The sequence below is a fragment of the Phalangium opilio genome, unplaced genomic scaffold, assembly GCF_054372755.1.
Source record: "Phalangium opilio isolate 3A_F unplaced genomic scaffold, DU_Popi_V2 ptg000017l_1, whole genome shotgun sequence".
Lineage (NCBI taxonomy): Eukaryota > Metazoa > Arthropoda > Arachnida > Opiliones > Phalangiidae > Phalangium > Phalangium opilio.
Window position 1 is genome coordinate 12,504,223 of NW_028324151.1, and position 71,815 is coordinate 12,576,037.

Sequence of the window (71,815 nt, forward strand, 5' to 3'; positions counted from 1 at the left end):
CACCAACCTATTGGTTAACAGCCGAACGCGCTAACCATTGAGCCACGGAAGCTCAGAAATTAAATGGTTGTCACGTATTGTGGAAAAGTTTTGACTTTTTACGCTACATCTGAGACCCCACGTCACCTCTCCCGGGTGGGCTCGAACCACCAACCTTTCGGTTAACAGCTAAACGCGCTAACCATTGCGCCACGGAAGCCCAAAAATTAAATGTTCGTCAGGTATTGTGGAAAAACTCTGACTTTTTACGTTACATTTGAGGTCCCTTAACACCGCTCCCGGGTGGGCTCGAACCACCAACCTATTGGTTAACAGCCGAACGCGCTAACCATTGAGCCACGGAAGCTCAGAAATTAAATGGTTGTCAGGTATTGTGGAAAAGTTATGACTTTTCACGCTACATCTGAGACCCACGTCACCTCTCCCGGGTTGGCTCGAACCACCAACCTTTTGGTTAACAGCTGAACGCGCTAACCATTGCGCCACGGAAGCCCAAAAATTAAATGTTCGTCAGGTATTGTGGAAAAACTTTTCTTTTTACGTTACATTTGAGACTGCACAACACCGCTCCCGGGTGCGCTCGAACCACCAACCTATTGGTTAACAGCCGAACGCGCTAACCATTGAGCCACGGAAGCTCAGAAATTAAATGGTTGTCACGTATTGTGGAAAAGTTTTGACTTTTTACTCTACATCTGAGACCCCACGTCACCTCTCCCGGGTGGGCTCGAACCACCAACCTATTGGTTAACAGCCGAACGCGACAACCATTGAGCCACGGGAGCTCAGAAATTAAATGGTTGTCACGTATAGGGGAAAAGTTATGACTTTTCACGCTACATCTGAGACCCCACGTCACCTCTCCCGGGTGGGCTCGAACCACCAACCTATTGGTTAACAGCCGAACGCGCTAACCATTGAGCCACGGAAGCTCAGAAATTAAATGGTTGTCACGTATTGTGGAAAAGTTTTGACTTTTTACGCTACATCTGAGACCCCACGTCACCTCTCCCGGGTGGGCTCGAACCACCAACCTTTCGGTTAACAGCTGAACGCGCTAACCATTGCGCCACGGAAGCCCAAAAATTAAATGTTCGTCAGGTATTGTGGAAAAACTCTGACTTTTTACGTTACATTTGAGGTCCCTTAACACCGCTCCCGGGTGGGCTCGAACCACCAACCTATTGGTTAACAGCCGAACGCGCTAACCATTGAGCCACGGAAGCTCAGAAATTAAATGGTTGTCAGGTATTGTGGAAAAGTTATGACTTTTCACGCTACATCTGAGACCCACGTCACCTCTCCCGGGTTGGCTCGAACCACCAACCTTTTGGTTAACAGCTGAACGCGCTAACCATTGCGCCACGGAAGCCCAAAAATTAAATGTTCGTCAGGTATTGTGGAAAAACTTTTCTTTTTACGTTACATTTGAGACTACACAACACCGCTCCAGGGTGCGCTCGAACCACCAAACTTTCGGTTAACAACCGAACGCGCTAACCATTGCGCCACGGAAGCCCAACAATTAAATATTCGTCAGGTATTGTGGAAAAACTCTGACTTTTTACGTTACATTTGAGATCCCTTAACACCGCTCCCGGGTGGGCTTGAACAACCAACCTGTTGGTTAACAGCCGAACGCGCTAACCATTGAGCCACGGAAGCTCAGAAATTAAATGGTTGTCAGGTATTGTGGAAAAGTTATGACTTTTCACGCTACATCTGAGACCCCACAACACCTCTCCCGGGTGGGCTCGAACCACCAACCTTTCGGTTAACAGCTGAACGCGCTAACCATTGCGCCACGGAAGCCCAAAAATTAAATGTTCGTCAGGTATTGTGGAAAACTTTTCTTTTTACGTTACATTTGAGACTACACAACACCGCTCCCGGGTGCGCTCGAACCACCAACCTTTCGGTTAACAACCGAACGCGCTAACCATTGCTTCACGGAAGCCCAAAAATTAAATGTTCGTCAGGTATTGTGGAAAAACTCTGACTTTTTACGTTACATTTAAGATCCCTTAACACCGCTCCCGGGTAGGCTCGAACCACGAACCTATTGGTTAACAGCCGATCGCGCTAACTATTGAGCCACGGAAGCTCAGAAATTAAATGGTTGTCACGTATTGTGGAAAAGTTTTGACTTTTTACGCTACATCTGAGACCCCACGTCACCTCTCCCGGGTGGGCTCGAACCACCAACCTATTGGTTAACAGCCGAACGCGACAACCATTGAGCCACGGGAGCTCAGAAATTAAATGGTTGTCACGTATAGGGGAAAAGTTATGACTTTTCACGCTACATCTGAGACCCCACGTCACCTCTCCCGGGTGGGCTCGAACCACCAACCTATTGGTTAACAGCCGAACGCGCTAACCATTGAGCCACGGAAGCTCAGAAATTAAATGGTTGTCACGTATTGTGGAAAAGTTTTGACTTTTTACGCTACATCTGAGACCCCACGTCACCTCTCCCGGGTGGGCTCGAACCACCAACCTTTCGGTTAACAGCTGAACGCGCTAACCATTGCACCACGGAAGCCCAAAAATTAAATGTTCGTCAGGTATTGTGGAAAAACTCTGACTTTTTACGTTACATTTGAGGTCCCTTAACACCGCTCCCGGGTGGGCTCGAACCACCAACCTATTGGTTAACAGCCGAACGCGCTAACCATTGAGCCACGGAAGCTCAGAAATTAAATGGTTGTCAGGTATTGTGGAAAAGTTAAGAGTTTTCACGCTACATCTGAGACCCCACGTCACCTCTCCCGGGTGGGCTCGAACCACCAACCTTTTGGTTAACAGCTGAACGCGCTAACCATTGCGCCACGGAAGCCCAAAAATTAAATGTTCGTCAGGTATTGTGGAAAAACTTTTCTTTTTACGTTACATTTGAGACTACACAACACCGCTCCCGGGTGGGCTCGAACCACCAACCTATTGGTTAACAGCCGAACGCGCTAAACATTTAGCCACGCAAGCTTAGAAATGTAATGGTTGTCACGTATTGTGGAAAAGTTTTGACTTTTTACGCTACATCTGAGACCCCACAACACCTCTCCCGGGTGGGCTCGAACCACCAACCTTTCGGTTAACAGCTGAACGCACTAACCATTGCTTCACGGAAGCCCAAAAATTAAATGTTCGTCAGGTATTGTGGAAAAACTCTGACTTTTTACGTTTCATTTAAGATCCCTTAACACCGCTCCCGGGTAGGCTCGAACCACGAACCTATTGGTTAACAGCTGAACGCGCTAACCATTGCGCCACGGAAGCCCAAAAATTAAATGTTCGTCAGGTATTGTGGAAAACTTTTCTTTTTACGTTACATTTGAGACTACACAACACCGCTCCTGGGTGCGCTCGAACCACCAACCTTTCGGTTAACAACCGAACGCGCTAACCATTGCTTCACGGAAGCCCAAAAATTAAATGTTCGTCAGGTATTATGGAAAAACTCTGACTTTTTACGTTACATTTAAGATCCCTTAACACCGCTCCCGGGTAGGCTCGAACCACGAACCTATTGGTTAACAGCCGAACGCGCTAACAATTGAGCCACGGAAGCTCAGAAATTAAATGGTTGTCACGTATTGTAGAAAAGTTTTGACTTTTTACGCTACATCTGAGACCCCACGTCACCTCTCCCGGGTGGGCTCGAACCACCAACCTATTGGTTAACAGCCGAACGCGACAACCATTGAGCCACGGGAGCTCAGAAATTAAATGGTTGTCACGTATAGGGGAAAAGTTATGACTTTTCACGCTACATCTGAGACCCCACGTCACCTCTCCCGGGTGGGCTCGAACCACCAACCTATTGGTTAACATACGAACGCGCTAACCATTGAGCCACGGAAGCTCAGAAATTAAATGGTTGTCACGTATTGTGGAAAAGTTTTGACTTTTTACGCTACATCTGAGACACCAAGTCACCTCTCCCGGGTGGGCTCGAACCACCAACCTTTCGGTTAACAGCTGAACGCGCTAACCATTGCGCCTCGGAAGCCCAAAAATTAAATGTTCGTCAGGTATTGTGGAAAAACCCTGACTTTTTACGTTACATTTGAGGTCCCTTAACACCGCTCCCGGGTGGGCTCGAACCACCAACCTATTGGTTAACAGCCGAACGCGCTAACCATTGAGCCACGGAAGCTCAGAAATTAAATGGTTGTCAGGTATTGTGGAAAAGTTATGATTTTCACGGTACATCTGAGACCCCACAACACCTCTCCCGGGTGGGCTCGAACCACCAACCTTTTGGTTAACAGCTGAACGCGCTAACCATTGCGCCACGGAAGCCCAAAAATTAAATGTTCGTCAGGTATTGTGGAAAAACTCTGACTTTTTACGTTTCATTTAAGATCCCTTAACACCGCTCCCGGGTGGGCTTGAACAACCAACCTGTTGGTTAACAGCCGAACGCGCTAACCATTGAGCCACGGAAGCTCAGAAATTAAATGGTTGTCAGGTATTGTGGAAAAGTTATGATTTTCACGGTACATCTGAGACCCCACAACACCTCTCCCGGGTGGGCTCGAACCACCAACCTTTCGGTTAACAGCTGAACGCGCTAACCATTGCGCCACGGAAGCCCAAAAATTAAATGTTCGTCAGGTATTGTGGAAAACTTTTCTTTTTACGTTACATTTGAGACTACACAACACCGCTCCCGGGTGCGCTCGAACCACCAACCTTTCGGTTAACAACCGAACGCGCAAACCATTGCTTCACGGAAGCCCAAAAATTAAATGTTCGTCAGGTATTGTGGAAAAACTCTGACTTTTTACGTTACATTTAAGATCCCTTAACACCGCTCCCGGGTAGGCTCGAACCACGAACCTATTGGTTAACAGCCGATCGCGCTAACTATTGAGCCACGGAAGCTCAGAAATTAAATGGTTGTCACGTATTGTGGAAAAGTTTTGACTTTTTACGCTACATCTGAGACCCCACGTCACCTCTCCCGGGTGGGCTCGAACCACCAACCTATTGGTTAACAGCCGAACGCGACAACCATTGAGCCACGGGAGCTCAGAAATTAAATGGTTGTCACGTATAGGGGAAAAGTTAGGACTTTTCACGCTACATCTGAGACCCCACGTCACCTCTCCCGGGTGGGCTCGAACCACCAACCTATTGGTTAACAGCCGAACGCGCTAACCATTGAGCCACGGAAGCTCAGAAATTAAATGGTTGTCACGTATTGTGGAAAAGTTTTGACTTTTTACGCTACATCTGAGACCCCACGTCACCTCTCCCGGGTGGGCTCGAACCACCAACCTATTGGTTAACAGCCGAACGCGACAACCATTGAGCCACGGGAGCTCAGAAATTAAATGGTTGTCACGTATAGGGGAAAAGTTATGACTTTTCACGCTACATCTGAGACCCCACGTCACCTCTCCCGGGTGGGCTCGAACCACCAACCTATTGGTTAACAGCCGAACGCGCTAACCATTGAGCCACGGAAGCTCAGAAATTAAATGGTTGTCACGTATTGTGGAAAAGTTTTGACTTTTTACGCTACATCTGAGACCCCACGTCACCTCTCCCGGGTGGGCTCGAACCACCAACCTTTCGGTTAACAGCTGAACGCGCTAACCATTGCGCCACGGAAGCCCAAAAATTAAATGTTCGTCAGGTATTGTGGAAAAACATTTCTTTTTACGTTACATTTGAGACTACACAACACCGCTCCAGGGTGCGCTCGAACCACCAAACTTTCGGTTAACAACCGAACGCGCTAACCATTGCGCCACGGAAGCCCAACAATTAAATATTCGTCAGGTATTGTGGAAAAACTCTGACTTTTTACGTTACATTTGAGATCCCTTAACACCGCTCCCGGGTGGGCTTGAACAACCAACCTATTGGTTAACAGCCGAACGCGCTAACCATTGAGCCACGGAAGCTCAGAAATTAAATGGTTGTCAGGTATTGTGGAAAAGTTATGACTTTTCACGCTACATCTGAGACCCCACAACACCTCTCCCGGGTGGGCTCGAACCACCAACCTTTCGGTTAACAGCTGAACGCGCTAACCATTGCGCCACGGAAGCCCAAAAATTAAATGTTCGTCAGGTATTGTGGAAAACTTTTCTTTTTACGTTACATTTGAGACTACACAACACCGCTCCCGGGTGCGCTCGAACCACCAACCTTTCGGTTAACAACCGAACGCGCTAACCATTGCTTCACGGAAGCCCAAAAATTAAATGTTCGTCAGGTATTGTGGAAAAACTCTGACTTTTTACGTTACATTTAAGATCCCTTAACACCGCTCCCGGGTAGGCTCGAACCACGAACCTATTGGTTAACAGCCGATCGCGCTAACTATTGAGCCACGGAAGCTCAGAAATTAAATGGTTGTCACGTATTGTGGAAAAGTTTTGACTTTTTACGCTACATCTGAGACCCCACGTCACCTCTCCCGGGTGGGCTCGAACCACCAACCTATTGGTTAACAGCCGAACGCGACAACCATTGAGCCACGGGAGCTCAGAAATTAAATGGTTGTCACGTATAGGGGAAAAGTTATGACTTTTCACGCTACATCTGAGACCCCACGTCACCTCTCCCGGGTGGGCTCGAACCACCAACCTATTGGTTAACAGCCGAACGCGCTAACCATTGAGCCACGGAAGCTCAGAAATTAAATGGTTGTCACGTATTGTGGAAAAGTTTTGACTTTTTACGCTACATCTGAGACCCCACGTCACCTCTCCCGGGTGGGCTCGAACCACCAACCTTTCGGTTAACAGCTGAACGCGCTAACCATTGCACCACGGAAGCCCAAAAATTAAATGTTCGTCAGGTATTGTGGAAAAACTCTGACTTTTTACGTTACATTTGAGGTCCCTTAACACCGCTCCCGGGTGGGCTCGAACCACCAACCTATTGGTTAACAGCCGAACGCGCTAACCATTGAGCCACGGAAGCTCAGAAATTAAATGGTTGTCAGGTATTGTGGAAAAGTTATGAGTTTTCACGCTACATCTGAGACCCCACGTCACCTCTCCCGGGTGGGCTCGAACCACCAACCTTTTGGATAACAGCTGAACGCGCTAACCATTGCGCCACGGAAGCCCAAAAATTAAATGTTCGTCAGGTATTGTGGAAAAACTTTTCTTTTTACGTTACATTTGAGACTACACAACACCGCTCCCGGGTGGGCTCGAACCACCAACCTATTGGTTAACAGCCGAACGCGCTAAACATTTAGCCACGCAAGCTTAGAAATGTAATGGTTGTCACGTATTGTGGAAAAGTTTTGACTTTTTACGCTACATCTGAGACCCCACAACACCTCTCCCGGGTGGGCTCGAACCACCAACCTTTCGGTTAACAGCTGAACGCACTAACCATTGCTTCACGGAAGCCCAAAAATTAAATGTTCGTCAGGTATTGTGGAAAAACTCTGACTTTTTACGTTTCATTTAAGATCCCTTAACACCGCTCCCGGGTAGGCTCGAACCACGAACCTATTGGTTAACAGCTGAACGCGCTAACCATTGCGCCACGGAAGCCCAAAAATTAAATGTTCGTCAGGTATTGTGGAAAACTTTTCTTTTTACGTTACATTTGAGACTACACAACACCGCTCCTGGGTGCGCTCGAACCACCAACCTTTCGGTTAACAACCGAACGCGCTAACCATTGCTTCACGGAAGCCCAAAAATTAAATGTTCGTCAGGTATTATGGAAAAACTCTGACTTTTTACGTTACATTTAAGATCCCTTAACACCGCTCCCGGGTAGGCTCGAACCACGAACCTATTGGTTAACAGCCGAACGCGCTAACTATTGAGCCACGGAAGCTCAGAAATTAAATGGTTGTCACGTATTGTGGAAAAGTTATGACTTTTCACGCTACATCTGAGACCCAACAACACCTCTCCCGGGTGGGCTCGAAACACCAACCTTACGGTTAACAGCTGAACGCGCTAACCATTGTGCCACGGAAGCCCAAAAATTAAATGTTCGTCAGGTATTGTGGAAAAACTCTGACTTTTTACGTTACATTCGAGATCCCATAACACCTCTCCCGGGTGGGCTCGAACCACCAACCTTTCGGTTAACAGCTGAACGCGCTAACCATTGCGCCACGGAAGCCCAAAAATTAAATGTTCGTCAGGTATTGTGGAAAAACTCTGACTTTTTACGTTACATTTGAGATCCCATAACACCGCTCCCGGGTGGGCTCGAACCACCAACCTATTGGTTAACAGCCGAACGCGCTAACAATTGAGCCACGGAAGCTCAGAAATTAAATGGATGTCAGGTATTGTGAAAAAGTTATGACTTTTCACGCTACATCTGAGACCCCACGTCACCTCTCCCGGGTGGGCTCGAACCACCAACCTATTGGTTAACAGCCGAACGCGACAACCATTGAGCCAAGGGAGATCAGAAATTAAATGTTCGTCAGGTATTGTGGAAAACCTCTGACTTTTTACGTTACATTTGAGGTCCCTTAACACCGCTCCCGGGTGGGCTCGAACCACCAACCTTTCGGTTAACAGCCGAACGTGCTAACCATTGCGCCACGGAAGCCCAAAAATAAAAATGGTCGTCAGGTATTGTGGAAAAGTTATGACTTTTCACGCTACATCTGAGACCCCATAACACCTCTCCCGGGTGGGCTCGAACCACCAACCTTTCGGTTAACAGCTGAACGCGCTAACCATTGCGCCACGGAAGCCCAAAAATTAAATGTTCGTCAGGTATTGTGGAAAAACTCTGACTTTCTACGTTACATTTGAGATCCCATAACACCGCTCCCGGGTGGGCTCGAACAACCAACCTATTGGTTAGCAGCCGAACGCGCTAACCATTGAGCCACGGAAGCTGAGAAAATAAATGGTTGTCAGGTATTGTGGAAAAGTTATGACTTTTCACGCTACATCTGAGACCCCACTACACCTCTCCCGGGTGGGCTCTAACCACCAACCTATTGGTTAACAGCCGAACGCGCTTACCATTGCGCCACGGAAGCCCAAAAATTAGATGGTCGTCAGGTATTGTGGAAAAACTTTGGCTTTTTACGTTACATTTGAGATCCCACAACACCGCTCCCGGGTGGGCTCGAACCACCAAACTATTGGTTAACAGCCGAACGCGATAACCATTGAGCCACCGGAGATCAGAAATTAAATGGTTGTCATGTATTGTGGAAAAGTTATGACTTTTCACGCTACATCTGAGACCCCACAACACCTCTCCCGGGTGGGCTCGAAACACCAACCTTTCGGTTAACAGCTGAACGCGCTAACCATTGTGCCACGGAAGCCCAAAAATTAAATGTTCGTCAGGTATTGTGGAAAAACTCTGACTTTTTACGTTACATTTGAGATCCCATATCACCGCTCCCGGGTGGGCTCGAACCACCAACTTATTGGTTAACAAGCCGAACGCGCTAACCATTGAGCCACGGAAGCTCAGAAAATAAATGTTTGTCACGTATTGTGGAAAAGTTATGACTTTTCACGCTACATCTGAGACCCCACTACACCGCTCCCGCGTGGGCTCGAACAACCAACCTATTGGTTAACAGCCGAACGCGCTAACCATTGAGCCACGGAAGCTCAGAAAATAAATGGTTGTCAGGTATTGTGGAAAAGTTATGACTTTTCACGCTACATCTGAGACCCCACTACACCTCTCCCGGGTGGGCTCTAACCACCAACCTATTGGTTAACAGCCGAACGCGCTTACCATTGCGCCAAAGAAGCCCAAAAATTAGAGGGTCGTCAGGTATTGTGGAAAAACTTTGGCTTTTTACGTTACATTTGAGATCCCACAACACCGCTCCCGGGTGGGCTCGAACCACCAAACTATTGGTTAACAGCCGAACGCGATAACCATTTTGCCACCGGAGATCAGAAATTAAATGGTTGTCATGTATTGTGGAAAAGTTATGACTTTTCACGCTACATCTGAGACCCAACAACACCTCTCCCGGGTGGGCTCGAAACACCAACCTTACGGTTAACAGCTGAACGCGCTAACCATTGTGCCACGGAAGCCCAAAAATTAAATGTTCGTCAGGTATTGTGGAAAAACTCTGACTTTTTACGTTACATTCGAGATCCCATAACACCTCTCCCGGGTGGGCTCGAACCACCAACCTTTCGGTTAACAGCTGAACGCGCTAACCATTGCGCCACGGAAGCCCAAAAATTAAATGTTCGTCAGGTATTGTGGAAAAACTCTGACTTTTTACGTTACATTTGAGATCCCATAACACCGCTCCCGGGTGGGCTCGAACCACCAACCTATTGGTTAACAGCCGAACGCGCTAACAATTGAGCCACGGAAGCTCAGAAATTAAATGGATGTCAGGTATTGTGAAAAAGTTATGACTTTTCACGCTACATCTGAGACCCCACGTCACCTCTCCCGGGTGGGCTCGAACCACCAACCTATTGGTTAACAGCCGAACGCGACAACCATTGAGCCAAGGGAGATCAGAAATTAAATGTTCGTCAGGTATTGTGGAAAACCTCTGACTTTTTACGTTACATTTGAGGTCCCTTAACACCGCTCCCGGGTGGGCTCGAACCACCAACCTTTCGGTTAACAGCCGAACGTGCTAACCATTGCGCCACGGAAGCCCAAAAATAAAAATGGTCGTCAGGTATTGTGGAAAAGTTATGACTTTTCACGCTACATCTGAGACCCCATAACACCTCTCCCGGGTGGGCTCGAACCACCAACCTTTCGGTTAACAGCTGAACGCGCTAACCATTGCGCCACGGAAGCCCAAAAATTAAATGTTCGTCAGGTATTGTGGAAAAACTCTGACTTTCTACGTTACATTTGAGATCCCATAACACCGCTCCCGGGTGGGCTCGAACAACCAACCTATTGGTTAGCAGCCGAACGCGCTAACCATTGAGCCACGGAAGCTGAGAAAATAAATGGTTGTCAGGTATTGTGGAAAAGTTATGACTTTTCACGCTACATCTGAGACCCCACTACACCTCTCCCGGGTGGGCTCTAACCACCAACCTATTGGTTAACAGCCGAACGCGCTTACCATTGCGCCACGGAAGCCCAAAAATTAGATGGTCGTCAGGTATTGTGGAAAAACTTTGGCTTTTTACGTTACATTTGAGATCCCACAACACCGCTCCCGGGTGGGCTCGAACCACCAAACTATTGGTTAACAGCCGAACGCGATAACCATTGAGCCACCGGAGATCAGAAATTAAATGGTTGTCATGTATTGTGGAAAAGTTATGACTTTTCACGCTACATCTGAGACCCCACAACACCTCTCCCGGGTGGGCTCGAAACACCAACCTTTCGGTTAACAGCTGAACGCGCTAACCATTGTGCCACGGAAGCCCAAAAATTAAATGTTCGTCAGGTATTGTGGAAAAACTCTGACTTTTTACGTTACATTTGAGATCCCATAACACCGCTCCCGGGTGGGCTCGAACCACCAACTTATTGGTTAACAAGCCGAACGCGCTAACCATTGAGCCACGGAAGCTCAGAAAATAAATGTTTGTCACGTATTGTGGAAAAGTTATGACTTTTCACGCTACATCTGAGACCCCACTACACCGCTCCCGGGTGGGCTCGAACAACCAACCTATTGGTTAACAGCCGAACGCGCTAACCATTGAGCCACGGAAGCTCAGAAAATAAATGGTTGTCAGGTATTGTGGAAAAGTTATGACTTTTCACGCTACATCTGAGACCCCACTACACCTCTCCCGGGTGGGCTCTAACCACCAACCTATTGGTTAACAGCCGAACGCGCTTACCATTGCGCCAAAGAAGCCCAAAAATTAGAGGGTCGTCAGGTATTGTGGAAAAACTTTGGCTTTTTACGTTACATTTGAGATCCCACAACACCGCTCCCGGGTGGGCTCGAACCACCAAACTATTGGTTAACAGCCGAACGCGATAACCATTTTGCCACCGGAGATCAGAAATTAAATGGTTGTCATGTATTGTGGAAAAGTTATGACTTTTCACGCTACATCTGAGACCCAACAACACCTCTCCCGGGTGGGCTCGAAACACCAACCTTACGGTTAACAGCTGAACGCGCTAACCATTGTGCCACGGAAGCCCAAAAATTAAATGTTCGTCAGGTATTGTGGAAAAACTCTGACTTTTTACGTTACATTCGAGATCCCATAACACCTCTCCCGGGTGGGCTCGAACCACCAACCTTTCGGTTAACAGCTGAACGCGCTAACCATTGCGCCACGGAAGCCCAAAAATTAAATGTTCGTCAGGTATTGTGGAAATACTCTGACTTTTTACGTTACATTTGAGATCCCATAACACCGCTCCCGGGTGGGCTCGAACCACCAACCTATTGGTTAACAGCCGAACGCGCTAACAATTGAGCCACGGAAGCTCAGAAATTAAATGGATGTCAGGTATTGTGAAAAAGTTATGACTTTTCACGCTACATCTGAGACCCCACGTCACCTCTCCCGGGTGGGCTCGAACCACCAACCTATTGGTTAACAGCCGAACGCGACAACCATTGAGCCAAGGGAGCTCAGAAATTAAATGTTCGTCAGGTATTGTGGAAAACCTCTGACTTTTTACGTTACATTTGAGGTCCCTTAACACCGCTCCCGGGTGGGCTCGAACCACCAACCTTTCGGTTAACAGCCGAACGTGCTAACCATTGCGCCACGGAAGCCCAAAAATAAAAATGGTCGTCAGGTATTGTGGAAAAGTTATGACTTTTCACGCTACATCTGAGACCCCATAACACCTCTCCCGGGTGGGCTCGAACCACCAACCTTTCGGTTAACAGCTGAACGCGCTAACCATTGCGCCACGGAAGCCCAAAAATTAAATGTTCGTCAGGTATTGTGGAAAAACTCTGACTTTCTACGTTACATTTGAGATCCCATAACACCGCTCCCGGGTGGGCTCGAACAACCAACCTATTGGTTAGCAGCCGAACGCGCTAACCATTGAGCCACGGAAGCTGAGAAAATAAATGGTTGTCAGGTATTGTGGAAAAGTTATGACTTTTCACGCTACATCTGAGACCCCACTACACCTCTCCCAGGTGGGCTCTAACCACCAACCTATTGGTTAACAGCCGAACGCGCTTACCATTGCGCCACGGAAGCCCAAAAATTAGATGGTCGTCAGGTATTGTGGAAAAACTTTGGCTTTTTACGTTACATTTGAGATCCCACAACACCGCTCCCGGGTGGGCTCGAACCACCAAACTATTGGTTAACAGCCGAACGCGATAACCATTGAGCCACCGGAGATCAGAAATTAAATGGTTGTCATGTATTGTGGAAAAGTTATGACTTTTCACGCTACATCTGAGACCCCACAACACCTCTCCCGGGTGGGCTCGAAACACCAACCTTTCGGTTAACAGCTGAACGCGCTAACCATTGTGCCACGGAAGCCCAAAAATTAAATGTTCGTCAGGTATTGTGGAAAAACTCTGACTTTTTACGTTACATTTGAGATCCCATAACACCGCTCCCGGGTGGGCTCGAACCACCAACTTATTGGTTAACAAGCCGAACGCGCTAACCATTGAGCCACGGAAGCTCAGAAAATAAATGTTTGTCACGTATTGTGGAAAAGTTATGACTTTTCACGCTACATCTGAGACCCCACTACACCGCTCCCGGGTGGGCTCGAACAACCAACCTATTGGTTAACAGCCGAACGCGCTATCCATTGAGCCACGGAAGCTCAGAAAATAAATGGTTGTCAGGTATTGTGGAAAAGTTATGACTTTTCACGCTACATCTGAGACCCCACTACACCTCTCCCGGGTGGGCTCTAACCACCAACCTATTGGTTAACAGCCGAACGCGCTTACCATTGCGCCAAAGAAGCCCAAAAATTAGAGGGTCGTCAGGTATTGTGGAAAAACTTTGGCTTTTTACGTTACATTTGAGATCCCACAACACCGCTCCCGGGTGGGCTCGAACCACCAAACTATTGGTTAACAGCCGAACGCGATAACCATTTTGCCACCGGAGATCAGAAATTAAATGGTTGTCATGTATTGTGGAAAAGTTATGACTTTTCACGCTACATCTGAGACCCAACAACACCTCTCCCGGGTGGGCTCGAAACACCAACCTTACGGTTAACAGCTGAACGCGCTAACCATTGTGCCACGGAAGCCCAAAAATTAAATGTTCGTCAGGTATTGTGGAAAAACTCTGACTTTTTACGTTACATTCGAGATCCCATAACACCTCTCCCGGGTGGGCTCGAACCACCAACCTTTCGGTTAACAGCTGAACGCGCTAACCATTGCGCCACGGAAGCCCAAAAATTAAATGTTCGTCAGGTATTGTGGAAAAACTCTGACTTTTTACGTTACATTTGAGATCCCATAACACCGCTCCCGGGTGGGCTCGAACCACCAACCTATTGGTTAACAGCCGAACGCGCTAACAATTGAGCCACGGAAGCTCAGAAATTAAATGGATGTCAGGTATTGTGAAAAAGTTATGACTTTTCACGCTACATCTGAGACCCCACGTCACCTCTCCCGGGTGGGCTCGAACCACCAACCGATTGGTTAACAGCCGAACGCGACAACCATTGAGCCAAGGGAGCTCAGAAATTAAATGTTCGTCAGGTATTGTGGAAAACCTCTGACTTTTTACGTTACATTTGAGGTCCCTTAACACCGCTCCCGGGTGGGCTCGAACCACCAACCTTTCGGTTAACAGCCGAACGTGCTAACCATTGCGCCACGGAAGCCCAAAAATAAAAATGGTCGTCAGGTATTGTGGAAAAGTTATGACTTTTCACGCTACATCTGAGACCCCATAACACCTCTCCCGGGTGGGCTCGAACCACCAACCTTTCGGTTAACAGCTGAACGCGCTAACCATTGCGCCACGGAAGCCCAAAAATTAAATGTTCGTCAGGTATTGTGGAAAAACTCTGACTTTCTACGTTACATTTGAGATCCCATAACACCGCTCCCGGGTGGGCTCGAACAACCAACCTATTGGTTAGCAGCCGAACGCGCTAACCATTGAGCCACGGAAGCTGAGAAAATAAATGGTTGTCAGGTATTGTGGAAAAGTTATGACTTTTCACGCTACATCTGAGACCCCACTACACCTCTCCCGGGTGGGCTCTAACCACCAACCTATTGGTTAACAGCCGAACGCGCTTACCATTGCGCCACGGAAGCCCAAAAATTAGATGGTCGTCAGGTATTGTGGAAAAACTTTGGCTTTTTACGTTACATTTGAGATCCCACAACACCGCTCCCGGGTGGGCTCGAACCACCAAACTATTGGTTAACAGCCGAACGCGATAACCATTGAGCCACCGGAGATCAGAAATTAAATGGTTGTCATGTATTGTGGAAAAGTTATGACTTTTCACGCTACATCTGAGACCCCACAACACCTCTCCCGGGTGGGCTCGAAACACCAACCTTTCGGTTAACAGCTGAACGCGCTAACCATTGTGCCACGGAAGCCCAAAAATTAAATGTTCGTCAGGTATTGTGGAAAAACTCTGACTTTTTACGTTACATTTGAGATCCCATAACACCGCTCCCGGGTGGGCTCGAACCACCAACTTATTGGTTAACAAGCCGAACGCGCTAACCATTGAGCCACGGAAGCTCAGAAAATAAATGTTTGTCACGTATTGTGGAAAAGTTATGACTTTTCACGCTACATCTGAGACCCCACTACACCGCTCCCGGGTGGGCTCGAACAACCAACCTATTGGTTAACAGCCGAACGCGCTATCCATTGAGCCACGGAAGCTCAGAAAATAAATGGTTGTCAGGTATTGTGGAAAAGTTATGACTTTTCACGCTACATCTGAGACCCCACTACACCTCTCCCGGGTGGGCTCTAACCACCAAACTATTGGTTAACAGCCGAACGCGCTTACCATTGCGCCAAAGAAGCCCAAAAATTAGAGGGTCGTCAGGTATTGTGGAAAAACTTTGGCTTTTTACGTTACATTTGAGATCCCACAACACCGCTCCCGGGTGGGCTCGAACCACCAAACTATTGGTTAACAGCCGAACGCGATAACCATTTTGCCACCGGAGATCAGAAATTAAATGGTTGTCATGTATTGTGGAAAAGTTATGACTTTTCACGCTACATCTGAGACCCAACAACACCTCTCCCGGGTGGGCTCGAAACACCAACCTTACGGTTAACAGCTGAACGCGCTAACCATTGTGCCACGGAAGCCCAAAAATTAAATGTTCGTCAGGTATTGTGGAAAAACTCTGACTTTTTACGTTACATTCGAGATCCCATAACACCTCTCCCGGGTGGGCTCGAACCACCAACCTTTCGGTTAACAGCTGAACGCGCTAACCATTGCGCCACGGAAGCCCAAAAATTAAATGTTCGTCAGGTATTGTGGAAAAACTCTGACTTTTTACGTTACATTTGAGATCCCATAACACCGCTCCCGGGTGGGCTCGAACCACCAACCTATTGGTTAACAGCCGAACGCGCTAACAATTGAGCCACGGAAGCTCAGAAATTAAATGGATGTCAGGTATTGTGAAAAAGTTATGACTTTTCACGCTACATCTGAGACCCCACGTCACCTCTCCCGGGTGGGCTCGAACCACCAACCTATTGGTTAACAGCCGAACGCGACAACCATTGAGCCAAGGGAGCTCAGAAATTAAATGTTCGTCAGGTATTGTGGAAAACCTCTGACTTTTTACGTTACATTTGAGGTCCCTTAACACCGCTCCCGGGTGGGCTCGAACCACCAACCTATTGGATAACAGCCGAACAAGCTAACCATTGCGCCAAGGAAGCCCAAAAAATAAATGGTCGTCAGGTATTGTGGAAAAACTTTTCTTTTTACGTAACCTTTGAGACTACACAACACCGCTCCCGGGTGTGCTCGAACCACCAACCTTTCGGTTAACAGCCGAACGTGCTAACCATTGCGCCACGGAAGCCCAAAAATAAAAATGGTCGTCAGGTATTGTGGAAAAGTTATGACTTTTCACGCTACATCTGAGACCCCACAACACCTCTCCCGGGTGGGCTCGAACCACCAACCTTTCGGTTAACAGCTGAACGCGCTAACCATTGCGCCACGGAAGCCCAAAAATTAAATGTTCGTCAGGTATTGTGGAAAAACTCTGACTTTCTACGTTACATTTGAGATCCCATAACACCGCTCCCGGGTGGGCTCGAACCACCAACCTATTGGTTAAGAGCCGAACGCGCTAACCATTGAGCCACGGAAGCTCAGAAATTAAATATTTGTCACGTATTGTTTAAAAGTTTTGACTTTTTACGCTACATCTGAGACCCCACAACACCTCTCCCGGGTGGGTTAGAACCACCAACCTTTGGGTTAACAGCTGAACGTGCTAACCATTGCGCCACGGAAGCCCAAAAATTAAATGTTCGTCAGGTATTGTGGAAAAACTCTGTCTTTTTACGTTACATTTGAGATCCCATAACACCGCTCCCGGGTGGGTCGAACCACCAACCTATTGGTTAACAGCCGAACGCGCTAACCATTGAGCCACGGAATCTCAAAAATTAAATGGTTGTCAGGTATTGTGGAAAAGTTATGACTTTTCACGCTACATCTGAGACCCCACAACACCTCTCCCGGGTGGGCTCGAACCACCAACCTTTCGGTTAACAGCTGAACGCGCTAACCATTGCGCCACGGAAGCCCAAAAATTAAATGTTCGTCAGGTATTGTGGAAAAACTCTGACTTTCTACGTTACATTTGAGATCCCATAACACCGCTCCCGGGTGGGCTCGAACAACCAACCTTTCGGTTAACAGCCGAACGTGCTAACCATTGCGCCACGGAAGCCCAAAAATAAAAATGGTCGTCAGGTATTGTGGAAAAGTTATGACTTTTCACGCTACATCTGAGACCCCACAACACCTCTCCCGGGTGGGCTCGAACCACCAACCTTTCGGTTAACAGCTGAACGCGCTAACCATTGCGCCACGGAAGCCCAAAAATTAAATGTTCGTCAGGTATTGTGGAAAAACTCTGACTTTCTACGTTACATTTGAGATCCCATAACACCGCTCCCGGGTGGGCTCGAACCACCAACCTATTGGTTAAGAGCCGAACGCGCTAACCATTGAGCCACGGAAGCTCAGAAATTAAATATTTGTCACGTATTGTTTAAAAGTTTTGACTTTTTACGCTACATCTGAGACCCCACAACACCTCTCCCGGGTGGGTTAGAACCACCAACCTTTGGGTTAACAGCTGAACGCGCTAACCATTGCGCCACGGAAGCCCAAAAATTAAATGTTCGTCAGGTATTGTGGAAAAACTCTGTCTTTTTACGTTACATTTGAGATCCCATAACACCGCTCCCGGGTGGGTCGAACCACCAACCTATTGGTTAACAGCCGAACGCGCTAACCATTGAGCCACGGAATCTCAAAAATTAAATGGTTGTCAGGTATTGTGGAAAAGTTATGACTTTTAACGCTACATCTGAGACCCCACAACACCTCTCCCGGGTGGGCTCGAACCATCAACCTTTCGGTTAACAGCTGAACGCGCTAACCATTGCGCCAGGGAAGCCCAAAAATTAAATGTTCGTCAGGTATTGTGGAAAAACTCTGACTTTCTACGTTACATTTGAGATCCCATAACACCGCTCCCGGGTGGGCTCGAACCACCAACCTATTGGTTAAGAGCCGAACGCGCTAACCATTGAGCCACGGAAGCTCAGAAATTAAATATTTGTCACGTATTGTTTAAAGGTTTTGACTTTTTACGCTACATCTGAGACCCCACAACACCTCTCCCGGGTGGGTTAGAACCACCAACCTTTGGGTTAACAGCTGAACGCGCTAACCATTGCGCCACGGAAGCCCAAAAATTAAATGTTCGTCAGGTATTGTGGAAAAACTCTGTCTTTTTACGTTACATTTGAGATCCCATAACACCGCTCCCGGGTGGGTCGAACCACCAACCTATTGGTTAACAGCCGAACGCGCTAACCATTGAGCCACGGAATCTCAAAAATTAAATGGTTGTCAGGTATTGTGGAAAAGTTATGACTTTTCACGCTACATCTGAGACCCCACAACACCTCTCCCGGGTGGGCTCGAACCACCAACCTTTCGGTTAACAGCTGAACGCGCTAACCATTGCGCCACGGAAGCCCAAAAATTAAATGTTCGTCAGGTATTGTGGAAAAACTCTGACTTTCTACGTTACATTTGAGATCCCATAACACCGCTCCCGGGTGGGCTCGAACCACCAACCTATTGGTTAAGAGCCGAACGCGCTAACCATTGAGCCACGGAAGCTCAGAAATTAAATATTTGTCACGTATTGTTTAAAAGTTTTGACTTTTTACGCTACATCTGAGACCCCACAACACCTCTCCCGGGTGGGTTAGAACCACCAACCTTTGGGTTAACAGCTGAACGTGCTAACCATTGCGCCACGGAAGCCCAAAAATTAAATGTTCGTCAGGTATTGTGGAAAAACTCTGTCTTTTTACGTTACATTTGAGATCCCATAACACCGCTCCCGGGTGGGTCGAACCACCAACCTATTGGTTAACAGCCGAACAAGCTAACCATTGCGCCAAGGAAGCCCAAAAAATAAATGGTCGTCAGGTATTGTGGAAAAACTTTTCTTTTTACGTAACCTTTGAGACTACACAACACCGCTCCCGGGTGTGCTCGAACCACCAACCTTTCGGTTAACAGCCGAACGTGCTAACCATTGCGCCACGGAAGCCCAAAAATAAAAATGGTCGTCAGGTATTGTGGAAAAGTTATGACTTTTCACGCTACATCTGAGACCCCACAACACCTCTCCCGGGTGGGCTCGAACCACCAACCTTTCGGTTAACAGCTGAACGCGCTAACCATTGCGCCACGGAAGCCCAAAAATTAAATGTTCGTCAGGTATTGTGGAAAAACTCTGACTTTCTACGTTACATTTGAGATCCCATAACACCGCTCCCGGGTGGGCTCGAACCACCAACCTATTGGTTAAGAGCCGAACGCGCTAACCATTGAGCCACGGAAGCTCAGAAATTAAATATTTGTCACGTATTGTTTAAAAGTTTTGACTTTTTACGCTACATCTGAGACCCCACAACACCTCTCCCGGGTGGGTTAGAACCACCAACCTTTGGGTTAACAGCTGAACGTGCTAACCATTGCGCCACGGAAGCCCAAAAATTAAATGTTCGTCAGGTATTGTGGAAAAACTCTGTCTTTTTACGTTACATTTGAGATCCCATAACACCGCTCCCGGGTGGGTCGAACCACCAACCTATTGGTTAACAGCCGAACGCGCTAACCATTGAGCCACGGAATCTCAAAAATTAAATGGTTGTCAGGTATTGTGGAAAAGTTATGACTTTTCACGCTACATCTGAGACCCCACAACACCTCTCCCGGGTGGGCTCGAACCACCAACCTTTCGGTTAACAGCTGAACGCGCTAACCATTGCGCCACGGAAGCCCAAAAATTAAATGTTCGTCAGGTATTGTGGAAAAACTCTGACTTTCTACGTTACATTTGAGATCCCATAACACCGCTCCCGGGTGGGCTCGAACAACCAACCTTTCGGTTAACAGCCGAACGTGCTAACCATTGCGCCACGGAAGCCCAAAAATAAAAATGGTCGTCAGGTATTGTGGAAAAGTTATGACTTTTCACGCTACATCTGAGACCCCACAACACCTCTCCCGGGTGGGCTCGAACCACCAACCTTTCGGTTAACAGCTGAACGCGCTAACCATTGCGCCACGGAAGCCCAAAAATTAAATGTTCGTCAGGTATTGTGGAAAAACTCTGACTTTCTACGTTACATTTGAGATCCCATAACACCGCTCCCGGGTGGGCTCGAACCACCAACCTATTGGTTAAGAGCCGAACGCGCTAACCATTGAGCCACGGAAGCTCAGAAATTAAATATTTGTCACGTATTGTTTAAAAGTTTTGACTTTTTACGCTACATCTGAGACCCCACAACACCTCTCCCGGGTGGGTTAGAACCACCAACCTTTGGGTTAACAGCTGAACGCGCTAACCATTGCGCCACGGAAGCCCAAAAATTAAATGTTCGTCAGGTATTGTGGAAAAACTCTGTCTTTTTACGTTACATTTGAGATCCCATAACACCGCTCCCGGGTGGGTCGAACCACCAACCTATTGGTTAACAGCCGAACGCGCTAACCATTGAGCCACGGAATCTCAAAAATTAAATGGTTGTCAGGTATTGTGGAAAAGTTATGACTTTTAACGCTACATCTGAGACCCCACAACACCTCTCCCGGGTGGGCTCGAACCATCAACCTTTCGGTTAACAGCTGAACGCGCTAACCATTGCGCCAGGGAAGCCCAAAAATTAAATGTTCGTCAGGTATTGTGGAAAAACTCTGACTTTCTACGTTACATTTGAGATCCCATAACACCGCTCCCGGGTGGGCTCGAACCACCAACCTATTGGTTAAGAGCCGAACGCGCTAACCATTGAGCCACGGAAGCTCAGAAATTAAATATTTGTCACGTATTGTTTAAAGGTTTTGACTTTTTACGCTACATCTGAGACCCCACAACACCTCTCCCGGGTGGGTTAGAACCACCAACCTTTGGGTTAACAGCTGAACGCGCTAACCATTGCGCCACGGAAGCCCAAAAATTAAATGTTCGTCAGGTATTGTGGAAAAACTCTGTCTTTTTACGTTACATTTGAGATCCCATAACACCGCTCCCGGGTGGGTCGAACCACCAACCTATTGGTTAACAGCCGAACGCGCTAACCATTGAGCCACGGAATCTCAAAAATTAAATGGTTGTCAGGTATTGTGGAAAAGTTATGACTTTTCACGCTACATCTGAGACCCCACAACACCTCTCCCGGGTGGGCTCGAACCACCAACCTTTCGGTTAACAGCTGAACGCGCTAACCATTGCGCCACGGAAGCCCAAAAATTAAATGTTCGTCAGGTATTGTGGAAAAACTCTGACTTTCTACGTTACATTTGAGATCCCATAACACCGCTCCCGGGTGGGCTCGAACCACCAACCTATTGGTTAAGAGCCGAACGCGCTAACCATTGAGCCACGGAAGCTCAGAAATTAAATATTTGTCACGTATTGTTTAAAAGTTTTGACTTTTTACGCTACATCTGAGACCCCACAACACCTCTCCCGGGTGGGTTAGAACCACCAACCTTTGGGTTAACAGCTGAACGTGCTAACCATTGCGCCACGGAAGCCCAAAAATTAAATGTTCGTCAGGTATTGTGGAAAAACTCTGTCTTTTTACGTTACATTTGAGATCCCATAACACCGCTCCCGGGTGGGTCGAACCACCAACCTATTGGTTAACAGCCGAACGCGCTAACCATTGAGCCACGGAATCTCAAAAATTAAATGGTTGTCAGGTATTGTGGAAAAGTTATGACTTTTCACGCTACATCTGAGACCCCACAACACCTCTCCCGGGTGGGCTCGAACCACCAACCTTTCGGTTAACAGCTGAACGCGCTAACCATTGCGCCACGGAAGCCCAAAAATTAAATGTTCGTCAGGTATTGTGGAAAAACTCTGACTTTCTACGTTACATTTGAGATCCCATAACACCGCTCCCGGGTGGGCTCGAACAACCAACCTTTCGGTTAACAGCCGAACGTGCTAACCATTGCGCCACGGAAGCCCAAAAATAAATATGGTCGTCAGGTATTGTGGAAAAGTTATGACTTTTCACGCTACATCTGAGACCCCACAACACCTCTCCCGGGTGGGCTCGAACCACCAACCTTTCGGTTAACAGCTGAACGCGCTAACCATTGCGCCACGGAAGCCCAAAAATTAAATGTTCGTCAGGTATTGTGGAAAAACTCTGACTTTCTACGTTACATTTGAGATCCCATAACACCGCTCCCGGGTGGGCTCGAACCACCAACCTATTGGTTAAGAGCCGAACGCGCTAACCATTGAGCCACGGAAGCTCAGAAATTAAATATTTGTCACGTATTGTTTAAAAGTTTTGACTTTTTACGCTACATCTGAGACCCCACAACACCTCTCCCGGGTGGGTTAGAACCACCAACCTTTGGGTTAACAGCTGAACGCGCTAACCATTGCGCCACGGAAGCCCAAAAATTAAATGTTCGTCAGGTATTGTGGAAAAACTCTGTCTTTTTACGTTACATTTGAGATCCCATAACACCGCTCCCGGGTGGGTCGAACCACCAACCTATTGGTTAACAGCCGAACGCGCTAACCATTGAGCCACGGAATCTCAAAAATTAAATGGTTGTCAGGTATTGTGGAAAAGTTATGACTTTTCACGCTACATCTGAGACCCCACAACACCTCTCCCGGGTGGGCTCGAACCATCAACCTTTCGGTTAACAGCTGAACGCGCTAACCATTGCGCCACGGAAGCCCAAAAATTAAATGTTCGTCAGGTATTGTGGAAAAACTCTGACTTTCTACGTTACATTTGAGATCCCATAACACCGCTCCCGGGTGGGCTCGAACCACCAACCTATTGGTTAAGAGCCGAACGCGCTAACCATTGAGCCACGGAAGCTCAGAAATTAAATATTTGTCACGTATTGTTTAAAGGTTTTGACTTTTTACGCTACATCTGAGACCCCACAACACCTCTCCCGGGTGGGTTAGAACCACCAACCTTTGGGTTAACAGCTGAACGCGCTAACCATTGCGCCACGGAAGCCCAAAAATTAAATGTTCGTCAGGTATTGTGGAAAAACTCTGTCTTTTTACGTAACATTTGAGATCCCATAACACCGCTCCCGGGTGGGTCGAACCACCAACCTATTGGTTAACAGCCGAACGCGCTAACCATTGAGCCACGGAAGCCCAAAAATTAGATGGTCGTCAGGTATTGTGGAAAAACTTTGGGTTTTTACGTTACATTTGAGATCCCACAACACCGCTCCCGGGTGGGCTCGAACCACCAAACTATTGGTTAACAGCCGAACACGCTAACCATTGAGCCACGGAAGCTCAGAAAATAAATGTTTGTCACGTATTGTGGAAAAGTTTTGACTTTTTACGCTACATCTGAGACCCCACAACACCTCTCTCGGGTGGGCTCGAACCACCAACCTTTGGGTTAACAGCTGAACGCGCTAACCATTGCGCCACGGAAGCCCAAAAATTAAATGTTCGTCAGGTATTGTGGAAAATCTCTGTCTTTTTACGTTACATTTGAGATCCCATAACACCGCTCCCGGGTGGGTCGAACCACCAACCTATTGGTTAACAGCCGAACGCGCTAACCATTGAGCCACGGAATCTCAAAAATTAAATGGTTGTCAGGTATTGTGGAAAAGTTATGACTTTTCACGCTACATCTGAGACCCCACAACACCTCTCCCGGGTGGGCTCGAACCACCAACCTTTCGGTTAACAGCTGAACGCGCTAACCATTGCGCCACGGAAGCCCAAAAATTAAATGTTCGTCAGGTATTGTGGAAAAACTCTGACTTTCTACGTTACATTTGAGATCCCATAACACCGCTCCCGGGTGGGCTCGAACAACCAACCTATTGGTTAACAGCCGAACGCGCTAACCATTGAGCCACGAAAGCTGAGAAAATAAATGGTTGTCAGGTATTGTGGAAAAGTTATAACTTTTCACGCTACATCTGAGACCCCACTACACCTCTCCCGGGTGGGCTCTAACCACCAACCTATTGGTTAACAGCCGAACGCGCTTACCATTGCGCCACGGAAGCCCAAAAATTAGATGGTCGTCAGGTATTGTGGAAAAACTTTGGCTTTTTACGTTACATTTGAGATCCCACAACACCGCTCCCGGGTGGGCTCGAACCACCAAACTATTGGTTAACAGCCGAACGCGCTAACCATTGAGCCACGGAAGCTCAGAAAATAAATGTTTGTCACGTATTGTGGAAAAGTTTTGACTTTTTACGCTACATCTGAGACCCCACAACACCTCTCTCGGGTGGGCTCGAACCACCAACCTTTCGGTTAACAGCCGAACAAGCTAACCATTGCGCCAAGGAAGCCCAAAAAATAAATGGTCGTCAGGTATTGTGGAAAAACTTTTCTTTTTACGTAACCTTTGAGACTACACAACACCGCTCCCGGGTGTGCTCGAACCACCAACCTTTCGGTTAACAGCCGAACGTGCTAACCATTGCGCCACGGAAGCCCAAAAATAAAAATGGTCGTCAGGTATTGTGGAAAAGTTATGACTTTTCACGCTACATCTGAGACCCCACAACACCGCTCCCGGGTGTGCTCGAACCACCAACCTTTCGGTTAACAGCTGAACGCGCTAACCATTGCGCCACGGAAGCCCAAAAATTAAATGTTCGTCAGGTATTGTGGAAAAACTCTGACTTTCTACGTTACATTTGAGATCCCATAACACCGCTCCCGGGTGGGCTCGAACAACCAACCTATTGGTTAACAGCCGAACGCGCTAACCATTGAGCCACGGAAGCTCAGAAATTAAATGGTTGTCAGGTATTGTGGAAAAGTTATGACTTTAAACGCTACATCTGAGACCCCACAACACCTCTCCCGGGTGGGCTCGAACCACCAACCTTTCGGTTAACAGCTGAACGCGCTAACCATTGTGCCACGGAAGCCCAAAAATTAAATGTTCGTCAGGTATTGTGGAAAAACTCTGACTTTTTACGTTACATTTGAGATCCCATAACACCGCTCCCGGGTGGGCTCGAACCACCAACTTATTGGTTAACAAGCCGAACACGCTAACCATTGAGCCACGGAAGCTCAGAAAATAAATGTTTGTCATGTATTGTGGAAAAGTTTTGACTTTTTACGCTACATCTGAGACCCCACAACACCTCTCTCGGGTGGGCTCGAACCACCAACCTTTCGGTTAACAGCCGAACAAGCTAACCATTGCGCCAAGGAAGCCCAAAAAATAAATGGTCGTCAGGTATTGTGGAAAAACTTTTCTTTTTACGTAACCTTTGAGACTACACAACACCGCTCCCGGGTGGGCTCGAACCACCAACCTTTCGGTTAACAGCCGAACGTGCTATCCATTGCGCCACGGAAGCCCAAAAATAAAAATGGTCGTCAGGTATTGTGGAAAAGTTATGACTTTTCACGCTACATCTGAGACCCCACAACACCTCTCCCGGGTGGGCTCGAACCACCAACCTTTCGGTTAACAGCTGAACGCGCTAACCATTGCGCCACGGAAGCCCAAAAATTAAATGTTCGTCAGGTATTGTGGAAAAACTCTGACTTTCTACGTTACATTTGAGATCCCATAACACCGCTCCCGGGTGGGCTCGAACAACCAACCTATTGGTTAACAGCCGAACGCGCTAACCATTGAGCCACGGAAGCTGAGAAAATAAATGGTTGTCAGGTATTGTGGAAAAGTTATGACTTTTCACGCTACATCTGAGACCCCACTACACCTCTCCCGGGTGGGCTCTAACCACCAACCTATTGGTTAACAGCCGAACGCGCTTACCATTGCGCCACGGAAGCCCAAAAATTAGATGGTCGTCAGGTATTGTGGAAAAACTTTTCTTTTTACGTAACCTTTGAGACTACACAACACCGCTCCCGGGTGTGCTGGAACCACCAACCTTTCGGTTAACAGCCGAACGTGCTAACCATTGCGCCACGGAAGCCCAAAAATAAAAATGGTCGTCAGGTATTGTGGAAAAGTTATGACTTTTCACGCTACATCTGAGACCCCACAACACCTCTCCCGGGTGGGCTCGAACCACCAACCTATTGGATAACAGCCGAACAAGCTAACCATTGCGCCAAGGAAGCCCAAAAAATAAATGGTCGTCAGGTATTGTGGAAAAACTTTTTTTTTTACGTAACCTTTGAGACTACACAACACCGCTCCCGGGTGTGCTCGAACCACCAACCTTTCGGTTAACAGCCGAACGTGCTAACCATTGCGCCACGGAAGCCCAAAAATAAAAATGGTCGTCAGGTATTGTGGAAAAGTTATGACTTTTCACGCTACATCTGAGACCCCACAACACCTCTCCCGGGTGGGCTCGAACCACCAACCTTTCGGTTAACAGCCGAACGCGCTTACCATTGCGCCACGGAAGCCCAAAATTTAGATGGTCGTCAGGTATTGTGGAAAAACTTTGGCTTTTTACGTTACATTTGAGATCCCACAACACCGCTCCCGGGTGGGCTCGAACCACCAAACTATTTGTTAACAGCCGAACGCGCTAACCATTGAGCCACGGAAGCTCAGAAAATAAATGTTTGTCACGTATTGTGGAAAAGTTTTGACTTTTTACGCTACATCAGAGACCCCACAACACCTCTCTCGGGTGGGCTCGAACCACCAACCTTTCGGTTAACAGCCGAACAAGCTAACCATTGCGCCAAGGAAGCCCAAAAAATAAATGGTCGTCAGGTATTGTGGAAAAACTTTTCTTTTTACGTAACTTTTGAGACTACACAACACCGCTCCCGGGTGTGCTCGAACCACCAACCTTTCGGTTAACAGCCGAACGTGCTAACCATTGCGCCACGGAAGCCCAAAAATAAAAATGGTCGTCAGGTATTGTGGAAAAGTTATGACTTTTCACGCTACATCTGAGACCCCACAACACCTCTCCCGGGTGGGCTCGAACCACCAACCTTTCGGTTAACAGCTGAACGCGCTAACCATTGCGCCACGGAAGCCCAAAAATTAAATGTTCGTCAGGTATTGTGGAAAAACTCTGACTTTCTACGTTACATTTGAGATCCCATAACACCGCTCCCGGGTGGGCTCGAACAACCAACCTATTGGTTAACAGCCGAACGCGCTAACCATTGAGCCACGGAAGCTCAGAAAATAAATGGTTGTCAGGTATTGTGGAAAAGTTATGACTTTTCACGCTACATCTGAGACCCCACTACACCTCTCCCGGGTGGGCTCTAACCACCAACCTATTGGTTAACAGCCGAACGCGCTTACCATTGCGCCACGGAAGCCCAAAAATTAGAGGGTCGTCAGGTATTGTGGAAAAACTTTGGCTTTTTACGTTACATTTGAGATCCCACAACACCGCTCCCGGGTGGGCTCGAACCACCAAACTATTGGTTAACAGCCGAACGCGATAACCATTGAGCCACCGGAGATAAGAAATTAAATGGTTGTCATGTATTGTGGAAAAGTTATGACTTTTCACGCTACATCTGAGACCCCACAACACCTCTCCCGGGTGGGCTCGAAACACCAACCTTTCGGTTAACAGCTGAACGCGCTAACCATTGTGCCACGGAAGCCCAAAAATTAAATGTTCGTCAGGTATTGTGGAAAAACTCTGACTTTTTACGTTACATTCGAGATCCCATAACACCTCTCCCGGGTGGGCTCGAACCACCAACCTTTCGGTTAACAGCTGAACGCGCTAACCATTGCGCCACGGAAGCCCAAAAATTAAATTTTCGTCAGGTATTGTGGAAAAACTCTGACTTTTTACGTTACATTTGAGGTCCCTTAACACCGCTCCCGGGTGTGCTCGAACCACCAACCTATTGGTTAACAGCCGAACGCGCTAACCATTGAGCCACGGAAGCTCAGAAATTAAATTTTCGTCAGGTATTGTGGAAAAACTCTGACTTTTTACGTTACATTTGAGGTCCCTTAACACCGCTCCCGGGTGTGCTCGAACCACCAACCTATTGGTTAACAGCCGAACGCGCTAACCATTGAGCCACGGAAGCTCAGAAATTAAATGGTTGTCAGGTATTGTGGAAAAGTTATGACTTTTCACGCTACATCTGAGACCCCACGTCACCTCTCCCGGGTGGGCTCGAACCACCAACCTATTGGATAACAGCCGAACAAGCTAACCATTGCGCCAAGGAAGCCCAAAAAATAAATGGTCGTCAGGTATTGTGGAAAAACTTTTCTTTTTACGTAACCTTTGAGACTACACAACACCGCTCCCGGGTGTGCTCGAACCACCAACCTTTCGGTTAACAGCCGAACGTGCTAACCATTGCGCCACGGAAGCCCAAAAATAAAAATGGTCGTCAGGTATTGTGGAAAAGTTATGACTTTTCACGCTACATCTGAGACCCCACAACACCTCTCCCGGGTGGGCTCGAACCACCAACCTTTCGGTTAACAGCTGAACGCGCTAACCATTGCGCCACGGAAGCCCAAAAATTAAATGTTCGTCAGGTATTGTGGAAAAACTCTGACTTTCTACGTTACATTTGAGATCCCATAACACCGCTCCCGGGTGGGCTCGAACAACCAACCTATTGGTTAACAGCCGAACGCGCTAACCATTGAGCCACGGAAGCTCAGAAAATAAATGGTTGTCAGGTATTGTGGAAAAGTTATGACTTTTCACGCTACATCTGAGACCCCACTACACCTCTCCCGTGTGGGCTCTAACCACCAACCTATTGGTTAACAGCCGAACGCGCTTACCATTGCGCCACGGAAGCCCAAAAATTAGAGGGTCGTCAGGTATTGTGGAAAAACTTTGGCTTTTTACGTTACATTTGAGATCCCACAACACCGCTCCCGGGTGGGCTCGAACCACCAAACTATTGGTTAACAGCCGAACGCGATAACCATTGAGCCACCGGAGATCAGAAATTAAATGGTTGTCATGTATTGTGGAAAAGTTATGACTTTTCACGCTACATCTGAGACCCCACAACACCTCTCCCGGGTGGGCTCGAAACACCAACCTTTCGGTTAACAGCTGAACGCGCTAACCATTGTGCCACGGAAGCCCAAAAATTAAATGTTCGTCAGGTATTGTGGAAAAACTCTGACTTTTTACGTTACATTCGAGATCCCATAACACCTCTCCCGGGTGGGCTCGAACCACCAAACTTTCGGTTAACAGCTGAACGCGCTAACCATTGTGCCACGGAAGCCCAAAAATTAAATGTTCGTCAGGTATTGTGGAAAAACTCTGACTTTTTACGTTACATTTGAGATCCCATAACACCGCTCCCGGGTGGGCTCGAACCACCAACCTATTGGTTAACAGCCGAACGCGCTAACAATTGAGCCACGGAAGCTCAGAAATTAAATGGATGTCAGGTATTGTGAAAAAGTTATGACTTTTCACGCTACATCTGAGACCCCACGTCACCTCTCCCGGGTGGGCTCGAACCACCAACCTATTGGTTAACAGCCGAACGCGACAACCATTGAGCCAAGGGAGCTCAGAAATTAAATGGTTGTCACGTATTGGGGAAAAGTTATGACTTTTCACGCTACATCTGAGACCCCACAACACCTCTCCCGGGTGGGCTCGAACCACCAACCTTTCGGTTAACAGCTGAACGCGCTAACCATTGCGCCACGGAAGCCCAAAAATTAAATGTTCGTCAGGTATTGTGGAAAAACTCTGACTTTTTACGTTACATTTGAGGTCCCTTAACACCGCTCCCGGGTTGGCTCGAACCACCAACCTATTGGTTAACAGCCGAACGCGCTAACCATTGAGCCACGGAAGCTCAGAAAATAAATGGTTGTCAGGTATTGTGGAAAAGTTATAACTTTTCACGCTACATCTGAGACCCCACTACACCTCTCCCGGGTGGGATCTAACCACCAACCTATTGGTTAACAGCCGAACGCGCTAACCATTGAGCCACGGAAGCTCAGTAATTAAATGGTTGTCACGTATTGTGGAAAAGTTTTGACTTTTTACGCTACATCTGAGACCCCACGTCACCTCTCCCGGGTGGGCTCGAACCACCAACCTTTCGGTTAACAGCTGAACGCGCTAACCATTGCGCCACGGAAGCCCAAAAATTAAATGTTCGTCAGGTATTGTGGAAAAACTCTGTCTTTTTACGTTACATTTGAGATCCCATAACACCGCTCCCGGGTGGGTCGAACCACCAACCTATTGGTTAACAGCCGAACGCGCTAACCATTGAGCCACGGAATCTCAAAAATTAAATGGTTGTCAGGTATTGTGGAAAAGTTATGACTTTTCACGCTACATCTGAGACCCCACAACACCTCTCCCGGGTGGGCTCGAACCACCAACCTTTCGGTTAACAGCTGAACGCGCTAACCATTGCGCCACGGAAGCCCAAAAATTAAATGTTCGTCAGGTATTGTGGAAAAACTCTGACTTTCTACGTTACATTTGAGATCCCATAACACCGCTCCCGGGTGGGCTCGAACAACCAACCTATTGGTTAACAGCCGAACGCGCTAACCATTGAGCCACGGAAGCTCAGAAATTAAATGGTTGTCAGGTATTGTGGAAAAGTTATGACTTTTCACGCTACATCTGAGACCCCACTACACCTCTCCCGGGTGGGCTCTAACCACCAACCTATTGGTTAACAGCCGAACGCGCTTACCATTGTGCCACGGAAGCCCAAAAATTAGATGGTCGTCAGGTATTGTGGAAAAACTTTGGCTTTTTACGTTACATTTGAGATCCCACAACACCGCTCCCGGGTGGGCTCGAACCACCAAACTATTGGTTAACAGCCGAACGCGATAACCATTGAGCCACCGGAGATCAGAAACTAAATGGTTGTCATGTATTGTGGAAAAGTTATGACTTTTCACGCTACATCTGAGACCCCACAACACCTCTCCCGGGTGGGCTCGAAACACCACCCTTTCGGTTAACAGCTGAACGCGCTAACCATTGTGCCACGGAAGCCCAAAAATTAAATGTTCGTCAGGTATTGTGGAAAAACTCTGACTTTTTACGTTACATTCGAGATCCCATAACACCGCTCCCGGGTGGGCTCGAACCACCAACCTTTCGATTAACAGCTGAACGCGCTAACCATTGCGCCACGGAAGCCCAAAAATTAAATGTTCGTCAGGTATTGTGGAAAAACTCTGACTTTTTACGTTACATTTGAGATCCCATAACACCGCTCCCGGGTGGGCTCGAACCACCAACCTATTGGTTAACAGCCGAACGCGCTAACAATTGAGCCACGGAAGCTCAGAAATTAAATGGATGTCAGGTATTGTGAAAAAGTTATGACTTTTCACGCTACATCTGAGACCCCACGTCACCTCTCCCGGGTGGGCTCGAACCACCAACCTATTGGTTAACAGCCGAACGCGACAACCATTGAGCCAAGGGAGCTCAGAAATTAAATGGTTGTCACGTATTGGGGAAAAGTTATGACTTTTCACGCTACATCTGAGACCCCACAACACCTCTCCCGGGTGGGCTCGAACCACCAACCTTTCGGTTAACAGCTGAACGCGCTAACCATTGCGCCACGGAAGCCCAAAAATTAAATGTTCGTCAGGTATTGTGGAAAAACTCTGACTTTCTACGTTACATTTGAGATCCCATAACACCGCTCCCGGGTGGGCTCGAACAACCAACCTATTAATTAACAGCCGAACGCGCTAACCATTGAGCCACGGAAGCTCAGAAAATAAATGGTTGTCAGGTATTGTGGAAAAGTTATAACTTTTCACGCTACATCTGAGACCCCACTACACCTCTCCCGGGTGGGATCTAACCACCAACCTATTGGTTAACAGCCGAACGCGCTTACCATTGCGCCACGGAAGCCCAAAAATTAGATGGTCGTCAGGTATTGTGGAAAAACTTTGGCTTTTTACGTTACATTTGAGATCCCACAACACCGCTCTCGGGTGGGCTCGAACCACCAAACTATTGGTTAACAGCCGAACGCGATAACCATTGAGCCACCGGAGATCAGAAATTAATTGGTTGTCATGTATTGTGGAAAAGTTATGACTTTTCACGCTACATCTGAGACCCCACAACACCTCTCCCGGGTGGGCTCGAAACACCAACCTTTCGGTTAACAGCTGAACGCGCTAACCATTGTGCCACGGAAGCCCAAAAATTAAATGTTCGTCAGGTATTGTGGAAAAACTCTGACTTTTTACGTTACATTCGAGATCCCATAACACCTCTCCCGGGTGGGCTCGAACCACCAAACTTTCGGTTAACAGCTGAACGCGCTAACCATTGTGCCACGGAAGCCCAAAAATTAAATGTTCGTCAGGTATTGTGGAAAAACTCTGACTTTTTACGTTACATTCGAGATCCCATAACACCGCTCCCGGGTGGGCTCGAACCACCAACCTTTCGATTAACAGCTGAACGCGCTAACCATTGCGCCACGGAAGCCCAAAAATTAAATGTTCGTCAGGTATTGTGGAAAAACTCTGACTTTTTACGTTACATTTGAGATCCCATAACACCGCTCCCGGGTGGGCTCGAACCACCAACCTATTGGTTAACAGCCGAACGCGCTAACAATTGAGCCACGGAAGCTCAGAAATTAAATGGATGTCAGGTATTGTGAAAAAGTTATGACTTTTCACGCTACATCTGAGACCCCACGTCACCTCTCCCGGGTGGGCTCGAACCACCAACCTATTGGTTAACAGCCGAACGCGACAACCATTGAGCCAAGGGAGCTCAGAAATTAAATGGTTGTCACGTATTGGGGAAAAGTTATGACTTTTCACGCTACATCTGAGACCCCACAACACCTCTCCCGGGTGGGCTCGAACCACCAACCTTTCGGTTAACAGCTGAACGCGCTAACCATTGCGCCACGGAAGCCCAAAAATTAAATGTTCGTCAGGTATTGTGGAAAAACTCTGACTTTCTACGTTACATTTGAGATCCCATAACACCGCTCCCGGGTGGGCTCGAACAACCAACCTATTAATTAACAGCCGAACGCGCTAACCATTGAGCCACGGAAGCTCAGAAAATAAATGGTTGTCAGGTATTGTGGAAAAGTTATAACTTTTCACGCTACATCTGAGACCCCACTACACCTCTCCCGGGTGGGATCTAACCACCAACCTATTGGTTAACAGCCGAACGCGCTTACCATTGCGCCACGGAAGCCCAAAAATTAGATGGTCGTCAGGTATTGTGGAAAAACTTTGGCTTTTTACGTTACATTTGAGATCCCACAACACCGCTCTCGGGTGGGCTCGAACCACCAAACTATTGGTTAACAGCCGAACGCGATAACCATTGAGCCACCGGAGATCAGAAATTAATTGGTTGTCATGTATTGTGGAAAAGTTATGACTTTTCACGCTACATCTGAGACCCCACAACACCTCTCCCGGGTGGGCTCGAAACACCAACCTTTCGGTTAACAGCTGAACGCGCTAACCATTGTGCCACGGAAGCCCAAAAATTAAATGTTCGTCAGGTATTGTGGAAAAACTCTGACTTTTTACGTTACATTCGAGATCCCATAACACCTCTCCCGGGTGGGCTCGAACCACCAAACTTTCGGTTAACAGCTGAACGCGCTAACCATTGTGCCACGGAAGCCCAAAAATTAAATGTTCGTCAGGTATTGTGGAAAAACTCTGACTTTTTACGTTACATTCGAGATCCCATAACACCGCTCCCGGGTGGGCTCGAACCACCAACCTTTCGATTAACAGCTGAACGCGCTAACCATTGCGCCACGGAAGCCCAAAAATTAAATGTTCGTCAGGTATTGTGGAAAAACTCTGACTTTTTACGTTACATTTGAGATCCCATAACACCGCTCCCGGGTGGGCTCGAACCACCAACCTATTGGTTAACAGCCGAACGCGCTAACAATTGAGCCACGGAAGCTCAGAAATTAAATGGATGTCAGGTATTGTGAAAAAGTTATGACTTTTCACGCTACATCTGAGACCCCACGTCACCTCTCCCGGGTGGGCTCGAACCACCAACCTATTGGTTAACAGCCGAACGCGACAACCATTGAGCCAAGGGAGCTCAGAAATTAAATGGTTGTCACGTATTGGGGAAAAGTTATGACTTTTCACGCTACATCTGAGACCCCACAACACCTCTCCCGGGTGGGCTCGAACCACCAACCTTTCGGTTAACAGCTGAACGCGCTAACCATTGCGCCACGGAAGCCCAAAAATTAAATGTTCGTCAGGTATTGTGGAAAAACTCTGACTTTCTACGTTACATTTGAGATCCCATAACACCGCTCCCGGGTGGGCTCGAACAACCAACCTATTAATTAACAGCCGAACGCGCTAACCATTGAGCCACGGAAGCTCAGAAAATAAATGGTTGTCAGGTATTGTGGAAAAGTTATAACTTTTCACGCTACATCTGAGACCCCACTACACCTCTCCCGGGTGGGATCTAACCACCAACCTATTGGTTAACAGCCGAACGCGCTTACCATTGCGCCACGGAAGCCCAAAAATTAGATGGTCGTCAGGTATTGTGGAAAAACTTTGGCTTTTTACGTTACATTTGAGATCCCACAACACCGCTCTCGGGTGGGCTCGAACCACCAAACTATTGGTTAACAGCCGAACGCGATAACCATTGAGCCACCGGAGATCAGAAATTAATTGGTTGTCATGTATTGTGGAAAAGTTATGACTTTTCACGCTACATCTGAGACCCCACAACACCTCTCCCGGGTGGGCTCGAAACACCAACCTTTCGGTTAACAGCTGAACGCGCTAACCATTGTGCCACGGAAGCCCAAAAATTAAATGTTCGTCAGGTATTGTGGAAAAACTCTGACTTTTTACGTTACATTCGAGATCCCATAACACCTCTCCCGGGTGGGCTCGAACCACCAAACTTTCGGTTAACAGCTGAACGCGCTAACCATTGTGCCACGGAAGCCCAAAAATTAAATGTTCGTCAGGTATTGTGGAAAAACTCTGACTTTTTACGTTACATTCGAGATCCCATAACACCGCTCCCGGGTGGGCTCGAACCACCAACCTTTCGATTAACAGCTGAACGCGCTAACCATTGCGCCACGGAAGCCCAAAAATTAAATGTTCGTCAGGTATTGTGGAAAAACTCTGACTTTTTACGTTACATTTGAGATCCCATAACACCGCTCCCGGGTGGGCTCGAACCACCAACCTATTGGTTAACAGCCGAACGCGCTAACAATTGAGCCACGGAAGCTCAGAAATTAAATGGATGTCAGGTATTGTGAAAAAGTTATGACTTTTCACGCTACATCTGAGACCCCACGTCACCTCTCCCGGGTGGGCTCGAACCACCAACCTATTGGTTAACAGCCGAACGCGACAACCATTGAGCCAAGGGAGCTCAGAAATTAAATGGTTGTCACGTATTGGGGAAAAGTTATGACTTTTCACGCTACATCTGAGACCCCACAACACCTCTCCCGGGTGGGCTCGAACCACCAACCTTTCGGTTAACAGCTGAACGCGCTAACCATTGCGCCACGGAAGCCCAAAAATTAAATGTTCGTCAGGTATTGTGGAAAAACTCTGACTTTCTACGTTACATTTGAGATCCCATAACACCGCTCCCGGGTGGGCTCGAACAACCAACCTATTAATTAACAGCCGAACGCGCTAACCATTGAGCCACGGAAGCTCAGAAAATAAATGGTTGTCAGGTATTGTGGAAAAGTTATAACTTTTCACGCTACATCTGAGACCCCACTACACCTCTCCCGGGTGGGATCTAACCACCAACCTATTGGTTAACAGCCGAACGCGCTTACCATTGCGCCACGGAAGCCCAAAAATTAGATGGTCGTCAGGTATTGTGGAAAAACTTTGGCTTTTTACGTTACATTTGAGATCCCACAACACCGCTCTCGGGTGGGCTCGAACCACCAAACTATTGGTTAACAGCCGAACGCGATAACCATTGAGCCACCGGAGATCAGAAATTAATTGGTTGTCATGTATTGTGGAAAAGTTATGACTTTTCACGCTACATCTGAGACCCCACAACACCTCTCCCGGGTGGGCTCGAAACACCAACCTTTCGGTTAACAGCTGAACGCGCTAACCATTGTGCCACGGAAGCCCAAAAATTAAATGTTCGTCAGGTATTGTGGAAAAACTCTGACTTTTTACGTTACATTCGAGATCCCATAACACCTCTCCCGGGTGGGCTCGAACCACCAAACTTTCGGTTAACAGCTGAACGCGCTAACCATTGTGCCACGGAAGCCCAAAAATTAAATGTTCGTCAGGTATTGTGGAAAAACTCTGACTTTTTACGTTACATTTGAGATCCCATAACACCGCTCCCGGGTGGGCTCGAACCACCAACCTATTGGTTAACAGCCGAACGCGCTAACAATTGAGCCACGGAAGCTCAGAAATTAAATGGATGTCAGGTATTGTGAAAAAGTTATGACTTTTCACGCTACATCTGAGACCCCACGTCACCTCTCCCGGGTGGGCTCGAACCACCAACCTATTGGTTAACAGCCGAACGCGACAACCATTGAGCCAAGGGAGCTCAGAAATTAAATGGTTGTCACGTATTGGGGAAAAGTTATGACTTTTCACGCTACATCTGAGACCCCACAACACCTCTCCCGGGTGGGCTCGAACCACCAACCTTTCGGTTAACAGCTGAACGCGCTAACCATTGCGCCACGGAAGCCCAAAAATTAAATGTTCGTCAGGTATTGTGGAAAAACTCTGACTTTCTACGTTACATTTGAGATCCCATAACACCGCTCCCGGGTGGGCTCGAACAACCAACCTATTGGTTAACAGCCGAACGCGCTAACCATTGAGCCACGGAAGCTCAGAAAATAAATGGTTGTCAGGTATTGTGGAAAAGTTATAACTTTTCACGCTACATCTGAGACCCCACTACACCTCTCCCGGGTGGGATCTAACCACCAACCTATTGGTTAACAGCCGAACGCGCTTACCATTGCGCCACGGAAGCCCAAAAATTAGATGGTCGTCAGGTATTGTGGAAAAACTTTGGCTTTTTACGTTACATTTGAGATCCCACAACACCGCTCTCGGGTGGGCTCGAACCACCAAACTATTGGTTAACAGCCGAACGCGATAACCATTGAGCCACCGGAGATCAGAAATTAAATGGTTGTCATGTATTGTGGAAAAGTTATGACTTTTCACGCTACATCTGAGACCCCACAACACCTCTCCCGGGTGGGCTCGAAACACCAACCTTTCGGTTAACAGCTGAACGCGCTAACCATTGTGCCACGGAAGCCCAAAAATTAAATGTTCGTCAGGTATTGTGGAAAAACTCTGACTTTTTACGTTACATTCGAGATCCCATAACACCTCTCCCGGGTGGGCTCGAACCACCAAACTTTCGGTTAACAGCTGAACGCGCTAACCATTGTGCCACGGAAGCCCAAAAATTAAATGTTCGTCGGGTATTGTGGAAAAACTCTGACTTTTTACGTTACATTTGAGATCCCATAACACCGCTCCCGGGTGGGCTCGAACCACCAACCTATTGGTTAACAGCCGAACGCGCTAACAATTGAGCCACGGAAGCTCAGAAATTAAATGGATGTCAGGTATTGTGAAAAAGTTATGACTTTTCACGCTACATCTGAGACCCCACGTCACCTCTCCCGGGTGGGCTCGAACCACCAACCTATTGGTTAACAGCCGAACGCGACAACCATTGAGCCAAGGGAGCTCAGAAATTAAATGGTTGTCACGTATTGGGGAAAAGTTATGACTTTTCACGCTACATCTGAGACCCCACAACACCTCTCCCGGGTGGGCTCGAACCACCAACCTTTCGGTTAACAGCTGAACGCGCTAACCATTGCGCCACGGAAGCCCAAAAATTAAATGTTCGTCAGGTATTGTGGAAAAACTCTGACTTTTTACGTTACATTTGAGGTCCCTTAACACCGCTCCCGGGTTGGCTCGAACCACCAACCTATTGGTTAACAGCCGAACGCGCTAACCATTGAGCCACGGAAGCTCAGAAATTAAATGGTTGTCAGGTATTGTGGAAAAGTTATGATTTTCACGCTACATCTGAGACCCCACGTCACCTCTCCCGGGTGGGCTCGAACCACCAACCTATTGGATAACAGCCGAACGCGCTAACCATTGAGCCACGGAAGCTCAGTAATTAAATGGTTGTCACGTATTGTGGAAAAGTTTTGACTTTTTACGCTACATCTGAGACCCCACGTCACCTTTCCCGGGTGGGCTCGAACCACCAACCTTTCGGTTAACAGCTGAACGCGCTAACCATTGCGCCACGGAAGCCCAAAAATTAAATGTTCGTCAGGTATTGTGGAAAAACTTTTCCTTTTACGTTACATTTGAGACTACACAACACCGCTCCAGGGTGCGCTCGAACCACCAACCTTTTGGTTAACAACCGAACGCGCTAACCATTGCGCCACGGAAGCCCAACAATTAAATATTCGTCAGGTATTGTGGAAAAACTCTGACTTTTTACGCTACATCTGAGACCCCACAACACCTCTCCCGGGTGGGCTAGAACCACCAACCTTTGGGTTAACAGCTGAACGCGCTAACCATTGCGCCACGGAAGCCCAAAAATTAAATGTTCGTCAGGTATTGTGGAAAAACTCTGTCTTTTTACGTTACATTTGAGATCCCATAACACCGCTCCCGGGTGGGTCGAACCACCAACCTATTGGTTAACAGCCGAACGCGCTAACCATTGAGCCACGGAATCTCAAAAATTAAATGGTTGTCAGGTATTGTGGAAAAGTTATGACTTTTCACGCTACATCTGAGACCCCACAACACCTCTCCCGGGTGGGCTCGAACCACCAACCTTTCGGTTAACAGCTGAACGCGCTAACCATTGCGCCACGGAAGCCCAAAAATTAAATGTTCGTCAGGTATTGTGGAAAAACTCTGACTTTCTACGTTACATTTGAGATCCCATAACACCGCTCCCGGGTGGGCTCGAACAACCAACCTATTGGTTAACAGCCGAACGCGCTAACCATTGAGCCACGGAAGCTCAGAAATTAAATGGTTGTCAGGTATTGTGGAAAAGTTATGACTTTTCACGCTACATCTGAGACCCCACTACACCTCTCCCGGGTGGGCTCTAACCACCAACCTATTGGTTAACAGCCGAACGCGCTTACCATTGTGCCACGGAAGCCCAAAAATTAGATGGTCGTCAGGTATTGTGGAAAAACTTTGGCTTTTTACGTTACATTTGAGATCCCACAACACCGCTCCCGGGTGGGCTCGAACCACCAAACTATTGGTTAACAGCCGAACGCGATAACCATTGAGCCACCGGAGATCAGAAATTAAATGGTTGTCATGTATTGTGGAAAAGTTATGACTTTTCACGCTACATCTGAGACCCCACAACACCTCTCCCGGGTGGGCTCGAAACACCACCCTTTCGGTTAACAGCTGAACGCGCTAACCATTGTGCCACGGAAGCCCAAAAATTAAATGTTCGTCAGGTATTGTGGAAAAACTCTGACTTTTTACGTTACATTCGAGATCCCATAACACCGCTCCCGGGTGGGCTCGAACCACCAACCTTTCGGTTAACAGCTGAACGCGCTAACCATTGCGCCACGGAAGCCCAAAAATTAAATGTTCGTCAGGTATTGTGGAAAAACTCTGACTTTTTACGTTACATTTGAGATCCCATAACACCGCTCCCGGGTGGGCTCGAACCACCAACCTATTGGTTAACAGCCGAACGCGCTAACAATTGAGCCACGGAAGCTCAGAAATTAAATGGATGTCAGGTATTGTGAAAAAGTTATGACTTTTCACGCTACATCTGAGACCCCACGTCACCTCTCCCGGATGGGCTCGAACCACCAACCTATTGGTTAACAGCCGAACGCGACAACCATTGAGCCAAGGGAGCTCAGAAATTAAATGGTTGTCACGTATTGGGGAAAAGTTATGACTTTTCACGCTACATCTGAGACCCCACAACACCTCTCCCGGGTGGGCTCGAACCACCAACCTTTCGGTTAACAGCTGAACGCGCTAACCATTGCGCCACGGAAGCCCAAAAATTAAATGTTCGTCAGGTATTGTGGAAAAACTCTGACTTTCTACGTTACATTTGAGATCCCATAACACCGCTCCCGGGTGGGCTCGAACAACCAACCTATTGGTTAACAGCCGAACGCGCTAACCATTGAGCCACGGAAGCTCAGAAAATAAATGGTTGTCAGGTATTGTGGAAAAGTTATAACTTTTCACGCTACATCTGAGACCCCACTACACCTCTCCCGGGTGGGATCTAACCACCAACCTATTGGTTAACAGCCGAACGCGCTTACCATTGCGCCACGGAAGCCCAAAAATTAGATGGTCGTCAGGTATTGTGGAAAAACTTTGGCTTTTTACGTTACATTTGAGATCCCACAACACCGCTCTCGGGTGGGCTCGAACCACCAAACTATTGGTTAACAGCCGAACGCGATAACCATTGAGCCACCGGAGATCAGAAATTAAATGGTTGTCATGTATTGTGGAAAAGTTATGACTTTTCACGCTACATCTGAGACCCCACAACACCTCTCCCGGGTGGGCTCGAAACACCAACCTTTTGGTTAACAGCTGAACGCGCTAACCATTGTGCCACGGAAGCCCAAAAATTAAATGTTCGTCAGGTATTGTGGAAAAACTCTGACTTTTTACGTTACATTCGAGATCCCATAACACCTCTCCCGGGTGGGCTCGAACCACCAACCTTTCGGTTAACAGCTGAACGCTCTAACCATTGCGCCACGGAAGCCCAAAAATTAAATGTTCGTCAGGTATTGTGGAAAAACTCTGACTTTTTACGTTACATTTGAGATCCCATAACACCGCTCCCGGGTGGGCTCGAACCACCAACCTATTGGTTAACAGCCGAACGCGCTAACAATTGAGCCACGGAAGCTCAGAAATTAAATGGATGTCAGGTATTGTGAAAAAGTTATGACTTTTCACGCTACATCTGAGACCCCACGTCACCTCTCCCGGGTGGGCTCGAACCACCATTCTATTGGTTAACAGCCGAACGCGACAACCATTGAGCCAAGGGAGCTCAGAAATTAAATGGTTGTCACGTATTGGGGAAAAGTTATGACTTTTCACGCTACATCTGAGACCCCACAACACCTCTCCCGGGTGGGCTCGAACCACCAACCTTTCGGTTAACAGCTGAACGCGCTAACCATTGCGCCACGGAAGCCCAAAAATTAAATGTACGTCAGGTATTGTGGAAAAACTCTGACTTTCTACGTTACATTTGAGATCCCATAACACCGCTCCCGGGTGGGCTCGAACAACCAACCTATTGGTTAACAGCCGAACGCGCTAACCATTGAGCCACGGAAGCTCAGAAAATAAATGGTTGTCAGGTATTGTGGAAAAGTTATGACTTTTCACGCTACATCTGAGACCCCACTACACCTCTCCCGGGTGGGCTCTAACCACCAACCTATTGGTTAACAGCCGAACGCGCTTACCATTGCGCCACGGAAGCCCAAAAATTAGATGGTCGTCAGGTATTGTGGAAAAACTTTGGCTTTTTACGTTACATTTGAGATCCCACAACACCGCTCCCGGGTGGGCTCGAACCACCAAACTATTGGTTAACAGCCGAACGCGATAACCATTGAGCCACCGGAGATCAGAAATTAAATGGTTGTCATGTATTGTGGAAAAGTTATGACTTTTCACGCTACATCTGAGACCCCACAACACCTCTCCCGGGTGGGCTCGAAACACCAACCTTTCGGTTAACAGCTGAACGCGCTAACCATTGTGCCACGGAAGCCCAAAAATTAAATGTTCGTCAGGTATTGTGGAAAAACTCTGACTTTTTACGTTACATTCGAGATCCCATAACACCTCTCCCGGGTGGGCTCGAACCACCAACCTTTCGGTTAACAGCTGACCGCGCTAACCATTGCGCCACAGAAGCCCAAAAATTAAATGTTCGTCAGGTATTGTGGAAAAACTCTGACTTTTTACGTTACATTTGAGATCCCATAACACCGCTCCCGGGTGGGTCGAACCACCAACCTATTGGTTAACAAGTTGGGAAAACCATAATATTACCTCTCCGTGTCGAGAAGATTATATAACCTTAAGTATCCAATGAAAACGTCGACCTTTTTGCCCTCATCCTTTCCCGCGCTTTGCGCTTCCACATTTCATCCTTAGTCTCAACATTATCTTCCTCCATTTTACATACAAAAATCAAATACTCACAAAAAGAAGTGGCAAAAACCTGCTGGCTCTTTACAACCACTTAATATCCAATTTCCAACAACAATAATATACCGCTAGTTTAATTGACAACCTACTAGCATCGAAATTCTCATTAAGAATGGCTCCCGCGGATAAAAAAAGGCCAATTTTCAACTAGGTGGCGTTATCTCATTAGATTTGAAAAATATCATTTGTCTTTTTTACCAACGCCTAACCGTTTGGATTTTTTAAAAGCAATCTTAGCAGCAAAAAATATTTTTTGATACAAAATAAATGTTTTATATTCTTATTAAAAATAAAACAAGAGGATAAAAAAGGTCTGTCCTCTCGTAATTTTTTAAGCTTTTATCATGATTACTCTATACAACAGTAACAAGGAGTATAAACCCATTAGTGGAAGCAGTATTTTTTTTTCCGAAACAATCTCGCTTATGTTTATCCTCTCTAAACTTCGCTAAAAACGTATTACTCCTACGTAAAATATTAATAGACAGGCAAGGATTCATACCATTAAAGGAGCGCAATATTATCCATATTTTCATTTCATATACAGAGAAATGAAATTATTATGTTTCTGAGAGGAGCTTCCCATTTTTGTTGTTGTTTTGAAAAATATATCGCAATGATAGATATAGGAGGCAATGAATGAAATATATCACAATGCACGGGCCTTGATAGATATAGGAGGCAATGAAGGAAATATATCGCATGCACGGGCCTTGGTAGATATAGGAGGCAATGATAATCTCTCTCTTTGCACGAGAGGTTTATCTTTAATATTTAAATAAATATAATTATTTTTAATTATTTTAATCTTCAATAATTAACATTAATAATAGTTAAATCGTTTAAAATAAAGTTATACTTATTATCTTCTCAAACTTTGCTAATATTGACGTTTAAAGTGAAGGGTACCCCTCTTCCCGCTTTCTTCAAATTTTGGGGTATATATACGATTCGTTTCCATTATAATAGTAAGGAAAAACCGCAAATGCGAAAACCTTTGGTAGCGATCCTACCTTAGGGAGGCTAGACGTTTCTCGTAACCCTAGCTGATCGCCGCGTATATCCTAAAACCAAACGATGATAATGGAGTAGAAGCCAATGATACAGATTGGTGTCTATGTGGAATAGACGGAAGACCAGTGGATGGTGGTGTTAGAAGGCAGTGTAAGTGCAGACGGGTGTCAATGTGGAATTGACAAAGAACAGAAGATGGTGGTGATTAGAAGCCAGTATGTACAGACTGGTGTCCACGTGGAATGGACGAAGACCAGAAGATGGTGGTGATTAGCAGCCAGTAAGAACAGACTAGTGTCCGTGTGGTATGGACAAAGACCAGAAGATTGGTGGTGTGAGAACTCAAGTAGAGGAGCCATTTCCGTGACTGTGAAAGCAGTTCGGAAATGGCGAACACGTTTGCTCCGATACGCAAACTGCGAACGCGGTCACGTGGGTGTAACAACGGACAGACAGACACACAGACACACACACACACACAGACACGGCCGTTACAGAACCTCTCCTGGACTACGTCACACGGAGAGGTAACAGCCGAACGCGCTAACCATTGAGCCACGGAATCTCAAAAATTAAATGGTTGTCAGGTATTGTGGAAAAGTTATGACTTTTCACGCTACATCTGAGACCCCACAACACCTCTCCCGGGTGGGCTCGAACCACCAACCTTTCGGTTAACAGCTGAACGCGCTAACCATTGCGCCACGGAAGCCCAAAAATTAAATGTTCGTCAGGTATTGTGGAAAAACTCTGACTTTCTACGTTACATTTGAGATCCCATAACACCGCTCCCGGGTGGGCTCGAACAACCAACCTATTGGTTAACAGCCGAACGCGCTAACCATTGAGCCACGGAAGCTCAGAAATTAAATGGTTGTCAGGTATTGTGGAAAAGTTATGACTTTTCACGCTACATCTGAGACCCCACTACACCTCTCCCGGGTGGGCTCTAACCACCAACCTATTGGTTAACAGCCGAACGCGCTTACCATTGTGCCACGGAAGCCCAAAAATTAGATGGTCGTCAGGTATTGTGGAAAAACTTTGGCTTTTTACGTTACATTTGAGATCCCACAACACCGCTCCCGGGTGGGCTCGAACCACCAACCTATTGGTTAACAGCCGAACGCGCTAACAATTGAGCCACGGAAGCTCAGAAATTAAATGGATGTCAGGTATTGTGAAAACGTTATGACTTTTCACGCTACATCTGAGACCCCACAACACCTCTCCCGGGTGGGCTCGAACCACCAACCTTTCGGTTAACAGCTGAACGCGCTAACCATTGCGCCACGGAAGCCCAAAAATTAAATGTACGTCAGGTATTGTGGAAAAACTCTGACTTTCTACGTTACATTTGAGATCCCATAACACCGCTCCCGGGTGGGCTCGAACAACCAACCTATTGGTTAACAGCCGAACGCGCTAACCATTGAGCCACGGAAGCTCAGAAAATAAATGGTTGTCAGGTATTGTGGAAAAGTTATGACTTTTCACGCTACATCTGAGACCCCACTACACCTCTCCCGGGTGGGCTCTAACCACCAACCTATTGGTTAACAGCCGAACGCGCTTACCATTGCGCCACGGAAGCCCAAAAATTAGATGGTCGTCAGGTATTGTGGAAAAACTTTGGCTTTTTACGTTACATTTGAGATCCCACAACACCGCTCCCGGGTGGGCTCGAACCACCAAACTATTGGTTAACAGCCGAACGCGATAACCATTGAGCCACCGGAGATCAGAAATTAAATAGTTGTCATGTATTGTGGAAAAGTTATGACTTTTCACGCTACATCTGAGACCCCACAACACCTCTCCCGGGTGGGCTCGAAACACCAACCTTTCGGTTAACAGCTGAACGCGCTAACCATTGTGCCACGGAAGCCCAAAAATTAAATGTTCGTCAGGTATTGTGGAAAAACTCTGACTTTTTACGTTACATTCGAGATCCCATAACACCTCTCCCGGGTGGGTTCGAACCACCAACCTTTCGGTTAACAGCTGAACGCGCTAACCATTGCGCCACGGAAGCCCAAAAATTAAATGTTCGTCAGGTATTGTGGAAAAACTCTGACTTTTTACGTTACATTTGAGATCCCATAACACCGCTCCCGGGTGGGTCGAACCACCAACCTATTGGTTAACAGCCGAACGCGCTAACCATTGAGCCACGGAATCTCAAAAATTAAATGGTTGTCAGGTATTGTGGAAAAGTTATGACTTTTCACGCTACATCTGAGACCCCACAACACCTCTCCCGGGTGGGCTCGAACCACCAACCTTTCGGTTAACAGCTGAACGCGCTAACCATTGCGCCACGGAAGCCCAAAAATTAAATGTTCGTCAGGTATTGTGGAAAAACTCTGACTTTCTACGTTACATTTGAGATCCCATAACACCGCTCCCGGGTGGGCTCGAACAACCAACCTATTGGTTAACAGCCGAACGCGCTAACCATTGAGCCACGGAAGCTCAGAAATTAAATGGTTGTCAGGTATTGTGGAAAAGTTATGACTTTTCACGCTACATCTGAGACCCCACTACACCTCTCCCGGGTGGGCTCTAACCACCAACCTATTGGTTAACAGCCGAACGCGCTTACCATTGTGCCACGGAAGCCCAAAAATTAGATGGTCGTCAGGTATTGTGGAAAAACTTTGGCTTTTTACGTTACATTTGAGATCCCACAACACCGCTCCCGGGTGGGCTCGAACCACCAAACTATTGGTTAACAGCCGAACGCGATAACCATTGAGCCACCGGAGATCAGAAATTAAATGGTTGTCATGTATTGTGGAAAAGTTATGACTTTTCACGCTACATCTGAGACCCCACAACAACTCTCCCGGGTGGGCTCGAAACACCACCCTTTCGGTTAACAGCTGAACGCGCTAACCATTGTGCCACGGAAGCCCAAAAATTAAATGTTCGTCAGGTATTGTGGAAAAACTCTGACTTTTTACGTTACATTCGAGATCCCATAACACCGCTCCCGGGTGGGCTCGAACCACCAACCTTTCGGTTAACAGCTGAACGCGCTAACCATTGCGCCACGGAAGCCCAAAAATTAAATGTTCGTCAGGTATTGTGGAAAAACTCTGACTTTTTACGTTACATTTGAGATCCCATAACACCGCTCCCGGGTGGGCTCGAACCACCAACCTATTGGTTAACAGCCGAACGCGCTAACAATTGAGCCACGGAAGCTCAGAAATTAAATGGATGTCAGGTATTGTGAAAAAGTTATGACTTTTCACGCTACATCTGAGACCCCACGTCACCTCTCCCGGGTGGGCTCGAACCACCAACCTATTGGTTAACAGCCGAACGCGACAACCATTGAGCCAAGGGAGCTCAGAAAATAAATGGTTGTCACGTATTGGGGAAAAGTTATGACTTTTCACGCTACATCTGAGACCCCACAACACCTCTCCCGGGTGGGCTCGAACCACCAACCTTTCGGTTAACAGCTGAACGCGCTAACCATTGCGCCACGGAAGCCCAAAAATTAAATGTTCGTCAGGTATTGTGGAAAAACTCTGACTTTCTACGTTACATTTGAGATCCCATAACACCGCTCCCGGGTGGGCTCGAACAACCAACCTATTGGTTAACAGCCGAACGCGCTAACCATTGAGCCACGGAAGCTCAGAAAATAAATGGTTGTCAGGTATTGTGGAAAAGTTATGACTTTTCACGCTACATCTGAGACCCCACTACACCTCTCACGGGTGGGCTCTAACCACCAACCTATTGGTTAACAGCCAAACGCGCTTACCATTGCGCCACGGAAGCCCAAAAATTAGATGGTCGTCAGGTATTGTGGAAAAACTTTTCATATTACGTTACATTTGAGACTACACAACACCGCTCCCGGGTGCGCTCGAACCACCAACCTTTCGGTTAACAACCGAACGCGCTAACCATTGCGCCACGGAAGCCCAAAAACTAAATGTTCGTCAGGTATTGTGGAAAAACTCTGACTTTTTACGTTACATTTAAGATCCCTTAACACCGCTCCCGGGTGGGCTCGAATCACGAACCTATTGGTTAACAGCCGAAAGCGCTAACCATTGAGCCACGGATGCTCAGAAATTAAATGGTTGTCACGTATTGTGGAAAAGTTATGACTTTTCAAGCTACATCTGAGACCCCACAACACCTCTCCCGGGTGGGCTCGTACCACCACCCTTTCGGTTAACAGCTGAACGCGCTAACCATTGCGCCACGGAAGCCCAAAAATTAAATGTTCGTCAGGTATTGTGGAAAACCTCTGACTTTTTACGTTACATTGGAGACCCCATAACACCGCTCCCGGGTGGGCTCGAACCACCAACCTATTGGTTAACAGCCGAACGCGCTAACCATTGAGCCACGGAAGCTTAGAAATTAAATGGTTGTCAGGTATTTTGAAAAAGTTATGACTTTTCACGCTACATCTGAGACCCCACAACACCTCTCCCGGGTGGGCTCGAACCACCAACCTTTCGGTTAACAGCCGAACGCGCTAACCATTGCGCCAAGGAAGCCCAAAAATAAAATGTTCGTCAGGTATTGTGAAAAACGTTTCTTTTTACGTTACATTTGAGACTACACAACACCGCTCCCGGGTGCGCTCGAACCACCAACCTTTCGGTTAACAACCGAACGCGCTAACCATTGCGCCACGGAAGCCCAAAAACTAAATGTTCGTCAGGTATTGTGGAAAAACTCTGACTTTTTACGTTACATTTAAGATCCCTTAACACCGCTCCCGGGTGGGCTCGAACCACGAACCTATTGGTTAACAGCCGAAAGCGCTAACCATTGAGCCACGGATGCTCAGAAATTAAATGGTTGTCACGTATTGTGGAAAAGTTATGACTTTTCAAGCTTTATCTGAGACCCCACAACACCTCTCCCGGGTGGGCTCGTACCACCAACCTTTCGGTTAACAGCTGAACGCGCTAACCATTGCGCCACGGAAGCCCAAAAATTAAATGGTTGTCAGGTATTGTGAAAAAGTTATGACTTTTCACGCTACATCTGAGACCCCACAACACCTCTCCCGGGTGGGCTCGAACCACCAACCTTTCGGTTAACAGCCGAACGCGCTAACCATTGCGCCAAGGAAGCCCAAAAATAAAATGTTCGTCTGGTATTGTGAAAAAAACTCTGACTTTTTACGTTACATTTGAGATCCCTTAACACCGCTCCCGGGTGGGCTCGAACCACCAACCTATTGGTTAACAGCCGAACGCGCTAAACATTTAGCCACGGAAGCTTAGAAATTTAATGGTTGTCACGTATTGTGGAAAAGTTATGACTTTTCAAGCTACATCTGAGACCCCACAACACCTCTCCCGGGTGGGCTCGTACCACCACCCTTTCGGTTAACAGCTGAACGCGCTAACCATTGCGCCACGGAAGCCCAAAAATTAAATGTTCGTCAGGTATTGTGAAAACCTCTGACTTTTTACGTTACATTGGAGACCCCATAACACCGCTCCCGGGTGGGCTCGAACCACCAACCTATTGGTTAACAGCCGAACGCGCTAACCATTGAGCCACGGAAGCTTAGAAATTAAATGGTTGTCAGGTATTTTGAAAAAGTTATGACTTTTCACGCTACATCTGAGACCCCACAACACCTCTCCCGGGTGGGCTCGAACCACCAACCTTTCGGTTAACAGCCGAACGCGCTAACCATTGCGCCAAGGAAGCCCAAAAATAAAATGTTCGTCAGGTATTGTGAAAAAAACTCTGACTTTTTACGTTACATTTGAGATCCCTTAACACCGCTCCCGGGTGGGCTCGAACCACCAACCTATTGGTTAACAGCCGAACGCGCTTAACATTTAGCCACGGAAGCTTAGAAATTTTATGGTTGTCACGTATTGTGGAAAAGTTTTGACTTTTTACGCTACATCTGAGACCCCACAACACCTCTCCCGGGTGGGCTCGAACCACCAACCTTTCGGTTAACAGCTGAACGCGCTAACCATTGCGTCACGGAAGCCCAAAAATTAAATGTTCGTCAGGTATTGTGGAAAAACTCTGACTTTTTACGTTACATTTGAGATCCCTTAACACCGCTCCCGAGTGGGCTTGAACAACCAACCTGTTGTTTAACAGCCGAACGCGCTAACCATTGAGCCACGGAAGCTCAGAAATTAAATGGTTGTCAGGTATTGTGGAAAAGTTATGACTTTTCACGCTACATCTGAGACCCCACAACACCTCTCCCGGGTGGGCTCGAACCACCAACCTTTCGGTTAACAGCTGAACGCGCTAACCATTGCGCCACGGAAGCCCAAAAATTAAATGTTCGTCAGGTATTGTGGAAAAAATTTTCTTTTTACGTTACATTAGAGACTACACAACACCGCTCCCGGGTGCGCTCGAACCACCAACCTTTCGGTTAACAACCGAACGCGCTAACCATTGCGCCACGGAAGCCCAAAAACTAAATGTTCGTCAGGTATTGTAGAAAAACTCTGACTTTTTACGTTACATTTAAGATCCCTTAACACCGCTCCCGGGTGGGCTCGAACCACGAACCTATTGGTTAACAGCCGAAAGCGCTAACCATTGAGCCACGGAAGCTCAGAAATTAAATGGTTGTCAGGTATTGTGGAAAAGTTATGACTTTTCACGCTACATCTGAGACCCCACAACACCTCTCCCGGGTGGGCTCGAACCACCAACCTTTCGGTTAACAGCTGAACGCGCTAACCATTGCGCCACGGAAGCCCAAAAATTAAATGTTCGTCAGGTATTGTGGAAAAATTTTCTTTTTACGTTACATTAGAGACTACACAACACCACTCCCGGGTTCGCTCGAACCACCAACCTTTCGGTTAACAACCGAACGCGCTAACCATTGCGCCACGGAAGCCCAAAAACTAAATGTTCGTCAGGTATTGTAGAAAAACTCTGACTTTTTACGTTACATTTAAGATCCCTTAACACCGCTCCCGGGTGGGCTCGAACCACGAACCTATTGGTTAACAGCCGAAAGCGCTAACCATTGAGCCACGGATGCTCAGAAATTAAATGGTTGTCACGTATTGTGGAAAAGTTATGACTTTTCAAGCTTTATCTGAGACCCCACAACACCGCTCCCAGGTGGGCTCGAACCACCAACCTATTGGTTAACAGCCGAACGCGCTAACCATTGAGCCACGGAAGCTTAGAAATTAAATGGTTGTCAGGTATTGTGAAAAAGTTATGACTTTTCACGCTACATCTGAGACCCCACAACACCTCTCCCGGGTGGGCTCGAACCACCAACCTTTCGGTTAACAGCCGAACGCGCTAACCATTGCGCCAAGGAAGCCCAAAAATAAAATGTTCGTCAGGTATTGTGAAAAAAACTCTGACTTTTTAAGTTACATTTGAGATCCCTTAACACCGCTCCCGGGTGGGCTCGAACCACCAACCTATTGGTTAACAGCCGAACGCGCTAAACATTTAGCCACGGAAGCTTAGAAATTTAATGGTTGTCACGTATTGTGGAAACGTTTTGACTTTTTACGCTACATCTGAGACCCCACAACACCTCGCCCGGGTGGGCTCGAACCACCAACCTTTCGGTTAACAGCTGAACGCGCTAACCATTGCGTCACGGAAGCCCAAAAATTAAATGTTCGTCAGGTATTGTGGAAAAACTCTGACTTTTTACGTTACATTTGAGATCCCTTAACACCGCTCCCGGGTGGGCTTGAACAACCAACCTGTTGGTTAACAGCCGAACGCGCTAACCATTGAGCCACGGAAGCTCAGAAATTAAATGGTTGTCAGGTATTGTGGAAAAGTTATGACTTTTCACGCTACATCTGAGACCCCACAACACCTCTCCCGGGTGGGCTCGAACCACCAACCTTTCGGTTAACAGCTGAACGCGCTAACCATTGCGCCACGGAAGCCCAAAAATTAAATGTTCGTCAGGTATTGTGGAAAAACTTTTCTTTTTACGTTACATTTGAGACTACACAACACCGCTCCCGGGTGCGCTCGAACCACCAACCTTTCGGTTAACAACCGAACGCGCTAACCATTGCGCCACGGAAGCCCAAAAACTAAATGTTCGTCAGGTATTGTGGAAAAACTCTGACTTTTTACGTTACATTTAAGATCCCTTAACACCGCTCCCTTGTGGGCTCGAACCACGAACCTATTAGTTAACAGCCGAAAGCGCCAACCATTGAGCCACGTATGCTCAGAAATTAAATGGTTGTCACGTATTGTGGAAAAGTTATGACTTTTCAAGCTTTATCTGAGACCCCACAACACCTCTCCCGGGTGGGCTCGTACCACCAACCTTTCGGTTAACAGCCGAACGCGCTAACCATTGCGCCAAGGAAGCCCAAAAATAAAATGTTCGTCAGGTATTGTGAAAAAAACTCTGACTTTTTACGTTACATTTGAGATCCCTTAACACCGCTCCCGGGTGGGCTCGAACCACCAACCTATTGGTTAACAGCCGAACGCGCTTAACATTTAGCCACGGAAGCTTAGAAATTTTATGGTTGTCACGTATGTGGAAAAGTTTTGACTTTTTACGCTACATCTGAGACCCCACAACACCTCTCCCGGGTGGGCTCGAACCACCAACCTTTCGGTGAACAGCTGAACGCGCTAACCATTGCGTCACGGAAGCCCAAAAATTAAATGTTCGTCAGGTATTGTGGAAAAACTCTGACTTTTTACGTTACATTTGAGATCCCTTAACACCGCTCCCGGGTGGGCTTGAACAACCAACCTGTTGGTTAACAGCCGAACGCGCTAACCATTGAGCCACGGAAGCTCAGAAATTAAATGGTTGTCAGGAATTGTGGAAAAGTTATGACTTTTCACGCTACATCTGAGACCCCACAACACCTCTCCCGGGTGGGCTCGAACCACCAACCTTTCGGTTAACAGCTGAACGCGCTAACCATTGCGCCACGGAAGCCCAAAAATTAAATGTTCGTCAGGTATTGTGGAAAAACTTTTCTTTTTACGTTACATTTGAGACTACACAACACCGCTCCCGGGTGCGCTCGAACCACCAACCTTTCGGTTAACAACCGAACGCGCTAACCATTGCGCCACGGAAGCCCAAAAACTAAATGTTCGTCAGGTATTGTGGAAAAACTCTGACTTTTTACGTTACATTTAAGATCCCTTAACACCGCTCCCTTGTGGGCTCGAACCACGAACCTATTAGTTAACAGCCGAAAGCGCCAACCATTGAGCCACGTATGCTCAGAAATTAAATGGTTGTCACGTATTGTGGAAAAGTTATGACTTTTCAAGCTTTATCTGAGACCCCACAACACCTCTCCCGGGTGGGCTCGTACCACCAACCTTTCGGTTAACAGCCGAACGCGCTAACCATTGCGCCAAGGAAGCCCAAAAATAAAATGTTCGTCAGGTATTGTGAAAAAAACTCTGACTTTTTACGTTACATTTGAGATCCCTTAACACCGCTCCCGGGTGGGCTCGAACCACCAACCTATTGGTTAACAGCCGAACGCGCTTAACATTTAGCCACGGAAGCTTAGAAATTTTATGGTTGTCACGTATGTGGAAAAGTTTTGACTTTTTACGCTACATCTGAGACCCCACAACACCTCTCCCGGGTGGGCTCGAACCACCAACCTTTCGGTGAACAGCTGAACGCGCTAACCATTGCGTCACGGAAGCCCAAAAATTAAATGTTCGTCAGGTATTGTGGAAAAACTCTGACTTTTTACGTTACATTTGAGATCCCTTAACACCGCTCCCGGGTGGGCTTGAACAACCAACCTGTTGGTTAACAGCCGAACGCGCTAACCATTGAGCCACGGAAGCTCAGAAATTAAATGGTTGTCAGGAATTGTGGAAAAGTTATGACTTTTCAAGCTACATCTGAGACCCCACAACACCTCTCCCGGGTGGGCTCGAACCACCAACCTTTCGGTTAACAGCTGAACGCGCTAACTATTGCGTCACGGAAGCCCAAAAATTAAATGTTCGTCAGGTATTGTGGAAAAACTCTGACTTTTTACGTTACATTTAAGATCCCTTAACACCGCTCCCGGGTGGGCTCGAACCACGAACCTATTGGTTAACAGCCGAAAGCGCTAACCATTGAGCCACGGATGCTCAGAAATTAAATGGTTGTCACGTATTGTGGAAAAGTTATGACTTTTCAAGCTTTATCTGAGACCCCACAACACCGCTCCCAGGTGGGCTCGAACCACCAACCTATTGGTTAACAGCCGAACGCGCTAACCATTGAGCCACGGAAGCTTAGAAATTAAATGGTTGTCAGGTATTGTGAAAAAGTTATGACTTTTCACGCTACATCTGAGACCCCACAACACCTCTCCCGGGTGGGCTCGAACCACCAACCTTTCGGTTAACAGCCGAACGCGCTAACCATTGCGCCAAGGAAGCCCAAAAATAAAATGTTCGTCAGGTATTGTGAAAAAAACTCTGACTTTTTACGTTACATTTGAGATCCCTTAACACCGCTCCCGGGTGGGCTCGAACCACCAACCTATTGGTTAACAGCCGAACGCGCTAAACATTTAGCCACGGAAGCTTAGAAATTTAATGGTTGTCACGTATTGTGGAAACGTTTTGACTTTTTACGCTACATCTGAGACCCCACAACACCTCGCCCGGGTGGGCTCGAACCACCAACCTTTCGGTTAACAGCTGAACGCGCTAACCATTGCGTCACGGAAGCCCAAAAATTAAATGTTCGTCAGGTATTGTGGAAAAACTCTGACTTTTTACGTTACATTTGAGATCCCTTAACACCGCTCCCGGGTGGGCTTGAACAACCAACCTGTTGGTTAACAGCCGAACGCGCTAACCATTGAGCCACGGAAGCTCAGAAATTAAATGGTTGTCAGGTATTGTGGAAAAGTTATGACTTTTCACGCTACATCTGAGACCCCACAACACCTCTCCCGGGTGGGCTCGAACCACCAACCTTTCGGTTAACAGCTGAACGCGCTAACCATTGCGCCACGGAAGCCCAAAAATTAAATGTTCGTCAGGTATTGTGGAAAAACTTTTCTTTTTACGTTACATTTGAGACTACACAACACCGCTCCCGGGTGCGCTCGAACCACCAACCTTTCGGTTAACAACCGAACGCGCTAACCATTGCGCCACGGAAGCCCAAAAACTAAATGTTCGTCAGGTATTGTGGAAAAACTCTGACTTTTTACGTTACATTTAAGATCCCTTAACACCGCTCCCTTGTGGGCTCGAACCACGAACCTATTAGTTAACAGCCGAAAGCGCCAACCATTGAGCCACGTATGCTCAGAAATTAAATGGTTGTCACGTATTGTGGAAAAGTTATGACTTTTCAAGCTTTATCTGAGACCCCACAACACCTCTCCCGGGTGGGCTCGTACCACCAACCTTTCGGTTAACAGCCGAACGCGCTAACCATTGCGCCAAGGAAGCCCAAAAATAAAATGTTCGTCAGGTATTGTGAAAAAAACTCTGACTTTTTACGTTACATTTGAGATCCCTTAACACCGCTCCCGGGTGGGCTCGAACCACCAACCTATTGGTTAACAGCCGAACGCGCTTAACATTTAGCCACGGAAGCTTAGAAATTTTATGGTTGTCACGTATGTGGAAAAGTTTTGACTTTTTACGCTACATCTGAGACCCCACAACACCTCTCCCGGGTGGGCTCGAACCACCAACCTTTCGGTGAACAGCTGAACGCGCTAACCATTGCGTCACGGAAGCCCAAAAATTAAATGTTCGTCAGGTATTGTGGAAAAACTCTGACTTTTTACGTTACATTTGAGATCCCTTAACACCGCTCCCGGGTGGGCTTGAACAACCAACCTGTTGGTTAACAGCCGAACGCGCTAACCATTGAGCCACGGAAGCTCAGAAATTAAATGGTTGTCAGGAATTGTGGAAAAGTTATGACTTTTCACGCTACATCTGAGACCCCACAACACCTCTCCCGGGTGGGCTCGAACCACCAACCTTTCGGTTAACAGCTGAACGCGCTAACCATTGCGCCACGGAAGCCCAAAAATTAAATGTTCGTCAGGTATTGTGGAAAAACTTTTCTTTTTACGTTACATTTGAGACTACACAACACCGCTCCCGGGTGCGCTCGAACCACCAACCTTTCGGTTAACAACCGAACGCGCTAACCATTGCGCCACGGAAGCCCAAAAACTAAATGTTCGTCAGGTATTGTGGAAAAACTCTGACTTTTTACGTTACATTTAAGATCCCTTAACACCGCTCCCTTGTGGGCTCGAACCACGAACCTATTAGTTAACAGCCGAAAGCGCCAACCATTGAGCCACGTATGCTCAGAAATTAAATGGTTGTCACGTATTGTGGAAAAGTTATGACTTTTCAAGCTTTATCTGAGACCCCACAACACCTCTCCCGGGTGGGCTCGTACCACCAACCTTTCGGTTAACAGCCGAACGCGCTAACCATTGCGCCAAGGAAGCCCAAAAATAAAATGTTCGTCAGGTATTGTGAAAAAAACTCTGACTTTTTACGTTACATTTGAGATCCCTTAACACCGCTCCCGGGTGGGCTCGAACCACCAACCTATTGGTTAACAGCCGAACGCGCTTAACATTTAGCCACGGAAGCTTAGAAATTTTATGGTTGTCACGTATGTGGAAAAGTTTTGACTTTTTACGCTACATCTGAGACCCCACAACACCTCTCCCGGGTGGGCTCGAACCACCAACCTTTCGGTGAACAGCTGAACGCGCTAACCATTGCGTCACGGAAGCCCAAAAATTAAATGTTCGTCAGGTATTGTGGAAAAACTCTGACTTTTTACGTTACATTTGAGATCCCTTAACACCGCTCCCGGGTGGGCTTGAACAACCAACCTGTTGGTTAACAGCCGAACGCGCTAACCATTGAGCCACGGAAGCTCAGAAATTAAATGGTTGTCAGGAATTGTGGAAAAGTTATGACTTTTCAAGCTACATCTGAGACCCCACAACACCTCTCCCGGGTGGGCTCGAACCACCAACCTTTCGGTTAACAGCTGAACGCGCTAACTATTGCGTCACGGAAGCCCAAAAATTAAATGTTCGTCAGGTATTGTGGAAAAACTCTGACTTTTTACGTTACATTTGAGATCCCTTAACACCGCTCCCGGGTGGGCTTGAACAACCAACCTGTTGGTTAACAGCCGAACGCGCTAACCATTGAGCCACGGAAGCTCAGAAATTAAATGGTTGTCAGGTATTGTGGAAAAGTTATGACTTTTCACGCTACATCTGAGACCCCACAACACCTCTCCCGGGTGGGCTCGAACCACCAACCTTTCGGTTAACAGCTGAACGCGCTAACCATTGCGCCACGGAAGCCCAAAAATTAAATGTTCGTCAGGCTTCCCATAATAGCTTCCTCCTCAATAAAGCGGTGAAGAGGAAGCATATTGAGAAGGATTTCCAGAGAAGCTGTGGGGGCTGTTCTCATGGACCCCGTGATACCGATGCACGCCAGCCTTTGAAGCTTGCGTAGTTCATCTTGGGCTGTTTTAAGGCGAACCCTGGGCCACCAGACAAGAGCTCCATAGGAAACCACTGGCCTGATGATCCTGGTATAAATCCAGTTTACAGCCCTAGGGCTTAAGCCCCAGGACTTGCTGACTGAACTTCTTAAACGCCAAAATAAAATTTCGGCCTTCTTGATACTCAGATCAAGGTGGGACTTCCAAGTAAGCTTGGCATCGAAAGTCACGCCAAGGTATTTGACCTCGGAGGACTTCTTTAAAACCTGTCCAAAGAAGGAAATATCGTTGAATAGGTCATTAGTCCTTTTCCGAGTAAACGGTACAAGGACAGTCTTGTTGGGATTGACGGTTAGGTTAACACCCCTACACCAATCCTCAACATCATGCAAGACAGATTTCATCAGTGCAGCGATAGTTGTAGGGAACCTCCCTGTATCAATCACTGCGATGTCATCCGCATAGCCAAAACAGTGACATTCCCTCTCCCCGAGTCGACCCAGCAGCTCATCCACCACCAGGCACCAAAGAAGAGGGGAAAGAACCCCTCCCTGAGGACAGCCACGGTCGGTGGAGGTCTCCAAGGTTTCCCCGAGAAGAGACGCCGTCACCCTGCAATACGTGAGCATGGATTTTATCCAACGACACAAAGTGTCGTCAATACCAAACCGCTCCGCAGCGCGAAGGATGACTTCACTAGAGACCCTATCAAAGGCACCCTCAATATCAAGGAAGATGGCCAAAGACATCTCCTTGAACTCGATGGCCCTGTCAAGGCAGTTCAAAATGCCATGAAGCGCCGTCTCTGTGGACTTGCCTTTCTGATAGGCAAACTGAAAAGTGGACAGGGGTGTGTGGGATAGAACACCATCCCGTAGATACCTGTCCACCAATTTCTCTAAAGTCTTTAGGAAGAAAGAGGTAAGACAGATAGGTCTGAATGCCTTAGCCTCAAGATAGCTCGTCTTCCCAGGTTTGGAAATAAAGATAACCTTCGAGCGCTTCCAGAAATCTGGAATATGCGCCAGAGCAATGCAGGCTCTAAATATCCTGCACAGATAAGGGCCAATGGCGTCTATGCCTTCCTGGAGGAGGGCATAGTCAGACTTTTTCCACAATACCTGACGAACATTTAATTTTTGGGCTTCCATGGCGCAATGGTTAGCGCGTTCGGCTGTTAACCGAAAGGTTGGTGGTTCGAGCGCACCCGGGAGCGGTGTTGTGTAGTCTCAAATGTAACGTAAAAAGAAAAGTTTTTCCACAATACCTGACGAACATTTAACTTTTGGGCTTCCGTGGCGCAATGGTTAGCGCGTTCAGCTGTTAAACGAAAGGTTGGTGGTTCGAGCCCACCCGGGAGAGGTGACGTGGGGTCTCAGATGTAGCGTAAAAAGTCAAAACTTTTCCACAATACGTGACAACCATTTAAGTTCTGAGCTTCCGTGGCTCAATGGTTAGCGCGTTCGGCTGTTAACCAATAGGTTGGTGGTTCGAGCCCACCCGGGAGAGGTGACGTGGGGTCTCAGATGTAGCGTGAAAAGTCATAAATTTTCCACAATACCTGACAGCCATTTAATTTCTGAGCTTCCGTGGCTCAATGGTTAGCGCGTTCGGCTGTTAACCAATAGGTTCGTGGTTCGAGCCCACCCGGGAACGGTGTTAAGGGATCTCAAATGTAACGTAAAAAGTCAGAGTTTTTCCACAATACCTGACGAACATTTAATTTTTGGGCTTCCGTGGCGCAATGGTTAGCGCGTTTGGTTGTTAACCGAAAGGTTGGTGGTTCGAGCGCACCCGGGAGTGGTGTTGTGTAGTCTCAAATGTAACGTAAAAAGAAAAGTTTTTCCACAATACCTGACGAACATTTAATTTTTGGGCTTCCGTGGCTCAATGGTTTGCGCGTTCGGCTGTTAACCAATAGGTTGGTGGTTCGAGCCCACCCGGCAGCGGTGTTATGGGATCTCTAATGTAACATAAAAAGTCAGAGTTTTTCCACAATACCTGACGAACATTTAATTTTTGGGCTTCCGTGGCGCAATGGTTATCGCGTTCAGCTGTTAACCGAAAGGTTGGTGGTTCGAGCCCACCCGGGAGAGGTGTTGTGGGGTCTCAGATGTAGCGTGAAAAGTCATAACTTTTCCCCAATACGTGACAACCATTTAATTTCTGAGCTCCCGTGGCTCAATGGTTGTCGCGTTCGGCTGTTAACCAATAGGTTGGTGGTTCGAGCCCACCCGGGAGAGGTGACGTGGGGTCTCAGATGTAGCGTAAAAAGTCAAAACTTTTCCACAATACGTGACAACCATTTAATTTCTGAGCTTCCGTGGCTAAATGGTTAGCGCGTTCGGCTGTTAACCAATAGGTTGGTGGTTCGAGCCCACCCGGGAGAGGTGACGTGGGGTCTCAGATGTAGCGTGAAAAGTCATAACTTTTCCACAATACCTGACAGCCATTTAATTTCTGAGCTTCCGTGGCTCAATGGTTAGCGCGTTCGGCTGTTAACCAATAGGTTCGTGGTTCGAGCCCACCCGGGAGCGGTGTTAAGGGATCTCAAATGTAACGTAAAAAGTCAGAGTTTTTCCACAATACCTGACGAACATTTAATTTTTGGGCTTCCGTGGCGCAATGGTTAGCGCGTTCGGTTGTTAACCGAAAGGTTGGTGGTTCGAGCGCACCCGGAAGCGGTGTTGTGTAGTCTCAAATGTAACGTAAAAAGAAAAGTTTTTCCACAATACCTGACGAACATTTAATTTTTGGGCTTCCGTGGCGCAATGGTTAGCGCGTTCGGTTGTAAACCGAAAGGTTGGTGGTTCGAGCCCACCCGGGAGCTGTGTTGTGTAGTCTCAAATGTAACGTAAAAAGAAACATTTTTCCACAATACCTGACGAACATTTAATTTTTGGGCTTCCGTGGCGCAATGGTTAGCGCGTTCAGCTGTTAACCGAAAGGTTGGTGGTTCGAGCCCACCCGGAAGAGGTGTTGTGGGGTCTCAGATGTAGCGTTTAAAAGTCAAAACTTTTCCACAATACGTGACAACCATTTAATTTCTGAGCTTCCGTGGCTCAATGGTTAGCGCGTTCGGCTGTTAACCAATAGGTTGGTGGTTCGAGCCCACCCGGGAGAGGTGACGTAGGGTCTCAGATGTAGCGTAAAAAGTCAAAACTTTTCCACAATACGTGACAACCATTTAATTTCTGAGCTCCCGTGGCTCTATGGTTGTCGCGTTCGGCTGTTAACCAATAGGTTGGTGGTTCGAGCCCACCCGGGAGAGGTGACGTGGGGTCTCAGATGTAACGTAAAAAGCCAAAGTTTTTCCACAATACCTGACGACCATTTAATTTTTGGGCTTCCGTGGCGCAATGGTAAGCGCGTTCGGCTGTTAACCAATAGGTTCGTGGTTCGAGCCCACCCGGGAGCGGTGTTAAGGGATCTCAAATGTAACGTAAAAAGTCAGAGTTTTTCCACAATACCTGACGAACATTTAATTTTTGGGCTTCCGTGGCGCAATGGTTAGCGCGTTCGGTTGTTAACCGAAAGGTTGGTGGTTCGAGCGCACCCGGGAGCGGTGTTGTGTAGTCTCAAATGTAACGTAAAAAGAAAAGTTTTTCCACAATACCTGACGAACATTTAATTTTTGGGCTTCCGTGGCGCAATGGTTAGCGCGTTCGGTTGTAAACCGAAAGGTTGGTGGTTCGAGCCCACCCGGGAGCTGTGTTGTGTAGTCTCAAATGTAACGTAAAAAGAAACATTTTTCCACAATACCTGACGAACATTTAATTTTTGGGCTTCCGTGGCGCAATGGTTAGCGCGTTCAGCTGTTAACCGAAAGGTTGGTGGTTCGAGCCCACCCGGAAGAGGTGTTGTGGGGTCTCAGATGTAGCGTGAAAAGTCATAACTTTTCCACAATACGTGACAACCATTTAATTTCTGAGCTTCCGTGGCTCAATGGTTAGCGCGTTCGGCTGTTAACCAATAGGTTGGTGGTTCGAGCCCACCCGGGAGAGGTGACGTAGGGTCTCAGATGTAGCGTAAAAAGTCAAAACTTTTCCACAATACGTGACAACCATTTAATTTCTGAGCTCCCGTGGCTCAATGGTTGTCGCGTTCGGCTGTTAACCAATAGGTTGGTGGTTCGAGCCCACCCGGGAGAGGTGACGTGGGGTCTCAGATGTAACGTAAAAAGCCAAAGTTTTTCCACAATACCTGACGACCACTTAATTTTTGGGCTTCCGTGGCGCAATGGTAAGCGCGTTCGGCTGTTAACCAATAGGTTCGTGGTTCGAGCCCACCCGGGAGCGGTGTTAAGGGATCTCAAATGTAACGTAAAAAGTCAGAGTTTTTCCACAATACCTGACGAACATTTAATTTTTGGGCTTCCGTGGCGCAATGGTTAGCGCGTTCGGTTGTTAACCGAAAGGTTGGTGGTTCGAGCGCACCCGGGAGCGGTGTTGTGTAGTCTCAAATGTAACGTAAAAAGAAAAGTTTTTCCACAATACCTGACGAACATTTAATTTTTGGGCTTCCGTGGCGCAATGGTTAGCGCGTTCGGTTGTAAACCGAAAGGTTGGTGGTTCGAGCCCACCCGGGAGCTGTGTTGTGTAGTCTCAAATGTAACGTAAAAAGAAACATTTTTCCACAATACCTGACGAACATTTAATTTTTGGGCTTCCGTGGCGCAATGGTTAGCGCGTTCAGCTGTTAACCGAAAGGTTGGTGGTTCGAGCCCACCCGGAAGAGGTGTTGTGGGGTCTCAGATGTAGCGTGAAAAGTCATAACTTTTCCCCAATACGTGACAACCATTTAATGTCTGAGCTCCCGTGGCTCAATGGTTGTCGCGTTCGGCTGTTAACCAATAGGTTGGTGGTTCGAGCCCACCCGGGAGATGTGACGTGGGGTCTCAGATGTAGCGTTTAAAAGTCAAAACTTTTCCACAATACGTGACAACCATTTAATTTCTGAGCTTCCGTGGCTCAATGGTTAGCGCGTTCGGCTGTTAACCAATAGGTTGGTGGTTCGAGCCCACCCGGGAGAGGTGACGTAGGGTCTCAGATGTAGCGTAAAAAGTCAAAACTTTTCCACAATACGTGACAACCATTAAATTTCTAAGCTTCCGTGGCTCAATGGATAGCGCGTTCGGCCGTTAACCAATAGGTTGGTGGTTCGAGCCCACCCGGGAGCGGTGTTATGGGATCTCAAATGTAACGTAAAAAGTCAGAGTTTTTCCACAATACCTGACGAACATTTAACTTTTGGGCTTCCTTGGCGCAATGGTTAACGCGTTCAGCTGTTAACCGAAAGGTTGTTGGTTCGAGCCCACCCGGAAGAGGTGTTGTGGGGTCTCAGATGTAGCGTGAAAAGTCATAACTTTTCCCCAATACGTGACAACCATTTAATGTCTGAGCTCCCGTGGCTCAATGGTAGTCGCGTTCGGCTGTTAACCAATAGGTTGGTGGTTCGAGCTTACCCGGGAGAGGTGACGTGGGGTCTCAGATGTAGCGTAAAAAGTCAAAACTTTTCCACAATACGTGACAACCATTTAATTTCTGAGCTCCCGTGGCTCAATGGTTGTCGCGTTCGGCTGTTAACCAATATGTTGGTGGTTCGAGCCCACCCGGGAGAGGTGACGTGGGGTCTCAGATGTAACGTAAAAAGCCAAAGTTTTTCCACAATACCTGACGACCATTTAATTTTTGGGCTTCCGTGGCGCAATGGTAAGCGCGTTCGGCTGTTAACCAATATGTTGGAGGTTCGAGCCCACCCGGAAGAGGTGTTGTGGGGTCTCAAATGTAGCGTGAAAAGTCATTACTTTTTCACAATACCTGACTACCCATTAATTTCTGAGCTGCCGTGGCTCAATGGTTTGCGCGTTCGGCTGTTAACCAATAGGTTTCTGGTTCGAGCCCACCCGGGAGCGGTGTTGTGAAGTCTCAAATGTAACGTAAAATGAAAAGTTTTTCCACAATACTTGACGACCATTTAATTTTTGGGCTTCCGTGGCGCAATGGTAAGCGCGTTCGGCTGTTAACCAATAGGTTGGTGGTTCGAGCCCACTCGGGAGCGTGGTTATGTAGTCTCAAATGTAACGTAAAATGAAAAGTTTTTCCACAATACCTGACAACCATTTAATTTCTGAGCTTCCGTGGCTCAATGGTTAGCTCGTTCGGCTGTTAACCAAAAGGTTGGTGGTTCGAGCCCACCCGGGAGCGGTGTTATGTAGTCTCAAATGTAACGTAAAAAGAAAAGTTTTTCCACAATACCTGACGGACATTTAATTTTTGGGCTTCCGTGGCGCAATGGTTAGCGCGTTCGGCTGTTAACCGAAAGGTTGGTGGTTCGATCACACCCGGGAGCGGTGTTGTGTAGTCTCAAATGTAACGTAAAAAGAAAAGTTTTTCCACAATACCTGACGAACATTTAATTTTTGGGCTTCCGTGGCGCAATGGTTAGCGCGTTCGGTTGTAAACCGAAAGGTTGGTGGTTCGAGCCCACCCGGGAGCTGTGTTGTGTAGTCTCAAATGTAACGTAAAAAGAAACATTTTTCCACAATACCTGACGAACATTTAATTTTTGGGCTTCCGTGGCGCAATGGTTAGCGCGTTCAGCTGTTAACCGAAAGGTTGGTGGTTCGAGCCCACCCGGGAGAGGTGTTGTGGAGTCTCAGATGTAGCGTAAAAAGTCAAAACTTTTCCACAATACGTGACAACCATTAAATTTCTAAGCTTCCGTGGCTCAATGGTTAGCACGTTCGGCTGTTAACCAATAGGTTGGTGGTTCGAGCCCACCCGGGAGGGTGTTATGGGATCTCAAATGTAACGTAAAAATCAGAGTTTTTCCACAATACCTGACGAACATTTAACTTTTGGGCTTCCTTGGCGCAATGGTTAGCGCGTTCAGCTGTTAACCAAAAGGTTGTTGGTTCGAGCCCACCCGGAAGAGGTGTTGTGGGGTCTCAGATGTAGCGTGAAAAGTCATAACTTTTCCCCAATACGTGACAACCATTTAATGTCTGAGCTCCCGTGGCTCAATGGTTGTCGCGTTCGGCTGTTAACCAATAGGTTGGTGGTTCGAGCCCACCCGGGAGAGGTGACGTGGGGTCTCAGATGTAGCGTTTAAAAGTCAAAACTTTTCCACAATACGTGACAACCATTTAATTTCTGAGCTTCCGTGGCTCAATGGTTAGCGCGTTCGGCTGTTAACCAATAGGTTGGTGGTTCGAGCCCACCCGGGAGAGGTGACGTAGGGTCTCAGATGTAGCGTAAAAAGTCAAAACTTTTCCACAATACGTGACAACCATTAAATTTCTAAGCTTCCGTGGCTCAATGGATAGCGCGTTCGGCCGTTAACCAATAGGTTGGTGGTTCGAGCCCACCCGGGAGCGGTGTTATGGGATCTCAAATGTAACGTAAAAAGTCAGAGTTTTTCCACAATACCTGACGAACATTTAACTTTTGGGCTTCCTTGGCGCAATGGTTAGCGCGTTCAGCTGTTAACCGAAAGGTTGTTGGTTCGAGCCCACCCGGAAGAGGTGTTGTGGGGTCTCAGATGTAGCGTGAAAAGTCATAACTTTTCCCCAATACGTGACAACCATTTAATGTCTGAGCTCCCGTGGCTCAATGGTTGTCGCGTTCGGCTGTTAACCAATAGGTTGGTGGTTCGAGCCCACCCGGGAGAGGTGACGTGGGGTCTCAGATGTAGCGTAAAAAGTCAAAACATTTCCACAATACGTGACAACCATTTAATTTCTGAGCTCCCGTGGCTCAATGGTTGTCGCGTTCGGCTGTTAACCAATAGGTTGGTGGTTCGAGCCCACTCGGGAGCGTGGTTATGTAGTCTCAAATGTAACGTAAAATGAAAAGCTTTTCCACAATACCTGACAACCATTTAATTTCTGAGCTTCCGTGGCTCAATGGTTAGCGCGTTCGGCTGTTAACCAATAGGTTGGTGGTTCGAGCCCACCCGGGAGCGGTGTTGTGTAGTCTCAAATGTATAATAAAAAGAAAAGTTTTTCCACAATACCTGACGGACATTTAATTTTTGGGCTTCCGTGGCGCAATGGTTAGCGCGTTCGGCTGTTAACCGAAAGGTTGGTGGTTCGATCACACCCGGGAGCGGTGTTGTGTAGTCTCAAATGTAACGTAAAAAGAAAAGTTTTTCCAAAATACCTGACGAACATTTAATTTTTGGGCTTCCGTGGCGCAATGGTTAGCGCGTTCGGTTGTAAACCGAAAGGTTGGTGGTTCGAGCCCACCCGGGAGCTGTGTTGTGTAGTCTCAAATGCAACGTAAAAAGAAACATTTTTCCACAATACCTGACGAACATTTAATTTTTGGGCTTCCGTGGCGCAATGGTTAGCGCGTTCAGCTGTTAACCGAAAGGTTGGTGGTTCGAGCCCACCCGGGAGAGGTGTTGTGGAGTCTCAGATGTAGCGTAAAAAGTCAAAACTTTTCCACAATACGTGACAACCATTAAATTTCTAAGCTTCCGTGGCTCAATGGTTAGCACGTTCGGCTGTTAACCAATAGGTTGGTGGTTCGAGCCCACCCGGGAGGGTGTTATGGGATCTCAAATGTAACGTAAAAATCAGAGTTTTTCCACAATACCTGACGAACATTTAACTTTTGGGCTTCCTTGGCGCAATGGTTAGCGCGTTCAGCTGTTAACCGAAAGGTTGTTGGTTCGAGCCCACCCGGAAGAGGTGTTGTGGGGTCTCAGATGTAGCGTGAAAAGTCATAACTTTTCCCCAATACGTGACAACCATTTAATGTCTGAGCTCCCGTGGCTCAATGGTTGTCGCGTTCGGCTGTTAACCAATAGGTTGGTGGTTCGAGCCCACCCGGGAGAGGTGACGTGGGGTCTCAGATGTAGCGTTTAAAAGTCAAAACTTTTCCACAATACGTGACAACCATTTAATTTCTGAGCTTCCGTGGCTCAATGGTTAGCGCGTTCGGCTGTTAACCAATAGGTTGGTGGTTCGAGCCCACCCGGGAGAGGTGACGTAGGGTCTCAGATGTAGCGTAAAAAGTCAAAACTTTTCCACAATACGTGACAACCATTTAATTTCTGAGCTCCCGTGGCTCAATGGTTGTCGCGTTCGGCTGTTAACCAATAGGTTGGTGGTTCGAGCCCACCCGGGAGAGGTGACGTGGGGTCTCAGATGTAACGTAAAAAGCCAAAGTTTTTCCACAATACCTGACGACCATTTAATTTTTGGGCTTCCGTGGCGCAATGGTAAGCGCGTTCGGCTGTTAACCAATAGGTTGGAGGTTCGAGCCCAGCCGGGAGAGGTGTAGTGGGGTCTCAAATGTAGCGTGAAAAGTCATAACTTTTTCACAATACCTGACTACCCATTAATTTCTGAGCTGCCGTGGCTCAATGGTTTGCGCGTTCGGCTGTTAACCAATAGGTTGCTGGTTCGAGCCCACCCGGGAGCGGTGTTGTGAAGTCTCAAATGTAACGTAAAATGAAAAGTTTTTCCACAATACCTGACGACCATTTAATTTTTGGGCTTCCGTGGCGCAATGGTAAGCGCGTTCGGCTGTTAACCAATAGGTTGGTGGTTCGAGCCCACTCGGGAGCGTGGTTATGTAGTCTCAAATGTAACGTAAAATGAAAAGTTTTTCCACAATACCTGACAACCATTTAATTTCTGAGCTTCCGTGGCTCAATGGTTAGCTCGTTCGGCTGTTAACCAATAGGTTGGTGGTTCGAGCCCACCCGGGAGCGGTGTTATGTAGTCTCAAATGTAACGTAAAAAGAAAAGTTTTTCCACAATACCTGACGGACATTTAATTTTTGGGCTTCCGTGGCGCAATGGTTAGCGCGTTCGGCTGTTAACCGAAAGGTTGGTGGTTCGATCACACCCGGGAGCGGTGTTGTGTAGTCTCAAATGTAACGTAAAAAGAAAAGTTTTTCCACAATACCTGACGAACATTTAATTTTTGGGCTTCCGTGGCGCAATGGTTAGCGCGTTCGGTTGTAAACCGAAAGGTTGGTGGTTCGAGCCCACCCGGGAGCTGTGTTGTGTAGTCTCAAATGTAACGTAAAAAGAAACATTTTTCCACAATACCTGACGAACATTTAATTTTTGGGCTTCCGTGGCGCAATGGTTAGCGCGTTCAGCTGTTAACCGAAAGGTTGGTGGTTCGAGCCCACCCGGGAGAGGTGTTGTGGAGTCTCAGATGTAGCGTAAAAAGTCAAAACTTTTCCACAATACGTGACAACCATTAAATTTCTAAGCTTCCGTGGCTCAATGGATAGCGCGTTCGGCCGTTAACCAATAGGTTGGTGGTTCGAGCCCACCCGGGAGCGGTGTTATGGGATCTCAAATGTAACGTAAAAAGTCAGAGTTTTTCCACAATACCTGACAAACATTTAACTTTTGGGCTTCCTTGGCGCAATGGTTAGCGCGTTCAGCTGTTAACCGAAAGGTTGTTGGTTCGAGCCCACCCGGAAGAGGTGTTGTGGGGTCTCAGATGTAGCGTGAAAAGTCATAACTTTTCCCCAATACGTGACAACCATTTAATGTCTGAGCTCCCGTGGCTCAATGGTTGTCGCGTTCGGCTGTTAACCAATAGGTTGGTGGTTCGAGCCCACCCGGGAGAGGTGACGTGGGGTCTCAGATGTAGCGTAAAAAGTCAAAACTTTTCCACAATACGTGACAACCATTTAATTTCTGAGCTTCCGTGGCTCAATGGTTAGCGCGTTCGGCTGTTAACCAATAGGTTCGTGGTTCGAGCCCACCCGGGAGCGGTGTTAAGGGATCTCAAATGTAACGTAAAAAGTCAAAGTTTTTCCACAATACCTGAAGACCTTTTCATTTCTGAGCTTGTTTGGCTCCATGGTTAGCGCGTTCGGCTGTTAACCAATAGGTTGGTGGTTCGAGCCCACCCGGGAGAGGTGACGTGGGGTCTCAGATGTAGCGTAAAAAGTCAAAACTTTTCCACAATACGTGACAACCATTTAATTTCTGAGCTTCCGTGGCTCAATGGTTAGCGCGGTCGGCTGTTAACCAATAGGTTGGTGGTTCGAGCCCACCCGGGAGAGGTGACGTGGGGTCTCAGATGTAGCGTAAAAAGTCAAAACTTTTCCACAATACGTGACAACCATTTAATTTCTGAGCTTCCGTGGCTCAATGGTTAGCGCGTTCGGCTGTTAACCAATAGGTTCGTGGTTCGAGCCCACCCGGGAGCGGTGTTAAGGGATCTCAAATGTAACGTAAAAATCAGAGTTTTTCTACAATACCTGACGAACATTTAACTTTTGGGCTTCCTTGGCGCAATGGTTAGCGCGTTCAGCTGTTAACCGAAAGGTTGTTGGTTCGAGCCCACCCGGAAAAGGTGTTGTGGGGTCTCAGATGTAGCGTGAAAAGTCATAACTTTTCCCCAATACGTGAGAACCATTTAATGTCTGAGCTCCCGTGGCTCAATGGTTGTCGCGTTCGGCTGTTAACCAATAGGTTGGTGGTTCGAGCCCACCCGGGAGAGGTGACTTGGGGTCTCAGATGTAGCGTAAAATGTCAAAACTTTTCCACAATACGTGACAACCATTTAATTTTTGGGCTTCCGTGGCTCAATGGTTAGCGCGTTCGGCTGTTAACCGAAAGGTTGGTGGTTCGATCACACCCGGGAGCGGTGTTGTATAGTCTCAAATGTAACGTAAAAAGAAAAGTTTTCCCACAATACCTGACGAACATTTAATTTTTGGGCTTCCGTGGCGCAATGGTTAGCGCGTTCAGCTGTTAACCGAAACGTTGTTGGTTCGGGCCCACCCGGGAGCGGTGTTAAGGGATCTCAAATGTAACGTAAAAAGTCAAAGTTTTTCCACAATACCTGAAGACCTTTTCATTTCTGAGCTTGTTTGGCTCCATGGTTAGCGCGTTCGGCTGTTAACCAATAGGTTGGTGGTTCGAGCCCACCCGGGAGAGGTGACGTGGGGTCTCAGATGTAGCGTAAAAAGTCAAAACTTTTCCACAATACGTGACAACCATTTAATTTCTGAGCTTCCGTGGCTCAATGGTTAGCGCGGTCGGCTGTTAACCAATAGGTTGGTGGTTCGAGCCCACCCGGGAGAGGTGACGTGGGGTCTCAGATGTAGCGTAAAAAGTCAAAACTTTTCCACAATACGTGACAACCATTTAATTTCTGAGCTTCCGTGGCTCAATGGTTAGCGCGTTCGGCTGTTAACCAATAGGTTCGTGGTTCGAGCCCACCCGGGAGCGGTGTTAAGGGATCTCAAATGTAACGTAAAAATCAGAGTTTTTCTACAATACCTGACGAACATTTAACTTTTGGGCTTCCTTGGCGCAATGGTTAGCGCGTTCAGCTGTTAACCGAAAGGTTGTTGGTTCGAGCCCACCCGGAAAAGGTGTTGTGGGGTCTCAGATGTAGCGTGAAAAGTCATAACTTTTCCCCAATACGTGACAACCATTTAATGTCTGAGCTCCCGTGGCTCAATGGTTGTCGCGTTCGGCTGTTAACCAATAGGTTGGTGGTTCGAGCCCACCCGGGAGAGGTGACGTGGGGTCTCAGATGTAGCGTAAAAAGTCAAAACTTTTCCACAATACGTGACAACCATTTAATTTCTGAGCTTCCGTGGCTCAATGGTTAGCGCGTTCGGCTGTTAACCAATAGGTTGGTGGTTCGAGCCCACCCGGGAGCGGTGTTATGGGATCTCAAATGTAACGTAAAAAGTCAGAGTTTTTCCACAATACCTGACGACCATTTAATTTTTGGGCTTCCGTGGCGCAATGGTTATCGTGTTCGGCTGTTAACCAATAGGTTGGTGGTTCGAGCCCACCCGGGAGAGGTGACGTGGGGTCTCAGATGTAACGTAAAAAGCCAAAGTTTTTCCACAATACCTGACGACCATTTAATTTTTGGGCTTCCGTGGCGCAATGGTAAGCGCGTTCGGCTGTTAACCAATAGGTTAGTGGTTCGAGCCCAGCCGGGAGAGGTGTAGTGAGGTCTCAGATGTAGCGTGAAAAGTCATAACTTTTCCACAATACCTGACAACCATTTAATTTCTGAGCTTCCATGGCTCAATGGTTAGCGCGTTCGGCTGTTAACCAATAGGTTTGTTGTTCGAGCCCACCCGGGAGCGGTGTTATGGGATCTGAAATGTAACGTAAAAAGTCAGAGTTTTACCACAATACCTGACGTACATTTAATTTTTGGGCTACCGTGGCGCAATGGTTAGCGCGTTCGGCTGTTAACCGAAAGGTTGCTGGTTCGAGCCCACCCGGGAGAGGTGTTGTGGGGTCTCAGATGTAGCGTAAAAAGTCAAAACTTTTCCACAATACGTGACAAACATTTAATTTCTGAGCTTCCGTGGCTCAATAGTTAGCGCTTTCGGCTGTTAACCAATAGGTTGGTGGTTCGAGCCCACCCGGGAGCGGTGTTATGGGATCTCAAATGTAACGTAAAAAGTCAGAGTTTTTCCACAATACCTGACGAACATTCAATTTTTGGGCTACCGTGGCGCAATGGTTAGCGCGTTCGGCTGTTAACCGAAAGGTTGCTGGTTCGAGCCCACCCGGGAGAGGTGTTGTGGGGTCTCAGATGTAGCGTAAAAAGTCAAAACTTTTCCACAATACGTGACAAACATTTAATTTCTGAGCTTCCGTGGCTCAATGGTTAGCGCTTTCGGCTGTTAACCAATAGGTTGGTGGTTCGAGCCCAGCCGGGAGAGGTGTAGTGGGGTCTCAGATGTAGCGTGAAAAGTCATAACTTTTCCACAATACCTGACAACCATTTAATTTCTGAGCTTCCATGGCTCAATAGTTAGCGCGTTCGGCTGTTAACCAATAGGTTTGTTGTTCGAGCCCACCCGGGAGCGGTGTTATGGGGTCTCAAATGTAACGTAAAAAGTCAGAGTTTTTCCACAATACCTGACGAACATTTAATTTTTGGGCTACCGTGGCGCAATGGTTAGCGCGTTCGGCTGTTAACCGAAAGGTTGCTGGTTCGAGCCCACCCGGGAGAGGTGTTGTGGGGTCTCAGATGTAGCGTAAAAAGTCAAAACTTTTCCACAATACGTGACAAACATTTAATCTCTGAGCTTCCGTGGCTCAATGGTTAGCGCTTTCGGCTGTTAACCAATAGGTTGGTGGTTCGAACCCACCCGGGAGCGGTGTTATGGGATCTCAAATGTAACGTAAAAAGTCTAAGTGTTTCCACAATACCTGACGAACATTTATTTTTTGGGCTTCCGTGGCGCAATGGTTGTCGCGTTCGGCTGTTAACCAATAGGTTGCTGGTTCGAGCCCACCCGGGAGCGCTGTTGTGAAGTCTCAAATATAACGTAAAAAGCCAAAGGTTTTCCACAATACCTGACGACCATTTAATTTCTGATCTTC

The 71,815-nt window shown here is 47.3% G+C and overlaps 16 non-coding genes across 16 annotated transcripts; 6 read left to right on the forward strand and 10 right to left on the reverse strand.

Annotated features, from left to right (window-relative positions):
- Positions 1-17,167: 17,167 nt before the first annotated feature.
- TRNAK-CUU (transfer RNA lysine (anticodon CUU)) lies at positions 17,168-17,240 on the reverse strand. The gene has a single exon. It is a non-coding gene; the product is annotated as a tRNA-Lys (tRNA).
- Positions 17,241-18,049: 809 nt separating this feature from the next.
- Positions 18,050-18,122, reverse strand: TRNAK-CUU (transfer RNA lysine (anticodon CUU)). The gene has a single exon. It is a non-coding gene; the product is annotated as a tRNA-Lys (tRNA).
- A 514-nt stretch (positions 18,123-18,636) lies between these two features.
- On the reverse strand, positions 18,637-18,709 carry TRNAK-CUU (transfer RNA lysine (anticodon CUU)). The gene has a single exon. It is a non-coding gene; the product is annotated as a tRNA-Lys (tRNA).
- A 514-nt stretch (positions 18,710-19,223) lies between these two features.
- Positions 19,224-19,296, reverse strand: TRNAK-CUU (transfer RNA lysine (anticodon CUU)). Its single transcript has one exon. It is a non-coding gene; the product is annotated as a tRNA-Lys (tRNA).
- Positions 19,297-19,957: 661 nt separating this feature from the next.
- TRNAK-CUU (transfer RNA lysine (anticodon CUU)) lies at positions 19,958-20,030 on the reverse strand. The gene has a single exon. It is a non-coding gene; the product is annotated as a tRNA-Lys (tRNA).
- Positions 20,031-20,839: 809 nt separating this feature from the next.
- TRNAK-CUU (transfer RNA lysine (anticodon CUU)) lies at positions 20,840-20,912 on the reverse strand. Its single transcript has one exon. It is a non-coding gene; the product is annotated as a tRNA-Lys (tRNA).
- Positions 20,913-21,426: 514 nt separating this feature from the next.
- Positions 21,427-21,499, reverse strand: TRNAK-CUU (transfer RNA lysine (anticodon CUU)). The gene has a single exon. It is a non-coding gene; the product is annotated as a tRNA-Lys (tRNA).
- A 514-nt stretch (positions 21,500-22,013) lies between these two features.
- TRNAK-CUU (transfer RNA lysine (anticodon CUU)) lies at positions 22,014-22,086 on the reverse strand. The gene has a single exon. It is a non-coding gene; the product is annotated as a tRNA-Lys (tRNA).
- Positions 22,087-22,895: 809 nt separating this feature from the next.
- Positions 22,896-22,968, reverse strand: TRNAK-CUU (transfer RNA lysine (anticodon CUU)). The gene has a single exon. It is a non-coding gene; the product is annotated as a tRNA-Lys (tRNA).
- A 514-nt stretch (positions 22,969-23,482) lies between these two features.
- Positions 23,483-23,555, reverse strand: TRNAK-CUU (transfer RNA lysine (anticodon CUU)). The gene has a single exon. It is a non-coding gene; the product is annotated as a tRNA-Lys (tRNA).
- Positions 23,556-60,219: 36,664 nt separating this feature from the next.
- Positions 60,220-60,292, forward strand: TRNAY-GUA (transfer RNA tyrosine (anticodon GUA)). The gene has a single exon. It is a non-coding gene; the product is annotated as a tRNA-Tyr (tRNA).
- An 808-nt stretch (positions 60,293-61,100) lies between these two features.
- TRNAY-GUA (transfer RNA tyrosine (anticodon GUA)) lies at positions 61,101-61,173 on the forward strand. Its single transcript has one exon. It is a non-coding gene; the product is annotated as a tRNA-Tyr (tRNA).
- Positions 61,174-61,980: 807 nt separating this feature from the next.
- Positions 61,981-62,053, forward strand: TRNAY-GUA (transfer RNA tyrosine (anticodon GUA)). The gene has a single exon. It is a non-coding gene; the product is annotated as a tRNA-Tyr (tRNA).
- Positions 62,054-63,887: 1,834 nt separating this feature from the next.
- On the forward strand, positions 63,888-63,960 carry TRNAY-GUA (transfer RNA tyrosine (anticodon GUA)). The gene has a single exon. It is a non-coding gene; the product is annotated as a tRNA-Tyr (tRNA).
- A 1,686-nt stretch (positions 63,961-65,646) lies between these two features.
- Positions 65,647-65,719, forward strand: TRNAY-GUA (transfer RNA tyrosine (anticodon GUA)). The gene has a single exon. It is a non-coding gene; the product is annotated as a tRNA-Tyr (tRNA).
- A 1,685-nt stretch (positions 65,720-67,404) lies between these two features.
- TRNAY-GUA (transfer RNA tyrosine (anticodon GUA)) lies at positions 67,405-67,477 on the forward strand. The gene has a single exon. It is a non-coding gene; the product is annotated as a tRNA-Tyr (tRNA).
- Positions 67,478-71,815: the final 4,338 nt, after the last annotated feature.